General features: G+C 38.1%; 2 protein-coding genes and 1 pseudogene across 2 annotated transcripts; 2 read left to right on the top strand and 1 right to left on the bottom strand.

Moving 5' to 3' along the window:
- The first annotated feature begins 1,449 nt into the window (after positions 1-1,449).
- On the top strand, positions 1,450-3,969 carry LOC145129120 (polygalacturonase QRT3-like). Its single transcript, XM_079063864.1, has 3 exons — positions 1,450-1,757; positions 2,172-2,408; positions 2,806-3,969. The coding sequence occupies exons 1-3, from the start codon at positions 1,545-1,547 to the stop codon at positions 3,826-3,828; spliced, it is 1,473 nt and encodes a 490-aa protein (XP_078919990.1). The 5' UTR covers positions 1,450-1,544; the 3' UTR covers positions 3,829-3,969.
- Positions 3,970-16,563: 12,594 nt separating this feature from the next.
- Positions 16,564-24,170, bottom strand: LOC145132930 (copper-transporting ATPase RAN1-like). The gene is made up of 9 exons (XM_079067882.1): positions 23,762-24,170; positions 22,562-23,176; positions 22,007-22,436; positions 21,328-21,653; positions 18,346-18,404; positions 17,905-18,247; positions 17,634-17,834; positions 17,288-17,545; positions 16,564-17,165 (listed from the first exon to the last, which is right to left on the bottom strand). Exons 1-9 carry the CDS (start codon positions 24,101-24,103, stop codon positions 16,689-16,691), a joined length of 3,051 nt encoding a protein of 1,016 aa, XP_078924008.1. The 5' UTR covers positions 24,104-24,170; the 3' UTR covers positions 16,564-16,688.
- Positions 24,171-40,185: 16,015 nt separating this feature from the next.
- On the top strand, positions 40,186-45,385 carry LOC145131329 (uncharacterized; annotated as a pseudogene).
- The last annotated feature ends 26,704 nt before the right edge of the window (positions 45,386-72,089 follow it).

The raw sequence follows: 72,089 nt of genomic DNA, 5'->3' as shown, positions 1-72,089 counted from the left end.
TGACACAATCCCAAATACGTTAGTAATATCAAGTAGGAAGTTGGTCACCGACCAAAACTTTTAGCACTTTATAGAAAACACATCTTTCAATAGGATCAAACAACCCCAACCTCCTCCATAAATTAAAAACATATATAAATACTCTAAATTAAATCATTCTATTTTGTGTATCTATTTTTTTAATTTGTTAAACATATTTGCTAAAATAAAAAATAAATATTTAATTTGTTAAACATATTTGCTAAAATAAAAAATAAATAAATAAATTGATATGTCTTTGTATATATTTAGGGGTGTTTAGGATTTCTTATATAAAGTCTTTATTAGTTTTATACGAATTTGAATTTTAAATGTTTGAATAAAAAAATCAAAATATTTATTGATTTAAAAAAAATCAATTTACTATCTTATTACTTTTTGAAAATTCTTATTTAAATTAAATATATATTTACCCATTTATCTTTATAGTAACTAAAAGTAAAACATATACTCGTAAGATGGGCTTTTAGTTTTTAGTTTTTGACAAAAAAATCCGTTTAAAAAAAATACGTTTGTCATTATAAATTTTTAATGTTTAGTTTAAACAAAACATTTTAAATCTAAAAGTTATCTATTGTTTAACAAAACGCTACCTCGTTAATAGCTATTCGCTACCTGTTAGTTTTACCAAACACTTGTGTATTCATGGAAGGGCATTTGATTGTGGCATGCCGGTTTTAAGTTTTTGAAAATTCTTTTAATAAATTATATTTTTTTATTATCTTATTTTATTATATTTATTCTAATTCTTATTTAATAAATTACATATTTTACATTATGAAGTTAAGAACCATATGGATTTTAATAAGTCTTTACAAAGAAAAAAATAAATTACATTTAATCGGTAAAAGTTTAAGGGCTATAAAAATATTTTTAAATGTTATTTATATAAAAAATTTATCAAAAATATTATTATAAATCCCAAAAAATGTAGTTAAAAATAAAGATACATATAAGTAAATAATATATAACGATGTCTATTTCGTTCATTTTTATATTTATAAACTTTTGCCCGTGCATTAAAAATAACTTACTAGTTTATTGCATTTCGATACTGCATAAGTGCAAAAATGTTTTTTCTATAATTATGATGCATGAATTTATATAATATTTCACGATTGTATAAATGTATATGTAAGCACTTTTTTACATGCTTACAAGTAAAAATATATTTATGTCTCATTAAGCCATGAAAAAACCCAACAAAATGTATACTTCCGTAGTATAGTTGAAAATTATGTACAAAATTCTTATTAAATTATAGCTAGACAGATAAAAAAAACTAGAGAGGGTATAGAATAAGACCTTAATTTCGTCACAAAATATGTTTGAATGTCGTTTTGTATGAATCCATTTTGTATAAATTTGAAAAGCAAAACACCATTTTTCTTCAAAATCTTGGTTAGCCCTTCCACTTCCCATGTCCTCTCTCTATATTTATATTAATATACATGTACATATATAACTAAGATCTTAGAGAGAGAAAACAAGAAACAACAACTACAATGGGTGTGTTTTCGTGTGATAACACGATGTTAGTACTAGGATTCTCTGCTTTCATCATGGTTAACCATGTCTATATGGGACATTCGTTTCCACTGGATCGCAACTTTCAAACACGAAAATTGCAAGAATTTAAGTCGTATTTCTTCCAACGAGAACATCATGTTTCTCTTGCTTCTTCGTCTTCATCTCCTTCTCCGTCTCCATCTTCGCCTGTAAGTATATATATTCAAACAGATTGTTCTTTTTTAACTATTAGTTTGAAGAGAATGAAAATAACTGATAACTAAATACCAAGTAACCTAAACATCTGTCACTCAAAGTCGTTACTTTTTTATATACCTCTCGCATATATGCTGATAATACCAGAGCTTGCAAGTAGGATCGACACATGTTTAGTAATATTCAAAATGGTTCAGGTTGGGTTGAGTTACTTTCGTTTTTTTTTTTTTTTTGGTTTTATAAATTATTAATGTGTTACGTATGATTATAAAAACTATATAATTACAATAATAATAACTCAATAGAAGTATAGAACATTTATGCTTATGAATACATTTTGGTATTTAATCTGTAATCCGTCGCTAAAAGATAAACATAAAATAATGTTAAAAGCTACTCTCACACAGGCAACAACCGGGTCAGGAGTCTTTCCGGTGATTGCATATGGTGCGGATCCGACTGGGAAAACCGACAGCACAGAGGCAATCCTTAGAGCTATTTCCGACGCCGTTTCCGGCGATGGTGTTGGGTTTTTAATGAATGGTATAAACAACGTCGGTGGAGTTCAAATAAGTCTAGAAGGTGGGATTTACAAGATCAGCCGGCCGATCAAATTCCCGGTGGCCGGCCGAGGGAACATTCTGGTATAATTTTTAACTTCAAATCTATTTAAACAGTTTTATATATCTACGTAACAAAAGATATATAATTTACATAACACGTACCTAATCGCATCTATAAAGCCTTTTTATTTTTTTATCGGGTGATTGGTATGCAAATGAGGTATGTAGTTGATGTTTGGCATAACCACTACATAAGAAAAATGTAAAAGATTATAAATATTATTTTTAAGTTTTACTTTTACCAGATAAAAGAGTAGGTATAATTCGTTCAAATTCAGACTAAAACCTCTTATTCAATCCTACATGACTCCACATTTATAAGCCTCTCATTTGATCTTATGGTTTCTAAATGCATTTACCAACAAGTATCAAACAACTCTTAAAGTGTTTTAAATTATTATTGATCAATTTGAAACAGATATATGGTGGGACCCTAAAAGCATCTGATAATTTCACAACCGATGGTTACATGATCGATTTATCATCTCCATCATCTTCATCATCAAATTCTCAATACAATTACGAATTCATAACACTTAGAGATTTAATGTTAGATTGTAATTTTAAAGGAAGCGGTATCCGAACAATCAACAACCTTCGAACAAGCATCGATAATTGTTACATCGCCCATTTTACCACAACCGGCATCCTAGTACAAGGTGGACACGAAACCTACATTCGAAACTGTTTCCTAGGTCAACATATTACAGCTGGCGGTGACCCTGGTGAACGTAACTTCACTGGAACGGGCATTGACCTACAAGGAAACGACAACGCTGTCACAGATGTTGTCATTTTTTCAGCCGCAGTCGGAATCAGTATTTCCGGACAAGCCAACATGATAACGGGAGTACATTGTTATAATAAGGCCAACGGTTTTGGTGGGACCGGAATATATTTAAAGGTCCCTGGAATCACACAAACTAGAATCGTGAATTCCTACTTTGATTACACCGGAATTGTAGCCGAAGATCCAGTACAACTTCATGTTTCCGACTGTTTCTTTTTGGGTGACGCGTTTATTGTTTTGAAATCGGTTCGTGGAGTTGTAGATGGAATAAACATTGTAAACAATATGTTTTCGGGATCTGATAAAGGGATTGATATCGTTCAATTAGATCAAACGAATCAAGAGTTTACAGAAATTGGTCACGTAGTTGTTGACAAGAATAATGTGAAGGGGATGAGCTTAAAGGCAACTATCGCGAATGGTGTAACAAGGGTCAATGGAACCTCGTGGAGTATTGATTTTAACAAGATTCTTGTTTTTCCTAGACGTATAAAATTTGTTCAACATACGTTAATGACTGATGCGGGTGACTCGTTTCCAAATACTGTTTTACGAAATATATCGGAAAATCAGGTATTGATTCAATCAGATGCGACAGTTGAAGGAAGTGCATCGGTAACCGTTGATCAAGGTCTCTGGATGTCAAGCTAATTTATATGTATTTAGCTGAATTCTTTTTCAATTTGTTCTATATGATATTGAGTTCAAGATCTAACTTGAAATTGTAACTTTCTGTATGGGATTTATATAAAAGTATACGGATTAATATATTTATTTGCTTATGTGTTTTCAGTTGTGATTGCAAAAATGAAAATACTTTTACAAAATTTGTCATTTCTGTGGGTCACACATATTTTTTGGCCCAAGACGATAACGTCGTGGATTATGGAAGTAAAATAGTAAATAGATATGTTTTGGGTCTAACTTTGGGCTGCGAAATGTAAAAGTGGGCCAAGTGTATGACGTAAGTGCATAAATATATATATTATAATTCAAGATTAATATGTAAATGGCTATTAGGTTTAGGGCATCTCCAACCCACCCCCAAACTCCATTTCTTTCCCCATTTCTTTTCCCATTCTTTTCCAACCCTACCTCATTTCCACCTCCATTTTTGGAGATATGAATAGTATTCCCTCATATATGGGGGAATACTATTCATATCTCCAAAAATGGAGGTGAAGTTTAGTTGCCAATTTTAGTCATTTTTAATTTTATTTTATACATTTCTAGTTTATTTTATCTATTAATTATAAATTAAATGCAATATTTAATATTTATAATATCATGTTATATATTAATTTTTATTAATTAATCATAAATGTAGAGTTTAATTAGTAGAGGGGTGTATTTGACAATATATATAAGTTATAAAAATGGAATATTCTAAGAATATACTTTTTGGGGTAAAAAATGGGGTAGAAAATAGAGTAGGGTTGGAGATGAAACACTATTTACTCCATTTTTTACTCCATTAATGGGGAAAAAATAGAGATGAGTTGGAGATGGTTTTAATTTTTCAGATTTAAAGTGTTTGGTAGCAGCTGAAGAACTAAAAGTGTACCAAAAGTGCATAACAGGACAAACCACATGTACCAAAACTGTAATGTAACATTAAAAACTAGAAGAACTAAAAGTGTAATTCATTCATTTTCTAAACTAAGAACTATAGGTTCCCAAAAACTGTAATTAATGCATAAAAAGTATATGGACCAAAATTGTAATTCAATCATTTTCTAAAATATACACTATAGAGGCAAAACTATAACTAATGAAAATTAAAAACTATAGGGACCAAAAGTGTAATTCAATCATTCCTTAATCAAAAACTATATGGAACAAATTAAAAACTATCAAAGATCAAAACTGTAATTATTGCATTTCCTACGAATTAAGAAGGATATATAATATGTAACTCATAATAACAATATATATATATATATATATATATATATATATATATATATATATATATATATATATATATATATATGGTGTTTTAGATTTTATTAACATATTACAACATTATGGTGTTGCTAATCAGGATTGATATTTTGAATGTTTTGAATGAGAAAAACTTAAAAGATAAGAGGGAACATGTCCTAGGTGGAAGCGTATTTGAGCTGCTCAGCTACATTATTTTTATAAGAGTAAATTATTAAAATCGTCCCTATGGTTTGGTCAAAATTACATGTTTCGTCCCTAACATTTTTTTTTGCACTCGGACCGTCCCTGTTGTAACATCCCAATTTTCAAGTCCAAAAATTTCTTTTAGATTAACTGACTCATAAAAACATTCATAAGAAAATACTGTGAAAACACATCATCTCATAAAACAATGTATCATGTCTGAAAACCCAAGTCATAAAATAATAACATATCAGAGTACAATCCCAGAAAACTCTATATGCGGAAATCATGTGTGTGTGATGCGCTGCTACACTACCGGCTCCTTCCCCTTAGACGAAGAGGTACCTGAAACCAAAACTAAAACTGTAAGCACAAAGCTTAGTGAGTTCCCCCATCATACCACATACCATACAGTCATATCACATACATACTGTCGGGCAATTCTGGGGTGCCCGACCTACCCAGTACAGCCATTCTGGTGTGCCGACCTACCCGTGTCAAACCATTCTGGGGTGCTGACCTACCCATGTCAAGCCATTCTGGGGTGCTGACCTACCATTCGGTCCTATCAACCGAACCTCGGGGACTATTCCACCCCCTACTGCTACTATCACATATATCATAACGTAAACATGCTGTCAGACGTTTCTGGGGTGTCCAACCTACCCTTCGGTCCTAACAACCGGACTTGAGGACTATTCCCTCCCTACTACCACTATCACATATATCATATCATGCCAGCATATAATCATATCATCACATACTGTCAGACATATATGGGGTGTCTGACCTACCCTTCCGGTCCTAACAACCGGACTCTACTACTGTCACATATACGTATCATGCTAGCATATAACATATCAGGTAGTAGCAAACATAGCAAACATAGACAATTATCATGAAGACAATCATCTATAACAACTCCTACTGGTGGGCCCGCATTGTGGCCGTAGACCCACCGCTACTGGAAGGTAACTCACCTCGTACAAGTAGCTGCTGATAATCTGTACGGGAAACCTCTGTCTGCTGCCGCTCCGGAAATCCTCCGGCTACAATCCCCAGAAAATACTTAATCAGAGTCTGATATCTACTCTTAGGGTAAAATGACCATTTTACCCCCAACCAAGTCCAAGTCAAAGTCAAAGTCAACTTCCAGTTGACCCGAATCGCCGAGTTGGGCCGTCAACTCGTCGAGTCCCTATCTCTTCAACTGTCCTCATCCACGATTCTACTCGTCGAGTTTAGCGACGACTCGACGAGTTCCTCTTCGATATGAACATCGAATGAACCTTCATCCGACTCGCCGAGTTGTATGAACACTCGCCGAGTTCACCTTCATCAGATGAACAAGTTCTGACCTTGACTCGCCGAGTTGTATGAACAACTCGTCGAGTTCATCTTCAATCATAAGGAGATTGCCTTGGACTCGTCGATTCCCATGAACTCCAGGTCTAAAACTAAGTCCAATGCGTTGGGTCACTCTTTCTGTCCTGTTACAACCCTTCTAACACCCAACTGAGTCCTTTTGACCCTCAATAGATATGGGACTCAAAGCCTTGGACTCGTCGAGTCCCAAGAACGGACTCGCCGAGTCGATAACATCCACACCCTAAATCCTCGATTTCTGATGTACAACACTTGACCAAATGATATATCCAAGCCCCTAAGCTCGATCTAGCACGTAAAGTTACGAACTTTACATGCATGCATGGGACTTTTGAGCCAAAAAGGCTCTAAAATGGCTCTAATGTTGCATGGAGCCTTCCTTGGGTGCAAAAGCAACCCAAATCTGTCTTGTGACCACTTTAAAGACCTGATTCCAAAGCCTCAACCCCCAACCATGTTTGCAATCATGGTTGGTTACCAAAAATAGCTTATAAAAGCCCTAAATCTCCCCAAAAAAGGATTTATCAAATAAAAGAGCAAGGTACAAACTTTATACCTCTCAAGAACTGCAATTGATGAACCAAACTCGAATCCTTCAGTTCCCTCTTGATCCTTCTATGCACTTCCTTCTTCCTTGTGAACAAACCACCAAAATTACTCAAAAGCCTTAGATCTTGCACCAAAACACTTAGAGTTTGCTATGGAGGGTTTCTGGGAGCATAAAGGGGCGATGGAGGCTGCATAAGGTTGTTTAAATAGGGTGCAAACCCTCAGATTAGGGTTTTGTCCGGTCAGAGCCTACTCGTCGAGTCCGGGACCCGACTCGACGAGTCAATCACTTAAATCCCGCGCCTCATCCCGCTTCTACTCGGCGAGTTGGTCCTTCAACTCACCGAGTCCAAGGCCAAAAATGCAAAATACTTAAATAAAAATACATACCAAGAACCAGGTGCTACAAATCTCCCCCACTTATTTTAGACTTCGTCCTTGAAGTCTGCTGCTCGATCCTGGAATAGCTCTGGGTAATGCTCCATCATCTCATCCATCGGATCCCAAGTCCACTCTGAGCCCTTCCGGTGCTGCCATTGCACCTTCACTAGTTCCACCTTTTTGTTCCTCAGATCCTTCGACTTCCGGTCGAGGATCGCCACTGGCCGCTCAATATAATTCAGGCTGTCATCGACCTGAATATCCTCTAAGGGTACCACTGCTGAGTCGTCCACCAAGCACTTCCGCAACTGAGAGACGTGGAAAGTGTTGTGGATCTGGCTGAGTTCGGCTGGCAGATCCAACCTATATGCCACCTTGCCCACCCGGGCTATAACCCTGAAGGGTCCAATATACCTGGGACCCAACTTGCCCCGTTTCTTGAATCGGATGACGCCCTTCCATGGCGACACCTTCAGAAGAACCATATCCCCGACCTGAAACTCCAGGTCCGATCGGCGCTTGTCGGCATAACGTTTCTGCCGACTTTGAGCAGTCTGAAGTCTGCTCCGGACCTGCTGAATTCTTTCTGTCGTCTTGAGCACCACTTCGGTGCTCCCCATGACCCTCTGGCCAACCTCACCCCAACATATCGGGGTTCTGCACTTCCTCCCGTATAACATCTCGAAGGGAGGACGGTCGATACTCGCATGATAGCTATTATTATACGAGAACTCCGCCAACGGAAGGTAGGTATCCCAGCTACCTCCAAAGTCTAAAACACATGCCCGCAGCATATCCTCTAATGTCTGGATGGTCCGCTCGCTCTGACCATCCGTCTGCGGGTGAAAGACGGTGCTAAAATGCAGACGAGTACCCAGTTCGTCATGAAACTTCTTCCAAAACCTGGAAGTGAACCGCACATCCCTGTCTGAAATCACCGATACTGGCACCCCGTGCCGCGCCAGTACCTCCCTGATATAGATATCGGCCAACCTTTCGGCCGAAATACTTTCCTGAATCGGGATAAAATGGGCGCTCTTGGTCAATCGATCGACGATGACCCAAATCGAATCCACTCCCCACGCGGTCCTGGGAAGCTTTGTGATAAAATCCATCGTAATGTCTTCCCATTTCCACAGCGGGATATCCAACGGCTGCATCTTGCCGTGTGGCCTCTGGTGCTCGGCCTTGACCTTCCTGCAGGTCAAGCACCGCTCCACATACCATGCTACGTCCCGCTTCATGCAGGGCCACCAATAATCAGGACGAAGATCTCTATACATCTTCGTTGCTCCGGGATGGATAGAAAATCTGGATTTGTGTGCCTCCTCCATCAGGATCTGGCGCACGCCTCCATGATAAGGGACCCACACCCTATGGTGAAGAGTCAATAACCCTCGTCTATCATAGTCGAAGGAGGAAACCTGCCCCACAATCCGGTCACTCTTCCGATGTTCCTCCTTCATGGCCTCCCGAATCTGCTCCAACAGCAGAGTCACCACTGTCATCCTCAGACAGATATCCCTGATCGGCGCTGCCTTGCGGCTAAGCGCGTCGGCCACCACATTGGCCTTCACCGGGTGGTAAAGGATCTCGCAATCGTAATCCTTCACCACGTCCAACCACCGACGCTGCCTCATGTTCAGATTTGGCTGGTCCATGAGATACCTCAGGCTCTTATGGTCCGTGTAGATGGTACAACGAACACCATAGAGGTAATGACGCCAAATCTTGAGGGCGAACACCACAGCCCCCAGCTCCAAATCATGTGTCGGGTAGTTCGCCTCGTGAGGTTTCAGCTGCCTCGAAGCGTAAGCAATGACATGCCCTCTCTGCATCAATACTGCGCCCAAACCTGAGATGGACGCATCACAGTATACAACAAAATCCTCCATGCCCTCTGGCAGGGCTAAGATTGGCGCCTCGCACAATCTCTGTCTCAGCGTCTCGAATGCGGCCTGCTGCTCAGGCCCCCAACGAAAGACCACGGATTTCCTCGTCAGCCTGGTCAGGGGCACGACTATCTTGGAGAAGTCCTGAATGAATCTCCGATAGTAGCCTGCCAATCCCAGAAAGCTCCGAATCTCAGATGGAGACCTCGGGACTTCCCACCTCATCACGGCCTCAACCTTGGCCAGGTCCACCGATATCCCGTTCTGGTTGACAAGGTGCCCGAGAAACTGCACCTCACGCAACCAGAACTCACACTTAGAGAACTTAGCATACAAGCTCTCCCTTCTCAAAGTCTCCAGAACCTCTCGCAGATGCTCCTCATGCTGCTCTCGCGTCTTGGAGTAAACCAAGATATCATCAATAAACACTATCACAGACCGGTCTATACACGCGGTTCATGAGGTCCATGAACGCGGCAGGAGCATTGGTGAGCCCGAAAGGCATCACCACAAACTCATAGTGGCCATAGCGCGTCTGAAACGCAGTCTTCTGTACATCCTCCTCTCTGACCCTCATCTGATGATACCCTGATAGCAAATCAATCTTGGAGAACCAAGATGCTCCCTGTAGCTGGTCAAAGAGGTCATCAATCCTCGGGAGTGGGTAACGGTTCTTCACCGTTACCTTATTCAGCTCCCTATAATCTATACACATCTGATGCGACCCGTCCTTCTTCTTCACAAATAGAATCGGGGCTCCCCAGGGTGAACTGCTCGGTCTAATGAAACCCTTGTCTAACAGCTCCTGCAGCTGTGTAGACAACTTCTGCATCTCAGGAGGAGCCAACCGATACGGTGCCTTGGCTATCGGAGCCGCACCAGGGATTAGTTCAATCCTGAACTCTACCTGCCTCTCTGGAGGTATCCCAGGCAACTCCTCGGGGAACACGTCCGCAAACTCTCGTACCACGGGCACATCGCTCACCGTTGCCTTACCCATCTCCCGGGTATCCATCACATAGGCAACAAATCCTGCGCAACCCTGCTGAAGGTAACGCCTAGCTCTCACTGCTGAACATAAAGCTGGTCCTTGCTGTGGCCTCTCGCCCTGAATCACCAGCTCTCCCCCACTTGGGGTCCTGATCCGCACCAACTGCTGCGCACAGTCAATCACTGCCCCATTGGGGCTTTGCTAATCCATACCGATAATAACCTTGTTCCCCCGCAAAGGTATGGGAACCAGATCTACCAGATAACGCTCCTCAAACAGTCGCAGGACGCAATCTCGGTAGACCTCTGATGCTCGCACTGGCCGGTCGTCCGCAATCTCGACCTCTAGAGGGCAATCCATCGTGCCCGACGATCGGGTAGCACCCGAATCAAACAATACCTGAACTGGGATACCGTTCACATGGAACGATCCTAAACAGAGCACATACATAACATATCAAAATCACAGCAGCATATCATAAAAGCATAAACAAGAAGTCATACCCGTCACCACATCGGGTGCAGCGCGTGCCTCCTCGGCTGTCAACTGAAATGCCCGACTCCGCACCACTGGAGCCTCTGTCTTGGCCTTCCGGCCATCTGCAACCCGAGTTGTCGCTGAAACCGGCGCCGCTGCTGACGCTGCTGTCAACCTCGGGCAATTGGCCTTTTTGTGGCCCCTCTTATTGCAATGGAAGCAAATCAGATCTGTCATCTGTACTGTGGGGGCGGGGGCAGTACAATCCCTGCCAAAGTGCCCCGTCTTCCCGCACTTGTAGTAGCCTGGCGATCCTGCTCTACAAGCTCCCTCATGCGGCCTGCCGCACTTCCTGCAGCTGCTCTGGCCCTGCTGGCCCTTAGACCTAACGTCGGATCCCTTGAGTTTCTTCCCCGAAACCCCTGTAACCTGCTCAGACTCAGCTTTCCTCTTCCTCACATGCTCCAAATCGAGCTCCCTCTCCCGCGCCCTGGCAATCATGGACTCCAGGGTCGGGCAGACAGAGTAGCTGACATGCTCCCGAATATCAGCCCTCAACATATCATGGTAGCGGGTCTTCCGCATCTCCTCATCCCCCGCATACTGGGGTACCAACAATGCTCTCTCCCGGAACTTGGCGGTGATTTCCGCCACAGTCTCCGTAGTCTGCCTCATATCCAAAAACTCTCTGGCCAGCTGCTGAAGCTCTACAGCCGGCGCAAACTCAACTCTGAATCTGGTCACGAAATCTGACCACGTCATAGCCTCGACGGCTGGGGCTCCCAATGAGTCACCAATCGACTCCCACCAGTCTCTAGCTCTATCCCTCAAACATCCCGCAGCAAAGCGGACCTTCGATCCTTCCGGGCAGAAGCTCGTCAACTGCGCAGACTCAATGTCTGCGATCCATCTCCTGGCAGCGATGGGGTCTTTCACCCCGTGATAATCCGGCGCACCACTCCCACGGAAGTCCTTAAAGGACAGTGTGCGCGTACTCGTCTGGCTAGACGCCATATCACTCCTGAATGCCCGGAGGCGATCCTCCATCAGCTCAACAATCCCTTCCTTGATCGACCCGAAAATGACCGGGGTCGACTCAAGAATGCCTCTCGTGACGAGCTTCAAAATCAAACCATTCAAAACCATGGATGAAATCAAAATCAAACCATTCAAAACCAAACAAACCTGACGAGCTTCAAACAGAATGAACCTGAAACAAGAAATCGAATCCATAAATGGTGGCTTGGTCGTTACAAAAATCAAATCCAAAAACCTGGCACTGATGAGCTTAAATCCTCAAACCTTGCTTCGATGAACCTGAACCCCCAAACCAAAATCCAGAAACTGAAGTATCTAATCGATCTGGTGAACCAAATCAAAATCAAACCTGTGCAAATGGCGATGCTGTTGTGCTTTCTTGTTGTACATATTTTCGGCTACTTTGACAGTGGTGGTTGTTTCTAGTATGTCGATGGTGGCTGATCTAGGGGTTGTTTGATACAGAGAAAGAAAGAGGTGAGAGATTTAGTGGTAGTCAAGAGGAACGTTGGTTATGGTTTAGCATCCTCGATCTCGTTCTAGTGATGGCTTCTCCTGTGCACATCGGAGGAGGTGACCGGCGTAGAAGAGAGACGACAGAGTAAGCTGGCGTGAGAAAAGAGGAATAAGATGTCTAGGTCGTGGTCACCGACTCAAAATTAGGGTATATGTCTATAGTTGTACGTTAGCTTAAAGGGGTTGTATTCTTGTTTATATTAAAAGAATAAAAGAAATAAATAAATATTAACGAATATAAAAAAAATACAAGTTTTTGAAAAAAATGGTAATATAGTCATTTTAATCTTGTTAGGGACCAAAACCGAAACAAATAAATACCACAGGGACAATCCGAGTGCAAAAAAAATGTTAGGGACGAAACACGTAATTTGGATCAAAATTTCAGTAATTTACTCTTTTTATAAACAAAATACTTGCAAGATTAATAGGTAAATCAGTTGAATTTTAGGCTCTAAATTTTTCGAGGCCACGTGCCATCGCATACATTGTACACCCTCAAAAGTCAATACCAACCATGTCACTAATAAACATTTTTTAGTGTTTTGATAATAATAAAATATAAATAAATATTAAGTTAAAATAAATTGTTTTTTATAAGTTGTTTCATTATAACTTATTTGAATGTTTATTATAGGTTTACTCATTTACCGATGGTAATCCTTCTAATATCCAAATTCAATACCAAACTTCTTATTTGTGAAAAAGAAAAGAGAAGAGGTGGGTTGTCTAATAGGGTTCTTTAATCAACACAATTCCAGTTTCGTTATTCTTCTTTTCATTGGCAGTGGTTCCTATACCAATTTACCCCTTTAACTTTGTCCGGTCATTTGTTGTGTATCATAGTGTTTCGGTACCATATAAGTGTTAGGAACCGGACCGGGTACACGCAGCGGAAACACACTATCACACACACACAAACTCACGAAAATAAAGCAAGAAGAACACAAGGATTTTACGTGGTTCGGATTCGGTGCAAATCCTACGTCCACGGGCTGCAACTAGAGAATTTTATTAAAACTCACAAGATTACAATTGGCTTGACACTCTACACTTGATGTTCTCTCAAGTTTTTGCACACAAAATATGCAAAACATACATGCATATATATAGGTATATTTGTGAGCCGCAATATGCACAGGATTGCCGCAAAGATTGACTTTGAAAATTTTGCCATTCACATTAGCCGTCCAACAAATATTAAATAATTGTCCACCGACCATTTGAATATTTAATTCAAACGTTTGCCGACAACAATTGAATAATTCAATTGTTAAATGTAATGTTACATTTATGACCCTTGAACTCTTAGGAACTTGTCAATTTGTTCAAGACTCCATAAATCTTAACAATCTCCCACTTGGAGGCTTGAACAACATGGTCCGTCTCTGTCATCCAACTCCAGTAATCTTAAAACAACCAAGTCCTTCAAGCTTCCAGTTCCAAAGAACAAGCTAAAACTTAGTCTGATTTCTTTAATTGCAGCCGCCCCTCATCTTCAAGTACTAGAAGGGCCAGTTGAAGCTCCCACTAGCTCCAACTCAGTCGTGGCTAATCCCACCACCGACTCATCCTCTGTCTCAACCGGTTTGGACACTCCACCAGATCCAGAGATACACCGAGGACCACTAACACTCTCCCAACTTTGCAAACTTCCAACAAGAGAGAATTTTCCAGTCTTAGTCTTCAAAACCCAACGGCTCTTTGTAAGTGTACCCGGAACACACCCCGTGCTCCCACTGTCACAAAATCCCCTGAATGGTTTAGAATTTCCGACTCGTTCAGCTAACATCCCCTTGGCTCCAGAATTCATGTTTGCAAAATGAACTCTCTTAGCAGTAGATTTAGCGAACCAGATTTTGTTTTGCTTAATCGGGATGGTCATACTTCCCTCAGCAGGTACCTCAACCATATACAATGACCCACACTTCATACCACGAGCAATCACCAGATCACCATTGACCACCCTCCATTTACCACCACCAAACCTTACTTCCAGTCCTTGTTTATCCAGCTGACCAACAGAAATCAATTTTTTCTTCAGCTCTGGAATAACCCTGACATTCTTCAGGCTCCATGTAGTTCCCAATGAAGTAACTAGATCAATATCTCCCATGCCCGTTACTTGAAGCATCTCGTCATTTGCTAACCGTACCTTTCCAAAATCTCCTTTTTTTAGATTCACCATCGTTTCCCCGTTGTCCATGGCGTGAAACGAAGCCCCTGAATCCATGACCCAAGAGTCTACAGAACTTTCCATACTGAGTATCAATGCATCATCCTCAGACACACTCTCAGCACCGGTAATGTTCAATTCTTTCTTTGGACATTGACTCTTAACATGTCCCACCTCCTGACAGTTCCAGCACTTCACATTCTTCTTAGTTCTAGATGAACTTCTTCCCCGACTCCCACTGCTTCCACTATTCCTGCTATTCCCTCTACCTCTTCCGACATTTAATAAATCAGAAGAGGAAGATCCACCTTGATTCTTGCGTCTGATATCCTCGCCTAGAACCAAATCTCTAACCCCTTCAAAAGTCATACCACTGGTCCCCACGGAACTTGTAACAGCAGTAACTGTTCCGGACCAGCTATCAGGTAGAGAAGCTAGTAGCAGTGATGCTTGAGTCTCGTTATCAAATTTAATTCCCACAGATGATAATCTGGACAGAATTGAATTTAAATTATTAATGTGAACCGTAACTGAGCCTTCCTCATTCATCCTTGTAGTGAACAACTCCTTCATCAAGAACACCTTGTTAGCCGCCGATGGTTTCTCATACATATTTGACAGAGCCTCCATCATACCACGCGCCGTGGTTTCATTCATGATGTTGAAAGCAACGCTCTTCGTCAATGACAATGTAATAACCGCCTTGGCTTTCTTGTCCTTTGAGTTCCACGCATCTTCAAAAGCTTTTTCCATTTTCTCCGGTTTGTCTCCGAGTACCATGTCCAAGTCTTTCTGACATAGCAATGCTTCTAATTGCATTTTCCACCAGCTAAAATCAGAACCGTTGAACTTTTCGATTATAATCTTGTCTTCAGCCATTACGACAAACAAGATACAAATCAGGTATACTCGTGCGTGAAAAAAAAATGATTGTACCCTCCAAACCTCGCTAATCTGGCTCTGATACCAGTTGTTAGGAACCGGACCGGGTACACGCAGCGGAAACACACTATCACACACACACAAACTCACGAAAATAAAGCAAGAAGAACACAAGGATTTTACGTGGTTCGGATTCGGTGCAAATCCTACGTCCACGGGCTGCAACTAGAGAATTTTATTAAAACTTACAAGATTACAATTGGCTTGACACTCTACACTTGATGTTCTCTCAAGTTTTTGCACACAAAATATGCAAAACATACATGCATATATATAGGTATATTTGTGAGCCGCAATATGCACAGGATTGCCGCAAAGATTGACTTTGAAAATTTTGCCATTCACATTAGCCGTCCAACAAATATTAAATAATTATCCACCGACCATTTGAATATTTAATTCAAACGTTTGCCGACAACAATTGAATAATTCAATTGTTAAATGTAATGTTACATTTATGACTCTTGAACTCTTAGGAACTTATCAATTTGTTCAAGACTCCATAAATCTTAACAATAAGTTCATCCCAACATTTTTTCTTAAATTTTGTTTTGATACCACATAAGCTTATAAGCACTATAAGCAATCCCAAACACACCAATAGTTTCATTTCATACGAATAATGAATGTATCTACAATTCTACCCAAAATAAATACATTTTCTTTACCAATAATGGCAACATGTAACAAATAAAATACATTGTCCATGTCGATATACATTGTTATTATAGGGGAAAAAAATATAACTACGTTGTTATTATAGCTAAAAGATAAAGCACATTCCTATTATTAGGAGAGAAAAGTAAATACATTGCTACTATGGGTAACAACCAAAAGTTTTCCAAAAGAACTTTCATTTTCATTACCAAAACAACTGGTTGTAATAGAATTAAACGAAAGACACACACAAGACATACCCCTAATTCTATCGATTGAATCTTCTTGATCAAACTCGATGAACAACAAGCCTCTATTTACATTGAGGGATAGAATATACATTCTTAATAAAAAAAACCGATAAATGCCATTTTACTTACTCCAATGTGATCTCAAGTATCGTAGTAAGTCTCGGTTTTCTATACAATCGAAGAAGCAACGAAGAGCACACAACACAAACTGAAGAGAGCGCCATGCAAGCACCAGCGACCCATGGCGGCAATTGGACTTTGAACCACGGAAACAGGATTCCGGCAGATATTGGAATGGTGACAACATTGTATGCCATGGCAAAAACGTAATTTACACGGATACGGGCGAAGGTTTTTCTTGAAAGATCGATGGCGGTGATCACGTCTTCTAAATCGTTTTTCATTAGAACATAGTCAGCGGCTTCGATGGCGATATCAGTTCCGGCACCGATTGCCATTCCGACGTCGGCGGCTGCTAAGGCGGGGGAATCGTTGATTCCGTCGCCCACCATTGCAACGATGCTACCGTCTTTTTGAAATGAACGGATGATTTCGGCTTTTCCGGCTGGCATCACCTCTGCCCTTACGTCTAGAATTCCAGCCTGTAAATTGAAATGAAGTTTATTAAATTTTATGAAATTCTAGGAAGGAATTGGAATCTTATTGAATTGAATTTTGTCAAGCGTTTAGTTGGAAGGAAATGGAATTGAATTAGAAAACATACCTCTTGTGCAACAGCTCTAGCAGTACGCCAATTATCTCCAGTAACCATAATAGAGCGAACACCCATTTTGAAAAGTGCCTCCACCACAATAGCGGCTTCTCTCTTTAACGGATCTGCAACTCCCATAACACCGATAAGTTCGGAATCACAAGCCACCAGAATGCTTGTCTTTGCATTCTCTTCTAAATCCACCATAAAATCTTCAACATCGAGGGGAATCATAACCCCTTTCTCTTTCAGCAAAGCTCTGTTTCCTACCTGTCCAAAGCAATTCAAATAAGAAAAAAAGATTTAAACAACAGTATGGTTTAGTTTAGTCATTACTCATTAGTGTCTTGAAATTTACCAAAATCTGTTTCTGTTTGATGCAACACTCAAGGCCTCTTCCTGGAATTGCACAGAAATCAGAGGTATCGAGAAGCCATCCTGTCATTTTTTCATCTTTGGTCCCTCTTGGAGAATCTTTTGGAACCGAAGGATTCTCAAAGAAATGGAAATGGCGAGCGTAATCACATATTGCTTTTGATAATGGATGTTCGCTATTAACCTGAGGCGAATTATTAAATGATTCTCTCTTTTTTTTAATAACCGAACAAGAATGGATTTATATTTTATACCTCAGCAGAAGCGACCAATGTCAAGAAGTCTCCACGATCCATTTGTGTGAATACTTTGACAGTGGTAACTGCAGCTTTATTCTGAGTTAAAGTACCGGTTTTATCAAATATTACATATCGAATATTTTGAGCCCTTTCTAATGCATCTCCTCCTTTGATGAGAACACAATTATTAGCTCCAACCCCGGTTGCAACCATCACAGCAGTTGGTGTGGCTAGACCAAGTGCACAAGGACATGCAACAACAACAGCCGAAATAGAAAACATAAGTGCAAATTCAAAGTGGGACCCATTTGGAGGCAACCAGGTTTCTGGGTAAACTCCAAAAATTCCACTAAAGTACCTGCGTTTAGTAAAGATAATATCATAAGAATATTATCTTTATCTTTATCTTTATGTTTTGTCTTGTCATGCATAATAAGCAAATCGGACCTTACTTACCACACGATGAATGTCATCATTGACAAACTAACAACTGTAGGGACAAAAATGCTTGCAATCTGAAACAATCAACATGCCATTGAATGAGTAATGTGCTTATTCATCTCAGAAACAAACTATTAAGTTGTTCTTTATGGATTAAGAAAAAAAAGATACTTTCATATATAACTTATTAGACTAATGTTAGGAATTGAGACAGGGTACACGCAGCGGAAACACTATCACACACACAAACGAAACGAGAAAATAAAGCAAGAAGGAACACAAGGATTTTACGTGGTTCGGATTCGGTGTAAATCCTACGTCCACAGGCTGCAACTAGATTTTCTTATTAACTCAATAAGATTACAATTTATAACTCTACAAGTTATATTTGATGCACACATTCTCTGCTACACAACACACACACACACACACACACATATATATATATATATATATATATATATATATATATATATATATATATATATATATATATATATATATATATATATATATATAGGAGATGTGCCGTAAACTTTTCTTGATTCACACAAATTTGCCGACATGTACGTCCATTCAATATTAAACAATTGAATTGTTTAATATTTGTCAAGTTACATTTATGGCCCTTGAATTCTTAGGAACTTGTCAATTTGTTCAAGACTCCATAAATCTTAACAATCTCCCACTTGGAGGCTTGAACAACTTTAGCTTTTCTCCGCCATTCAACTCTCAATTATTCCAGTAATCTTAAAAAACAACCAAGTCCTTTTAGGCTTCCAGTTCCAATGAACAAGCTAAAACTTAGTCTGATTTCTCTAGTTGCAGTCGCCCCTCATCATCAATTTCTAGAAGGGCCAGTTGAAGCTCCCACTAGCTCCAACTCAGCCGTGGCTAATCCCGCCACCAATTCATCCTCTGTCTCAACCGGTTTGGACACTCCACCGGATCCAGAGATACACCGAGGACCACTAACACTCTCCCAACTTTGCAAACATTCAACAGGAGAGAATTTTTCAATCTTAGTCTTCAAAACCCAACGGCTCTTTGTAACTGTACCAGGAACATGTCTCGTGCTCCCACTGTCACAGAATCCCCTGAATGGTTTAGACTTTTGAACTCGTTCAGCTAACATCTCTTTGGCTCCAGAATTCATGTTTGCAAAATGAACTCTCTTAGCCGTAGATTTAGCGAACCAGATTTTGTCTTACTTAACAGGGACGATCATACTTCCCTCATCAGGTACCTCAACCATATACAATGACCCACACTTCATACCACGAGCAATCACCAGATCACCATTGACCACCCTCCATTTACCACTTCCAAACCTTACTTTCAGTCCTTGTTTATCCAGCTGACCAACAAAAATCAATTTCTTCTTCAGCTCCGGAATCACCCTGACATCCTTCAGGCTCCATGTACTTCCCAATGAAGTAACCAAATCAATATCTCCCATGCCCGTTACTTGAAGCATCTCGTCATTTGCTAACCGTACCTTTCCAAAATCTCCTTCTTTTAGATTCACCATCGTTTCCCCGTTGTCCATGGTGTGAAACGAAGCCCCTGAATCCATGACCCAAGAGTCTACAGAACTTTCCATACTGAGTATCAATGCATCATCCTCAGACACACTCTCAGCACCAGCAATGTTCAATTCTTTCTTTGGACATTGACTCTTAACATGTCCCACTTCTTGACAGTTCCAGCATTTCACATTCTTCAAAGTTCTAGAAGAACTTTTTCCCCGACTCCCACTGCTCCTGCTATTCCCTCTACCTCTTCCGACATTTAATAAATCAGAAGAGGAAGATCCACCTTGATTCTTGCGTCTGATATCCTCGCCTAGAACCAAATCTCTAACCCCTTCAAAAGTCATACCACTGGTCCCCACGGAACTCGTAACAGCAGTAACTGTTCCGGACCAGCTATCAGGTAGAGAAGCTAGTAGCAGCGAAGCTTGAGTCTCATTATCAAATTTAATTCCCACAGATGATAATCTGGACAGAATTGAATTTAGATTATTAATGTGAACCGTAACTGAGCCTTCCTCATTCATCCTTGTAGTGAACAACTCCTTCATCAAGAACACCTTGTTAGTCGCCGATGGTTTCTCATACATATTTGACAGAGCCTCCATCATACCACGCGCCGTGGTTTCATTCATGATGTTGAAAGCAACGCTCTTCGTCAATGACAATGTAATAACCGCCTTGGCTTTCTTGTCCTTTGAGTTCCACGCATCTTCAAAAGCTTTTTTCATTTTCTCCGGTTTGTCTCCGAGTACCATGTCCAAGTCTTTCTGACATAGCAATGCTTCTAATTGCATTTTCCACCAGCTAAAATCAGAACCGTTGAACTTTTCGATTACAACCTTGTCTTCAGTCATTATGACAAACAAGAGACAAATCAGGTACACTCGTGCGTGATAAAAAAAAAACGATCGTACCCTCCAAACCTTGCTAACCAGGCTCTGATACCAGTTGTTAGGAATTGAGACAGGGTACATGCAGCGGAAACACTATCACACACACAAACGAAACGAGAAAATAAAGCAAGAAGGAACACAAAGATTTTACGTGGTTCGGATTCGGTGTAAATCCTACGTCCACGGGCTGCAACTAGATTTTCTTATTAACTCAATAAGATTACAATTTATAACTCTACAAGTTATATTTGATGCACACATTCTCTGCTACACAACACACACACACACACATATATATATATATATATATATATATATATATATATATATATATATATATATATATATATATATATAGGAGATGTGCCGTAAACTTTTCTTGATTCACACAAATTTGCCGACATGTACGTCCATTCAATATTAAACAATTGAATTGTTTAATATTTGTCAAGTTACATTTATGGCCCTTGAATTCTTAGGAACTTGTCAATTTGTTCAAGACTCCATAAATCTTAACAACTAAGTCGTTTCTCCATAAATTATGGTTGAAAATTGAAATGTGTACTTACAAAGTCAGCAAACTTCTGGATAGGAGCTTTGGACATTTGTGCTGTTTCAACAAGAGAAATAATCTGGCTTAAAACTGTATCAGAACCTATTTTGGTAGCTTGAACATGGAGGGATCCATGTAAGTTTATAGTCCCCCCAATCACTAAAGAATTTATCTCTTTTAAACAAGGTGTTGATTCACCAGTAACCATACTCTCATTCACATAACTTGAACCCGAGACAACATGGCCATCAACTGGAATCTTTGACCCCGGAACAATTTTTAATATATCTCCTAATTGAATCAGTAATGAATCTATCTCCCTTTCTCCCATAACATTTCCATCTGCCACAAACACAAACTTATTAATATCAAGAACTAGACAAGCTTTGTAGGACTATACTGGATGATGAGGATGAAGAGGGCATTCGTGTCTTTTTGCATGGATGTAGCTTAATTTTCAAAAATAAGCTACATTGAGTCACTCATAGACCAAAAATAGTCATTTTACTGGAAACACGAGTCAACAACTTACAAGAACCTCAAATAAGGGCCAAAACTACAAAAGAAAACTTCATGGGACCAAAATTGAAAAAATCAGCTATACTCTGTGACCAAAAAAATGTAACTTACTCTTTTTCTAAGTGGTAAAAGATGTTGATGGTTTGGTTCAATTGCTATAGAAAATAGTTAAGTACCTTTGTCTAAAAGAAGCAGCAAAGCTGTTGAAGGTGCAAGTTCCACCAACTTCTTTATAGCATCTGAAGTTTTCCCTTTTGCAAGGGTTTCCAAGTATTTCCCAAACAACACAAAAGTTATTAACATTGGACTTGTTTCAAAGTAAGTCCGAGACCAAAACCCTTTGATTGCACCATATAGAAGGGCATAAATGGAATAAAAGTATGCAGCTGAGGTTCCCATAGCCACCAAAACATCCATATTTGTTGCACCATTACGTAATGCTCGAAAAGCAGCAATATAAAAACGCTTCCCGGCTTTAAACTGAATGAGGCTAGCCAATATCACACGCAACCAATCACCAATTTGGAATGGTCCAATCCATAAGAGTAATATGTAATTAAGAAAGGGTATATGTGGACATATGAATCCCAATGCAAAGATGGGAATCTGTCATCAAGTGGAATAGTTATCAAACACGGTTCAACCTGTTCTTGATCTTTCAAAATACAATCAAGAAGGCATAAAAATGAAGTTATTAACAAAAGAAACAAAAAAAAAAACCATTTGCTTACCCCGAGAGAGAAACTGAAAAGAAAGTTGTGCAACATGTGTGAAGATTCTTCAAGATTTTGAGTAACCATTCTCGCATAAGGATTCTTTACATGTACTTGAAAATTACCACCACTTTCTTTATGAATCACATCAACTAAATCTCTAGGAGTAAGTATCTCAGTATCAAAAAGAACATCTACTTCACTTGTTATCTTGTTATAATCAAACTGTCTAACTCCATTCATGTTGCTTAATATTCCATCTAACGTATGTTCATCCAAGTGATTCGATATCCCTGTTATTCCAAACATGATTCTATCTTGTCCACTGCTTTGTGCAAGTGAAGCCTCAAAACCAGCATCTTCAATGGCATTGATGATTTCGTCCTTACTAATTGTAGAAGGATCATATTCTACTTCCCCTAGTGAAGTAGCAAGAGCAACTATAGCTTTTTTAACACCAGGAAGCTTTCTTAGAATGCCTTCAATGGAATTAACACAAGCTGCACATGTCATGCCTCCAATTATGAACTGGCCTACTACAGTTCCATGTGACTTTCCATGTGTTGTACCCTGGTCTTGTAAAATCTCGGCCTCAAACCCTGCATCTTCTATTGCATTCTTGATATCATCTTGCTGAAGAAAGTGTGCAAATCATGTTCTCAGTTTGTAAAACTATGTGTTATCTATGAACTTTTTTCATCATATTTCTTGGTTGATCTATATTATACTCAAATTTAACTTTTAAACAGCTTATGTTACCATTGGCTTTGAAAATAGTACTCCTCAATCCATTTGGGAGTGAAATGGACTGTTTTTCAACTACAAAATTAAGTACCTAATTTTTTCAAGAAAATTCCAATGACTAAACTGAAATTGAATAAACATATATGTGAAAACTGTGGTCCCAATCAAATTAAAATAATAAAATGTATATCAGTTACGAAAATGATAGAAAGTGGGGGAAAACCTAAGAACAATAAGAGGACAATCTCTAAGATTGATTTCTGCAAAATGTAAAGTTGGAACAATCATCAATGTTGACCTAAATAATAGAAACATATTGTTTACAAGTTCGGTAAGCTTACGATCACAATTTCACATTATAAATTATACATTCATAAAACAAAATGGTAACAGCAAGTATTCTTTCGTTCAGATATTACTCCATGAATCATGATTCAGAATTTAGTGAAAAGGAATCACAGAAATGAGACTTACATCGACCAAATTGGGATGAAAAACGACGTCAGCTTTATTCTGTAACAAAGATACGGAGGCGCTAACGACGCCGTTGAGGCTCATGAGTGCTCCTTCGACTGAATTGGAACACGCTGCGCATGTCATCCCGGTGACTCGCACCTGAATTCTCGTAACGCCTACTTTCTCCTTACCTTTCCTACTTTTACCGGCATTATGATCATTGTAATCATCCTCATAAGAATCTAAAAGCCTAACGTCCTCGAGGTTACAGCCTATGTCGATCGTCGACGAAGCACGACCACCGCCGTTAACACGGCCCCCAACCTCCGTCAGCTGGAGGTCTTTGAAGGTCGGCGTCATGATTAAACCACAGGCGATCCGAACAAATTCTATATAAATGTCCTGTACGTATATCGACAGAGAGAAAATCTACATTACATATATACACAGGCATATGGTGAAAGAAAGAGAGAGAAAGACAGATGAAACTGATACTATTAAGGACCCAGGCACCCAGCCATGACGCTAAACTCTTTCGTAAATGTTCAGTTACACCCCCTCGTGTTATTTCAATTCACATCTTAGGCACTTAGATTAGTTTAATTCATTTATGAACAATTTATTTTTCCCTCTTGATATTGTCAAAAAAAAACTATGAATATTTTTGATGTTTTGCATCTCAAAAAGAACAATCAAACGACCCCAAGGAATATGCACCAAGATAAATATGACTTGGGCGGATCGATAACCAAGTCATCGCACCAATGAGACATTCTGGACAAACTAGTTTTATAAAAACCACTAGTTGGTTTGACTTCATTTTTCGTGAGAAGGAGATACACTTTTTAGTTTAATTTTAAGTTTGTAGTCTTTATTTCTTTTATGTTAACTTTTGACTTAAACACTTGTATAAGAAAAAATTAGAACTTTCCAAACGGAGATTATTCTTAGTGTATCTTGAATGTTCCAATATCGTTTTTGGTTATTCCCCTTATGTATCTTCCGCATCAGTTAGTATCGTCCATCTAAGATGTTCAGTTGTAGAACACATTGTGTAAATGCAAATCACCCTCACACGGTGTGGACATGATGGAGTTGATCATGAGTCCCATGTTATCAAAAAATTGAGAGGATGAATATGGAGACTAAGACGATAATGCAACGCGTTCCAACAAAAATTGTAGACTAAACATGATATATATGTAGGATTGGGGTCCGGGTATGTTATGATCATTGGGAGTCATATTTGAGGTATAATTTGTTTCTTGTCTTCTGTGCGACCCAAATCGGTAATCAGCAATGAAAGTGTTAAAACTTTGTATTAGACCATAGTTAAATCAAGTATCAAGGCTTGAACCTAGGCTTAAATTGTAAATGTTAAAGAAAGTATAGACGTGTTAAAGAATGAAATGAATAAGAGTGTAAGGTGGTGTTTGTTTTTTGTCTGCAGATCTGCGTGGCCTCTTCTATCTGCGCCGCGCAGACCATGCGCAGACATTAGCCTTCACAGACTGTTTGTTTTTTTGAAGACTGCAGACCTAAAAATGTATGCGCGCCCTCTTCTTGGCGCAGATGTGGACCAGAGTCTTCTAACATCTTCAGACATCTTCTAGCCTAAAAAAACACATATATCTTTATTTTTTTTAAGTTTTTTTAATTTATATTTTTTCCAACTTCATTAATGATAAACAATTTGAAAAAAAATTACAAAACTTAAAAAAAAAAACGTTCGACAATACAAACATGATATTTTTGACAAATTTATAAATAAATATTTATTACAAGAATAGTCGTTGAAGTTGTTTATATAAATATGAAAAAAAAATCATAATATATATTCTTATATTTTTTTGTCAAATTTTGTAAAACATTATTTAATACAGTATCGTCAATTTCTCGAGAAAATATTTATGGTACGTTTTTAATGGATTTAATTGAAAAAATCGAAGTTTATTTCCATCAATTTATGTATCAAATTCTTTGATCCCTAATTATCATGTTTAGTTATAACTTTGCAACCAAAGTTGTTGGTTTTTTATCAAATATATACGTTAATTCATACCATTTTTATTTTTATTTTTTATACAATAATACATAAAATTTGATCTAGATTTGTTAATTATTTATAACGAAGTCATACAAAATATTAAAAAATCACTTTGAAGTTTAAAAAAAATCAGTTTATTTAGATTTCAGTTTATTTTAGTAGCCCGCAGATGTTAAAAAAACAAACAGTCTTCTTTTTTCAGACTGTAGACGTTTGATCCACCTCTTCTACTGCAGAGGTCTACAGATGTGGTCCGCAGACTGCAGACATATTACCTCAGAAAAAACAAACAACACCTAAGAAATGGCAATGAAAAATTGGTCGTAGGAAAGATTATGTAGCTAGGAAATTAGCTTATATGCATATGACTAGGCTGGTTTACTAACATATTAGGGTGTTTATGACAGTCATCAAACACCGCTTTATTTGTTATGTTTTTTTCAACTTCCATATCCTCAAACGTGGAATTTTCATCAAACGGAACATCTCGACCTAACTATCACAATTTTTTGTGTCATCGGAGTGTACAACTTGTACATCTTGATTCTTTCACTACAACCAATCAAAATAATTTTCTCTTACTTGTAATTGAACTTGCTTCTGATTATTTCATTTAGAATATCAAAGTAAGCAACACTCTCAAATACCTTTATATGGTAGATATTAGGTTTCTTACGTACCAAGCTTCTTGTCGTGTGCCATACTCCAAAGCTCCTTGTTGGTGATCTGCTAGCAAGGTAACCGTTATTTTACCTTTTCTTTTTTAGAAGATATCTTGTCATCTCTATTATTGTTCTATTCTTTCTTTAACATACACCATTTTGGTGTGACCAATATTCTAAGAAGCTAAGCATGGCTTCGCCAAGGCTCACATCCGACACGCCATAAAAAATGTCCGCTTGAATTATATATATAAATGTCAACTTGAATTATATATATATATATATATATATATATATATATATATATATACACGGACCCTAAGTCACACCTATAAAAATGTCATGACTCGCTATGTCTCCTAAAGCTTGTGGTCTCACCTTGATGTAATGTATTCAGTTATTTGGAACCTTGGTTGTGATATAATTTTATTCTTTCTTTCACATACTCTAGTTTGTGAGCAATTGATAGTTTCTGTTTATTTACTTCTTTTTATAGTTTATTTAGCATTTTTCATTCCAATTTTAGTTAATCATCATGCATATTTTCTTTTTTGTTATTTTCTATCTATATCAGGTACTTTCTAGTCTTTGAGCTTAATTTCATATTTTTAAAAGACTAGTGTGGTGCGGAGATGTTCGGGAATCGTGGGAATCATCAAACTTGAAGAATGAAGAATCATGAGCTTGATGACTTGTGGGAATTATACAAAAATAGGCTTGTTGAAGAGTGGATGAATGAAGAAAAATGGGCTTTAAACCTAAAAGAAAGTGAAAGAAATATTTGAGCTTGTAAATTGATTGATCAAGTGGGTACACGAGCTTTGGACGAATATGAGGAGGTGAAGTGGGCCAAGAATTGAAGAAATATTAGAAAATTGTGGGCTACAAGCTAATAGGAAATAAATCGGGCCAGTGGGCTAAAACAGTGGAAGTCCAATATACAAGGAGCCCATTCTGCAGGCCACCCGCACAACCGTGTGCGGCTGCGCAGACCCTGCTGAGGGTATTTCCTGGATTTTACCTTTTGTGTTATATAGGGAAGGTTAGTGAGGCTCTTTTGCCAACTTTTGGAGGTCTGATTTTGGAGCATTTTCTCTAAAGATTTGGGAGCTTTTGAAGACTTGAAACCTTGAAGAACTTCTCATTTCATCCTTGATTCTTGCTATATGTTTGGTATATCTAATTTTTTTATTGTTTTCTTGAGTTTAGTTATGCTAGTCTAAACTTATCTTGGTTGAGTTTGGTGAAATCCATGGTGATTAGTTGTTTGAAGACTATTATGAGCTTTTGGTGATTTTTATGAAAGTGTTTTGTATTTGAACTTCCTTCTATCTATATGTCTTTATTCTTGAGTTTAGATATATATGTAGTGATTGGTTGGCTAATTTATTGATTAAGTAATGGAATTTCAAATTAGCAAGCAACAAATGGTTATTGTGTTAGTTTTCACTTCACACAATCATAAAAACACTTTCTCCAACATGGTAGTGAAAGCATTCGACTCCTCTTGGATTTGGTAACTTTTTAATTCTTAATGCTAGTTAACTTTCACTAATTGCATTCTTAATGGAAATTGTGACTTTAAGTAAGGAAACATCCTATGAGTTCTTCTAGTTATTTTACTAACTAAGAAAATTCTAGGTAATATCAAGCTTCTTGGATTGCTATAGCCAAATCAAATTGAACCTAAAGTCTTACACCATAATGTCTAATGATAATCAATAAAGTGTCCATGTGATGAAATCCAAAGTCAACCATATTTCTCCCATTGATTTACATCAAGCTCTTGTTTTTGTTGAATTGTAATTTCCAAGTCTTAGTATAATTTTAGTTTCTTTAAACAACCAAAGGATTAAAACCCCTATTTTTACTTTTATTTTTGTTTCACAAGTATTTATACAAAAAGATATTTATAGAGTTATAAATTGAACCAGTCTTCGTGGATTCGATCCCCTTGACATTATACACTATTTTGTGTGCAATTCCTAGGTTATTTATTTTGTTGGCCTCGACAACTACCAATAATTATCAATAAAAAGGGTAAAATAATGGTTACCTCCCAAAGACGAAATTTTTATCGGGCCACAATGATCAGAACAAATAAGTTCTAATTGTTTTTTTGCTTTCCATGAAGACTAAGAGAGAAATGAATTTTTGTGTTGATTTCCAAAGTAACAAGTAAGGATGAGCATGGAACGGAACCAATACTGACTCGAGAATCCTTATAACACCTAGTTTTGGGATGTTTTTATTATTGGTATAGCGGGTCGTAAATGGATCGAGTAAATATATTAGGCTTCAAGGGAATAGAGTTTACTATCAGATTTTGATAATGTTAAGTTAAGTGATTAAAGCCCTCGAACTGTGCTTAGAAGAAAAATGGTAAAATGGGAAAAGTTATATGTCGGGCTTCTTGAATGGGTTATGGTTTAGTTCAACATGTATTAAGCCAAAAATAACTATATATAATTATGGGGCTCGCCAATACCTTTTGGTGCATATAAAGATCACCGAAAATAGAGTTGAAACGCAGAAGCTATAACTGTTTGAAGTTAAACAGGAAATTGGAAATTTTGTCCTACGTGGAGCGTAGGTTATGCTACGCTGAGTGTAGATGCTGCAGACCAAAACCCTAACCCTAATGTTTTGAGCCATATTTAAGGGCTCTAACTTCTTGGGATCCTTCCCATGACTAGCCTCCATCACCTCATATCATTCCTTGAGAAACCCTATCATCCTCTTGCTTGTTTTGAGCCTTGACATCTTTTGTGAGCTTTTTTTCTCCATTTCTTGGTTGAATCTTGAAGAACAAGGTGTTTATAAAATGCACGGAATAAGGATTCAAGTATAGATCCAGCAAGGTTGCTTCATTCTTGGACCATTGTGAGTAAAAAGCTTCTAACTTGCTCATTGGTTTCATAGATATTGTTATTTGTCATATTTGTCACTTTTTGGTCCTTTGAGATTGTGTTTTGGGAGTTGAGACAACTCAAGCATCTTTTGAGCTATACGGAACACTCTTGGGACTTGTTGGACTTGGAAATTTGTGCTTTGGTGCTTGTCCTTTAAGCCATACAAGTTGTGTTAACATTTTTTGTCATTTTAGTGCATAAAGTTTAGATCGTGCTTGATGGGAACATCTTAATAGGTAAAATTAGAAATTTTATCCATTAAGACAACATAAAGGTCCATATTTGAAAGTTTAAGGGATTGGCTTTTTGTATTAAGAGCTTAATAAGGTTTTTGGACTTCTGAGGCTACACTGAGTGTAGCATCCTATACGTTGAGCGTAGGAAGGTCCTCTACGTTGGGCGTAGAGCAGTATGTTAAGCATAAGTCAGCTGAGGGTTGATCGTTGACTTTTTGACTAGTTTGACTTTTGGTCAACTGTGTTAGGATTTAGTCTTGGATTGGCAAAATGGTATTTTTCCCCAAGGAGGATTAGCTATGAACCAAGACTCTCTGAGGGTTAGTTATTACCTTAGTTATTAATTAGGGTTTATTACGTGTTTAGCCTGAGGAGACTTGATATCGTCATCTCAAGTGTGTGGTTCATCTTGTCTTCGGATTGAGGTGAGTTTTTTCAATACTTTGTATCGCAATATGTTTCCTTGTGTGTAGGATCTTGTTATGATGTAGTGATCTATTAGACTGGTAGATCTGTTATGATTACTTATGTTTTCCTGTTATTGTGTTGGACATAGTTTGGTTGGGTTGAGGTGGTACTGCTTTGTGTTGTTAGCCAATATCCCCGGGAGCAATCCAGTCTTATGACTATGGCCTCAAGGGCAATCCATTCTTTGCGGCTGTGGGCCCAGGGACACTCCAATCTTTACGATTGTGGGCTTGGGGGCAATCCAATCTTTGTGGTTGTAGGCATGGGGGCAATCTAGTCTTTGTGGCTCTGGGCCCGGGGTAATCCAGTCTTTGTGGTTGTGGGCCTAGGGAGGGGGCAATCCAACCTTTGTGATGTGGGCTCTATTTTCATGCATTATATGTGTATTGTTGTTTGGGGTATTTTGGGGGAACTCACTAAGCTTTGGCTTATAGTTGTGGATTTAGATATTTTTCAGGTACTTATGGGATTACGAAGGCGGGACTATACACACACATATCAACGGTTTTATGATTTGAGACTCCACATCATCTTCCTTATAACTCTGATTTTAACTATGTTTTTTGAACAAATGGTTTAACATAATGTAACTTTATAAAAATGGTTGTTCATTCTATTTTAAAAATGAAAAGTGTTACTCTGGAATTTGGGACGTTAATATCCTAAATACTGAGATGGGTGAAAAATGATATTGAGTACCAAACCAAACTAACATTACCAGTACTATACCGAGAATTGTACTGGTTTTTGGTAAAAAAAAATATTGAGTATCGAACTGAAATAACATTACCAGTACTAGTACTGGGAATTGCACCGGTTTTTGGTACTAGTACCAATGATATTGAATCTCAAATTTTTAGAGTTTAGAGTAACTAGCACAGTTCCATATGTTTAAATTCAACACTAGTTCAGTACCAATTCTGGTACGATACTGGTTCGGGATCGGGATTTAGTATAACTGTTCATCCCCAGTGACAAGCTTCACAAATATCACCAAGACTCAATTTTAGACAAACCTCTCATCATCATTTTCTTTGAAAGCATCTCTAAATTTCCATAATTTAAGTGGTTGTACCTATCGTGTCGTAACTTTAAAAACTCGTTTAGCACTGCATGACCGCCTGACTAGCTGGCACCGCTGCCTACTAGTTGGGCCTGAATTTGGATGGCCCATGATCTGACCTAATTCCCCTTAACCTAATTGACCCATATAAATAAGATGATCCCTCCTTCATGAGGGGAGATCATCTCATCCACTCTCTAATATCAGCCTCCATCATGCCTATACTCACACCTAACACACCTAGATGGTTCCCTCCATCCAGGAGGAACCATATCCTCTCACACACTGATCTGACTTGATCGTCAGAGCCTACTCCTGGGGCACAGTCCTTGGGGAGGTTCTAATGGTCTTGTTACCTATTACAGTTAGGAATCCTGTCAGGAACAAGCTAACGACGCACTTCTCTAATCCACAATCCAGATCCAGCTCTCAAGACCCGATGTCTGGATTTTGATGTCTATGTGGCTGTCTAGGCAGGTTGTTCCATTGTATATTTTCAGGCGTGGGGGTTTGGTTGTGGTGGGCATGTTGTAGTCATGTAGTTCTAGTACGAATGGTGACGTGTGCTGGTCGGATGACATGATGTGGTTGTTTCCTTAGTGTCGTTGGAAGGCTGGTTGTTGGAGTGGTGAAAAATTCGAGTGGTGTATGTTGTATAGTGGGGGAACAGTGAACAGTGGGAATGGTTGTGCATGAACGTTGTAAAATGGCAGGTTGGGGTATAAGGGGGACGTACCAAACAAAAATATCGGAGTAGGCGTTGGTTGTGAGTTGCTTACTCTAAGTAGCGAATTTAGAATAAAAAAGCATGTGGTTCTTAATTACGTGAAGGAAAAAAAAAGCAAAGAGTCAATGATATATGTGGCCGATCGATTCGGGCCGAACCAGAAAAATCGTCCGGTTTGTAAAAACGCGGGTACAGCCGGATCGGTCGAACACCTTAAAAACTAGTAAAAACGGTCTACTAAATCCGCATTTTTTTCAAAAAAATAATAATAATTTCTTTGCACGACGTCGCTTATCATTTTAAATATTTCATTTGTAGGAACCAATTTTTACAACCAACAATATGAAATGAGTTGTGTTGCATTTTAAAGTTCTTAATAATCATGCATCATTCAGTTTTACAAAATTAAACAACTAAATTTCTCTTTATCTCTCGATGTGGGATAGGTTTTGAAAATATTAACCATTTGCTTTGAAATTTAAGTATAAACCTTCAACCATTTTTTTATTTATTAGTTTTCTTATTTTGTTGAATAGTATGATAGTTTTTTATGTAATAATGCGGAAAATACCTTAAACTCTTAAGGGTACATGCAACCTAATTTGATATATGTCATAACTCTATTGAAGCAACATAAAATTGAACAACAAAATTCTAAACCCTAATGGAAATCTAAATTCACAAGAGAAGAATGTTTACCTCTGATTTGTTATTGTAAACAAACCCTTTGATCCAACTAGATCAATCCAGTGGTCTCTTAAAACTAGCTTCAATTGTGTGCAAGCCTCTAATGGTTCACACACACAACACAAGAACCCTAGAAGAATTATGAGAGAGGGGAGAGGAGACAAATTTTTGATTTGGTCTATTGAATAACATGGTCAAAAATTCCCAAGTGTGAGGCTCTATTTATAGCTGATTAGGAAACACCTAGAAACCCTAATTTGAATATAAAATAATATTATTTCAAATAAGGTAATTATCCAGTTCTTTGATTATCTACATGAAGGCTTCCAGAAGGCTCCAAGAGGAGCCTCCAAACCGTCAATCACAGCAGGGTTCTAGAACCCGTCATCTGCTCAACTTTTGAACAATTAAAAATATAGTCCTTCAACTTTTAATTATTTCTAATTAACCCAGATTTAATTCCATATTAATTCTATTTAATTATAATTATTTCTAATTAATATATTTGTCATATAATATATTAATAAAACATTTATCTCTTTTCAAAAATCAATCTAGGCAATTTCTTGGCTATGAGGACAACCCAAAAAGGACTTTACTTTTATTCATCAACATTATACCAATTTAGTTGGGACCTTAGACTCTTAATCCAATAGTCTCTCACTTGGATAAGTCGCTAACTATAGTTGCTCGTACAACTCCGAATAACCAGTAAAGCGTGTTTTCAAAGACACTACCAGACTCTGTTGATCCTAAGATAAGTGATCAACTATTCTTTCGTTCTTCTAGATATCGTATGAACATTAGACATGGATTAGAATCAATCTCTTATCAAAGATTATGTTTCTCGATATTCTTGTTTTGTGATCACATTATAATACTACTAATTGAACACATCAATTTATTCATGGTTGGGCCCAACACTATAATGTCGACATCAAAACATCGAGGGGCCCAAAGATATCACTTTTCTTGTTAAGGAAAAATGAACGAATAAACTTCAACTATATAATCATACAATTTTAGTCATTAAGTCATACATGGAAATAACCTTTATAGCACCCAGTTATAAGATACGTTGGAGTAAACCAATGCACAACCAACTCATGAAATATGACTTACATATATCCGTTTTAAGAATAGAGGATATTATCTTCTTCGAATTGCTCGTGATAAAATCCATGAAGTAATCTCTAAGCACGGGTTTAACCAATACTCAAAATCTATATTTCTAAGTACTCATGAATTTTGACGCAATCCCAATGCAATGTCCAGTCTCTATGGACAATCTACAGACAATTCATGAAAGTCTTAAATCAAGACTTACTTCCAAAGTATGACCGACTGTGGTGCTTCGAATAACTTAATATTCATGAAGTAAAACATGCAAAGTGAAACACAATAATAAATTAATTGACAAATAGCGTTATACACATTGGATATAAAGAAATCTCCATTTAATTAATCACTACTCAATTACAATTTTATTACTATATTGTTTCAAAATAAAAACAACACTAACATCTAAAAGACTAAAACCTAACATCGTTTCTTAGTCCAATGCTTCTAGCATGCTCAAAGTGCCTGACCTTGCTCAGACCCTTTGTGAGAGGATCAGAAGGATTCTCTTCTAATGATACACGATTCACCATGATTGCGTCTTCTTTAACCTTATATCTAATGTAATGATACTTCCTCTCGATGTGCCTAGATATACCATGATCTTGAGGTTCCTTTTTCAAAGCTACTGCACCCTCGTTGTCACATAAAATCTACATTGGTTCTTGGATTGAGGGAACAACTCTAAGATCTCCAATAAAAAACTTAAACCACATAGCCTCCTTTGCTGCCTCGCGTGTTGCGGTATACTCTGATTCATAAGTAGAGTCAGCCACCGTTTGTTTCTTGGAACTTTTCCAAGTTATTGACCCACCATTTAACAAGAAAACCCATCCAGATTGAGAAAAACTATTATCTCGATTTGTTTGAAAACTGGCGTCACTATACCCACTTACCTTAAGTGCATCTTTTCCGCCAAAAACTAAGATCATATACTTTGTTTTTCGCAAATACTTAAGAATGTTCTTCACTTCCGTCCAATGAGCTAAACCAGGATTTCCTTGATATCTGCTAACCATGCTTAAAACATAAGCCACATCAGGTCGAGTATAGTCGAAGCATATGGAATCTGACTCATAGTATCTATCTCCTTATCACTACTGGGACATTAAACCTTACTCAATTTAACAATATGATGCATAGGTAAGTCTCCCTTCTCGGAATTTTCCATATTGAATCTTTTCAATATTTTATCCAATTATGTACTCTGATTTAATCCTAGCAACCATTCCTGTCTATTACTGTAGATTCTTATACCAAGAATATATGTACCTTATCCTAGATCCTTCATAGAGAAACATTCCCTATGCCAAGATTTGACTTCCGTTAAGGTTGGAACACTGTTTCCTATCAGAAGTATGTCATCCACATACAAAACTAGAAAAGTTACGATGCTCCTACTAGCTTTGACATATACGCAAGATTCATTTTCACTTCTAGAAAAATACAAACACTTTGACCTTTTCATGGAAGCAAAGATTTCAGCTACGAGATGCTTGTTTCAGTCCATAGATGGACTTCTCAAGCTTGCACACCTTATTAGGGAATTTGGCATGCACAAAACCTTATGGTTGATCCATGTAAACATCCTAAGCTAGTTTCCCGTTAAGGAAAGCAGTTTTGTCATCCATTTCCATACTTCATAGTCATAGTGAGCATCTATGGCAAGCATTACCCTAATTGAATTAATCTTGGCAACTTGCGAAAATGTCGCATCATAGTCAATCCCTTGGGTTTGAGTAAAACCTTTTGCAAACAACCTAGATTTGTAAGTTTGTACATTACCATCCCTGCCAGTTTTATTCTTGAAGATCCATTTATACCCTATTGTCTTTCGATCAGGTGTTTGATCAACCAAGGTCCATACCTATTTATCAAACATGGATTGGATCTCGCTATCCATTGCCTTTTTCCAGTTAGCAGCCTCAAGGTCTGCCATCGCTTCCTTGTAGTTAGAAGGCTCATCCAAATTTACCAGTGTTGCATAACTAATAAATGTATCACCTTCTGCAGTTATATGGAAACCATAGAACGAAGGTAGCATGCTAACCCTACTAGATCGACGAAGGGGCAATGAATTGTCAAGGCTCAACAATTTCATTATCAGGTTGAGAGATAGTATCTTTAAAAGTTGCTTCACCGGATGAGTATTGAATCTCTTCAAGATCAACCGTGCTCCCACTGACTTCTTTGAAAATGAGCTCTCTCTCACTAAAGACTCCTCTTCGAGCTATAAACACCACGTTGTCATTGGGTCTATAACACAAGTATCCAAAGGATTTTTGTGGATAATCGATGAAAAAACACTTCTCAGCTATGTGTTAAAGTTTGTCTAAGGTTTCTTGCCTAACGAGAACCTTACAACCCCATAATTTGATATACACGAGCTGGGGAGGTTTTCCTATCTGCATTTTATGAGGTGTCTTGGCAACTTTCTTAGTTGCGACCACATTGAGGGTGTGGGTGGCTGTTTCTAAGGCATTCCCCCAGAATGATATTGAAAGAGAAGCACAACTCATCATGGAATGAACCATATTGTAACATCCCAAAATTCAAGACCAAAAAATTCATTTTTAATATAAGATAAACACTTAATAACTTTGTTCCTGTCATTGAAAACATTACATTTAAACCAACTATCAGAGTCTGTTGGGTATTATTGTGTTGCGTCATGGGCTTGTTTTGTATATCCGGATTGGGCCTGTCCATCCGTGATTATCTAGTAGGGTTTAACTATAAATAGTGCATGCATGTATGCATTAGAGACGTTCTTGATTATCATTATTATTGTTTTGTAACCCTAAACACCTCTACAGTCGAAGTTCTTAATCGAGATCTTCTGAGGTGTTAAAGTTTTAATCATACGACATCTTTAAAGCCATTCTTGTGTTCATAATTACGTTCTTAATTGTTTGCCTGCATAGAATCTATCGATCCTAATAGAACTTTGTTCTAACAATTGGTATCAGAGCGGGAGACTGTGTGATCAATACACATTCCTTCTGTGTTAAGAATTCTTTAGGGTTTCCGCTTTTATCAAATATAAAGAAGTCGTCTTCTTCCCGTCGACGGTAACTCTTGTTTCTGATAAAACCCTAATCTCAAGTTTACAGGTCTGATTCTATCGGCTCACCATGTCTCATGAAGATTCTCAAACAAATCCCATCAACATCTCTAACAGCATTGGATCCACTACAAGGATTCTCATTCTTTACACTCAAGACTATGAAGTATGGGCGCATCACTTTGAAGATTATGTGGTAGGATCTGAAGATAATGGTTATCTCATCTGGGAAGCCATCACGCTTGGGCCGTTTGTTCATTCTGGAACGAACATGACTGTTAAGACCCAAAAAGAATATAACAAGCTGGTGGCGGACGTAGACAAGATGCCACAGGATGAGAAGGACAAGTTGTTGTGTAATGTGAAGGCCAAGAGAATGATCAGATTCGCCTTGCAATCTGACACTTTTCGGTTAGTTGGTTCATGCACGACGACCAAAGAAATCTGGGATAGGTTGAAAGAACTTTACTCAACCGATGAAGATCTTGAACACTCTATTCAAACCTTGCTGCTCTCAGAATTTGGAGTTTTCGAACAGAATCCAGAAGAGAAACTGATACAAACCTTCGATCGCTTTAGTCATCTCCTAAGCAAGATGATCAAACATGGTATAGAAAGGAAGTTGATCGAACAAAAAGTAACATTCATGAATGGTTTGAGACCAGAATGGATGGCTGTGGTTTCAACAGTGAAAGCACATGAACCATTTAAATCTTACTCACTAGCGAAACTTGTGGGAATACTTAAGTCCCATGAGAGTGTGGTAACCAAGGAGGCGAAGGTAGTTTCGGGTGTGGGATTGCCGGCCCTTGTCTCAAAAGGAAAAAGTATTGCAGAAGAAGAAGAGGAGTCGGATATGTCTGAGTGTGACCTTACAAGCGAAGAATATGCTATGATGGTCACCAATCCAAAGAAGTTTGCACGAAGAAAATTTCCTGTCAATAAGAACCGAAACTGGCAGGGAAGTTACAGTTCTGAGAAGGTGAAAGATGAAGCGAAGAATACTTCTCAAAAGGATGAAAACAAGAAGGAGAGCAAACTTGCAGGAGACTCTGGGTTCGACTGCAATTACTGTCATGGCAAGAACCACTTTGCCAAAGACTGCATGCTGAGGAAGATGGCTGAGAAAAGAGATGGTGAAGACGATGAGGCGTACCACATGCGAAAGTTGGAAGAGATCAAGAAAAAGAAGGCATCTAACAGTTCTATGAATGCCTTGATTGTACAGGAAAATGCAGATGAAGATGAGTTCGGTGGAGTTGAAGTCTGGTGAACCGATTCTGAGGATGAAGAGGTGAGAAATCCCACTCATGGAAGAGCTTATGTGGCAAAGGATGCAGGTTCGGCTGGAAGATGTTTGATGGTCACAGCTGGTGGATCAACCGAAAGTGCAAGTAAGGAGCCGAACCTAACTGAGGACAAATGCTTTGCAGCCAAGCCCGTGAGCGAGAAGATCAACGACTGTGATCGGCTGATCAAAAAGGTACAATCCATCCTTGAATCACTTAAAGTTCCAGTAACAGATTATGAAGAAGAATTAAATGAATTAAAATTTAAATTCTCTAACTTAAGTGGTAGTCTCATGCAAACTCGCTTAGCGAATTCTAACCTAACTGACCAACTCAGCAGGGTGTCTTCAAAAAGTGAGGAGAGAAGGATGTGGATTGAGCTGAAGGAGACGGAGTTAAATAGGGCTAGGGATGAAAGTATTTATTTGCAACGAGACAATTTAAAATTTTTGAAACAAAGGAATGTTTTTTGTTTAATTGCTAAGCGCTTATATACTAATATTGTTCAATTGCATTTAAGTTGTGAAATAGGGAAAAAGATTCATAAGATGATTCTACCCTTCCTTGAATTTAAGGAGGATGAAGTCATCACTGCATGCGAGTCAATTATGTCCTCAGAAGAAACATCCATTGCTTACAAAATCGGACTGGACAAAATAAAAACCTTCATCGACTCTAAGGAACATAAATGTATGCTCAAAAATCTTTTAGATGAAAATGATAGGTTAAAAATTAAGTCTGAAACCATTCAATCAATTGATTCGTCGAACGCAAAATTAATTTCAGAAAATAAAATGAACATAGAAAATACGTCTGAATTTGATGAGGATAGTGAGATGAGCGAAATCTTAGTTGAAGACGTTGTTGATTGCTCTGAGTTTATGAAGAGCGAAACCGAGAATGAGAAACCCCTCACATCTGAAAATTCGGTTGAATACGCTCGCCTGTCAAAAGACAAGTCACAGAAACTCAAAGAAAAAGCTATGGTTTATCAAAAGGTTCAAACTGTGCCGAATCAGGTCTATGCTGTTACAGGGGTCACTGCAAAACAAACGGCAGAGTTAAAAATTTTGGTCGACAAAGACAATGCTGAAGGGTGCGACGATTACTTCTGGTCAGCCCCTATTGATAATGCAGACGAAACCATAGGCTTATCTGAGCAAACCTCATGGAGGGTAAAAGGAAGATATGTTGCTGAACCTATCAACAAACCCTCGAGTTTCGACAAACCAAGTACAAGTGGAACGAAAGAGATCCCTGAAGAACCAAAGAGAACACCGAATGTTCCAACTAAGACAACCGAAACTCAAAAGGAAAAGCCAAAGGCTAGCTTCAATATCCACAAATCTCAGAAGGAGTTAGCTGAACAGAAACGCCAAAGAAATCAGAGATACATGAAAAATCTGAATGAGCGAAAACGTTATTGGCAATCTCAAAATCCCAACTTCGTACCTCCTAAGAAAGAATCAATTGGCAAAGGAAAGGAAAAGCTAAAAGAAAAAGAGAATTTTAGTCCTAGCTCCTACTATTCCAAAGCTCAGAACCGAACGTCTACTTTCGGTTCCAAAACTAGCGCGTAGAACCGAACGTCTAGTTTCGGTCCAAACGTCAATGCTAACAACCAAATGTCTACTTTCGGTTCCAACACCAGCGCTTAGAACCGAAAGTCAAGTTTCGGTCCCAAGTCTCGTTTCGGTCCTTCCAACTCCCAAAGAAAATCAAATTCAGTGAAGGACATCAAAGGAAAGGGAAAGCTTGATTCTAATTTTGATTCCAATAATAAGAAAAAGTTAGCTAACCCTAGGATTCAAAAGGAAACACCAAAACCATCTAACAACACACCATCGAATACACCAAAATTTAAACAAGATAAAACTAAAATCAAGGTGTACACCATCAAAAGAAAAGATCAATCCACTCTAATAAAAAGAACTTATTTGGTTGATATTTCTATTGCAATTCCTTTTTCTGTGAAAGACTCACCAGGACCCAAGAAACTTTGGGTTCCTAAATCTGCTTGAATTTACAGGTGATTAGTGACGAGCAGTTCGGTGACGAATGGTATATAGACAGTGGCTGCTCGCGTCACATGACAGGAAGGAAGGAAGAGTTGAGGGAGTTTCGGTCCCTAAAGGATGGTGGATGTGTGAAGTATGGTAATAACTCGTATGGCACAATCAAAGGATATGGTATGATAACCAACGGAGACTTCTCAATTCGAAAAGTAGCATATGTGGAAGGATTGCAGCATAACCTCATCAGTGTATCACAATTAGTTGTGGGAACAGGTTTGAAGGTTTCATTTGATGATGAGGGCTCAGAAATAATTGAGAAGCAATCTAAAAAGGTTTTGTTGAAGTCTGAACGCAAGGGAGAGATGTATCCTTTAAATCTCAACCCAATTCGAGGAAAACCAACAATATGCCTGCTATCAAAGGCGAACACAGATGAAAGTTGGATGTGGCATTGATGCCTATCACACCTGAACTTCAAAGACATTAATAAGTTGGTGCTTGGTGATCACGTTCGAGGCCTTCCTCTTCTCAAGTTTGATAAGGAACATCTGTGTGCAGCGTGTGAAATGTGCAAACAAAGCAGAAAGAGCCATCCTACACGTATCAATACAAAGATTGTTGAAGCTCTTGAACTTCTGCACATTGACTTATGTGGACCTTCGGCTATCGAAAGCTTCGGTGGTAGTAAGTTCATTCTTGTCATAGTAGATGATTTTTCACGCTTCACCTGGGTTTTCTTTCTTAAACAGAAATCAGACGCCACTCCCAAGTTGAAGACGTTCATCAAGCAAGTAGAAGTGCAGTTGAGAAAGATGGTGAGGAATATCAGAAGCGATAATGGGCTGGAATTCAAGAATAAAGATTTTTAGGATTTTCTGGCTGACAAGGGGATATCTCACAACTTTTCGGCCCCTTATACACCACAACAGAATGGGATTGTTGAAAGATGAAACTGTTCTTTATGTGAGGCAGCCAGAACCATGCTAAGCTTCGCTTCTCTTCCGCTATACTTCTGGGCTGATGTAGTAGCAACCGCGTGCTACACTCAGAACCGATCCTTGCTCAACAAAAGATTCTCAATAACTCCATATGAGATTCTGAACAATCGAAAGCCCAACGTCAAATTTTTCCACGTGTTCGGTTCAAGGTGTTTCATCTTTAATTCAATTGTGAACCGAAACAAGTTTGACGTCAAAGCAGATGAGGGAATTTTTCTTGGTTATTCACTCACTTCAAAGGCATACATAGTTTTGAACAAACGCTCCAAACGAATTGAAGAAACATACTATGTAACCTTTGATGATAATTACATGAAGAAAGTTCAAAGGAGCGAAAGTGCCTTAGGGGAAATATTTCCTGAATCAGGACAAGTCTCGGTTCCAATATCCAACTTGTTTGAAGAGTACATTAGGCTATTTGATGAACCAGAGAAAGCTGCACACTCAGAGGCGAAAGCAGCAGACAACAAAATCGACAATCTCAAAAAGATCATAGATGAAGCTGCCAAAGAAATGAAAAGTGAACCTCCTAAACCGACAGGTGGTCAACCCTCGACTGACCCTCCAAACAACAGCTCAATGTTCAAGGGGGAGAGGTCATCAGCACCAAAGACAACCGATATGTCTTTCGAGGGGGAGAATCCAATTCCATCCCCAACTCATAAAGGTCCAGGCGAGGGGGAGCATACAACTCCAAACCCACCCAATAATAGTCCAATCGAGGGGGAGAATCCAACTCCCATAGAGGAGGAATACTCTGGATCTGACAAGGGATACACTTCGCCATTTGAGGGGGAGAAAGAGAATACAACTGACGAAGTTGATCAATCAGAACTAGAAGAGGAAGTAAATGGAGAGTTGGATCCAGCCTATGACCCAAATTATCCACCTTTAACGAAATGGACCAAGGATCATCCCAAAGCACAAATCATTGGTGAATCATCTGAGCGAGTTCTCACACGTTCTCAATTGAAAGCGAAACAAACTGCATTATTCTCTAATGTTGAATTCTGTATGTTCAATTCGTTTGTCTCCAAAGTTGAACCGAAAACAGTTAATGCTGCACTTGATCATTCTGATTGGGTACAAGCAATGCAAGATGAACTCCATGAGTTCGAACGAAATCGAGTTTGGAGGCTGATTCCTACACCAAAGGATGCTTCAGTGGTCGGCTTAAAATGGGTCTTCAGGAATAAATTGGACAAAGAGGGGAACGTCATTCACAACAAGGCTCGGTTGGTGGTAAAAGGATATTGCCAAGAGGAAGGAATAGATTATGAGGAAACCTTTGCTCCTATAGCAAGGTTGGAATCAGTTAGGATTTTTCTGGCATATGTTGCTCATAAAAACTTCGAAGTTTTCCAAATGGATGTAAAATGCGCTTTCTTGAATGGAGAACTAGAAGAAACAGTGTATGTTGAGCAACCACCTGGGTTCGTGAACGAGAAATTCCCTGATCATTGCTATGTGTTGGATAAAGCTGTATATGGTTTGAAGCAAGCACCGAGGGCCTGGTATGAAACTTTAACTCACTTTCTGAAAATGTCGAAATTTAAGCAAGGTTCGGTTGACCCAACCTTCTTCCGAAAGAAAGAAGGCGAACATTTAATGATAGTTCAGATTTATGTCGATGACATCATCTTCGGCTCCACGAATCCTAGCTTAACGGCTGAATTCAGGAAGTTGATGGATACTAAATTTGAAATGAGCGCAATGGGTCCGATTAATTTTTTCCTTGGTTTGAATATTAGACAGGGACCAGAAGGTATCTTTATCAACCAGGAGGCGTACACAAAGAACTTGCTGGAAAAATTCGGAATGACGGGAGATTCGAAAGTTTATATTCCTATGGCATTTGGCACTAAGTTAACACCATCTCTGGAAAAACCTGCTGTTGACATAACACTATATCGTCAAATGATAGGGTCCCTTATGTATCTAACAGCTAGTAGACCGGACATTATGTTTTCTGTTTGTTATTGTGCCAGGTTTCAAGCAAATCCAAGAGAACCTCACATGGTGGCAGTGAAAAATATTTTCCGTTACCTGAAGCGAACCTCGTCTCTCGGTCTCTGGTACCCTGCTAGATCTGGATTCTTTATTCAAGCTTTTTCTGATGTTGATCTTGGAGGATGTGGTCTGGACCGAAAGAGCACTACTGGTGGATGCCAATTCCTTGACGGTAAACTTGTTAGTTGGCAGTCCAAGAAGCAAACCTGTGTGTCACTTTCAACAGCCGAAGCTGAGTACATAGCTGCAGCATCCTGTACCTCTCAAGTAATATGGATACAAAGCCAACTTAGAGACTATGAGCTAAGTATGAAGAAGATTCTTCTCTATTGTGACTCAGAAAGTGCGATAAGAATATGTCACAATCGAGTGCAACACTCAAAGACAAAGCATATTGCACTAAGATATCATTTTATCAAGGACCATGTCGAAGATGGGAATATGGAAGTACATTTCGTTCGGTCCTCTGATCAACTGGCTGACATATTCACTAAAGCCTTACCTGAAGCAAGCTTCAATAAAATTTTACAAGGCTTGGGAATGATGGAAGCAAAGTCGGTACCGAATCCTCAAATCTCTCACTAAAAATTAGACAAGCGAAATAGAGCGAACACTCGGTCTATTTCGGTTCCGGATTTTTCGGGAACCGAAATGAACCGAACGCTCTGTCTATTTCGGCTCCATAATTTTCGGTAACCGAAATGAACCGAACGCTCGGTCTATTTCGGCTCCGGAATTTTAAGGAACCGAAATGAACCGGACGCTCGGCTTATTTCGCTTCATTCTTTTATGATTTGGTTTCGGTTGTACATTTTGTTTATTCTTTTAAGTCTATTTTCTAACTCTATTTTTTTATTTATTTTATTTTATTTTAGAGTGTTTTGTGGCACTTTCTTTTTGTTTGTCTTTCTGTTTTTATTATTTTTCAGAAAATCTCAAAACTCCAAAAATATTTTTCTCAATTTTTTTTTTTTTTTTGGTTTGTTTGTTTTGTTTGTGTGGTGTGCTTGTTTGCTTGTTCTTCTAATTAGGTCCCAAGTATACCAGTACAACAGAATTTGGAGCTAAGGCAGGTATGATTCTTTCCATCTGAACTAGTTAAGAGTCCCTAGAAGCATGCTGCTGCATGTCGACCGAAGCCTCTACGACTAAGAGCAATGCCTTAATGATTCGATCTACACCTATCGTTTCTTCCCAATCAGGCTGTTAATATCAACTCAAGTCCAGAGCTACCTTACTCTTCTCAAATGAGTTAAGAGTTTTCTGCTTTGTCATGTTAATATAGCAGAGGTACTTTCGGTTCTTTAACCATCCTCCTTACATTCTCCATCAACTTTCGGTCTTTACCACTGAGGTTTATGGTTGCATAAAATCTGTGTTTATGATCTTAGCCACGAACACCACGTGCTGAGTGAAACCCACAATCCAACACCAACAATGAATTGACGGTGAATCATTATATTCAAGATCTTACTGGTTACCCAATGAAATCTCATTTTTTTAGTGGTCTTTTATGAAATTGTCTAACACCAAGGCACTTCTTACCAAAAAGATCCAGTTTAATTTTATTTTTGAGATTTCTATCACATCTTTAGTCACTCTAAATTATATCCAACCTACTTGTTCAACAGACCACATCGGTCTCACAAGTACTTCTTCCAACGATCGGTCTTATGTCAACAATTGAAGTTCGGTTGAAGATAAGCCACCCTTAGCCTATTAATTAAAAGAAGCCTTTCGGTGTTTCTTTACAAACACTCGATCATATTTTCTCGAGAAACCACACAAGCACTTCAAGTCTCTCTTGACTTTGAAGGAAGCGATTCTTGCCCGGAATCATTTGCTTTAAGTCTTCAAATAGACATCACTCACATCCTATACACATTTTGCTTTATTTCTTTATCTTTTGTCACACGATTGCATGAAAATTCTATATGATTTTCCAACATTCTGACTAAGCAACAATGGTTATCCTAATTTTTGAAGCGAATCTGAATTTCAAACGACGAATTGAGGATAAGCTTTTGGGCGCGTGAATTTGAACGGTTCCTACACCCACGCGTGCTGACGTATACCTGGGAGAAACCAATCTGTCACATCGCGCTTTTTCAGGTGACGTTTCAGTGACCGCGTCATTATCATGATGATTTTTCTCTCTCCTGGAAACGGTATATAAAGGGTTTCTAATCTTATTTGTCTTTTACCAGCAACAAGCTCTCTCTATATACACGGCGATTTACAACTGTTCATCTTCTTCCTTAACTAAAAAATGGCGACTTCTTCCTCTGCTCAAGATCAGACTGCTTCGTCCTCATTGCTCTCGATCAAGCCAAACCAGAACATGAGCATTCATCTCAACCCTTTTCTGTACGATTCATACATGTTACAAGTGGTTGAATGCTTGAAGTATTCTCCTCTAGTCCTAGCCCTAACACAGGTGGAATCCGTCCCAATGTCACTCCTATTGCAAGTCTACACTACCGCTTCATATGATAAGAACAAGGAGAGGATCTACTTCCAAATCTTCTCTCACAAGGCTTCGATTTCAAAAGGGAGATTTTGTTCACTGTTACAACTTGCTGTGGATTCGTCTGTGATCTCACCGGACTTCATCACCACTACTCAACTATTCTCGATGCTCTACGATATGAGCTACACTGATGTTCTTACCACTGTCACGAAGGTTAAGAAATCGTGTTTGCCGCCCCAATGGAATGGATTGTTTACTCTTCTCATCAAGAGTTTGGCGGAAAGGAGTGCTGGCTCTGATGGTACCAGCAAGGGTTTTCTGACCATTTTATATGGTCTTTACAATGGGATAAATCTCAACTATGGGTCGATTATCTGGTCACAGGTGGTGCAGAACCTCAACACTTCAACGAGGCACTCTGAAATTTCGTGTGGTCGCTTCTGGACTCTCATCACACACAGGGCGATTGATACTTTGCAAATTCCAGTAATGAAGGATGCCCTGGTCTCGTCTGTGGCTACGTTTCACACCAAGAAAATTATCATTTCTGATCCTACAAAGTTCCCTCACAATGGCTCCATACCTGAGACGATGTATAGGTGTGTCTCAGCCGAAAGTAAGGTGATGGTTGATTATCGCAAGCTTCCTCCCAAGGAACCGAGAGTACTATCTCCTGAACAGCAAGATGCTTTGGAGGTTGTGGAGAAGCCTGCAAACCGAGGCAAGAGGGCTACTACCAAGAAAGAAACAACCGAAGATGATTCGTCTAAGCCTACCAAGTCTAGGAAGCGAAAGTCTGCAAAGGGTGAATCTTCTAAGCCAAAGAAGATTAAGAAAATGGCGAAGAAACCCAAGAGTCCTTCTTCTTCCAGTTCAGACAACGATGAGGAGAATGAAGAAGAGGAAATTCAGCATAATTCACCAAGAGGTAACACACCTCCTCGATCACCAACTCCAACCGAACCTCTTCATGACAGTATTCCAACACCACCTCCATCACCGAAACAGACTGTTCCAATTTCGGTTGCTCATATTCCACCCCCTATCACCTCTAAAACAACAACATCTATTCCTCCACCACCACCCGTTAATACCATACCTATTTCTACCACTCCAATCCATCCTCCTATTATTTCCTAATCAACTACCACCACTATCCCAGAACCGACTGTACACGTCAACGTATCTGATACGGGGGCGAATACTGAGACCGAACCTCCAGTTACTTCTAAACCTCTTTCACCTTCTCCTTCAACCGATTCCGGTGCCACTCTCGGTGATGCTAATGATGAGTTTGACTCGACCTACTACAGTCCCTATCGGCTTCCTACAGATGATGATGATGAAGCTCCAGTCACGCGACAACAACTGCAGAGCATTGATGAGAAACTTGATCAATTGCTTGATGCCAACAAGTCATACAATGATGTTGTGCTCAAAGCTTTTATGGACACTGCTCTTGAGCAACATACTGGGGCTATTGACAAATCAACAAAGGCTGTTGACGCTTCTACTTCTTCTTGCAAGAAGGCCACTACTGACATTGCAGAAATTATTCACAGTACTCAGATCTTTCTTGACTCACTCAAAGCGCATGTTGATTCCAATGCAGCCAAGGTGAATGCCTCCGTGGATTCTTTATCCAAGTCCCTTCAAGAGGAGCAGACTAAGTTTGAGGCCGTTCATTCTTCAATGCAAGCAAAGAACACTTCACTTATCAGTTTTGTGAATTCTCGGCTTGAATCTCTCCAAGCTGATTTAGCAAAGGAGAGTGCCTTAAAGGAAGATCTTGCCCGCCAAGCCTCCGCTATTGAAGTTCATAAGGTGCAGCTCGTTCAAGCTGAAAAGGAAATGTCTTTGTTGAAGACTGAGAGAGCTGTCTTTCGTAGCTATGCTGGGGATGTCAAGGATATGCTTACCAACCTTCTTGGTGCTCATGATCCTATCCTTACTCTCACTATAAGGAATCATCTGACTTCAAAACTTCTTCCTTCCCTTGCAATGTTACATGAAATGAAGGGTGTTTCGGAGAGGTTCGTACCTCCAAAACAAGGGGGAGAAGGTGCTCAACCAAAGGTTACTGTAAAAACCGAATCTGCTAAACCGAAGGTCACAGTTACAACCGAACCAAAGGGTAATGAAGCTTCGGGTTCTGGTGATAAAGATAAAAAGAAGGGGATTGATGATGACAGTGAAGAAGAAGAAGAAACTATTGCTGAGGCTCTGAAAAGAAAGAAGAGGGATAGAGAATTGGATGAAACCTTAAGGGTTGCGAGGGAGGCTGAGGAAAGGGAAAGGAGGAACAAGGAAGAAGAAGAAGCCTTAAACTGCAAGAAGGCCTTGTTTCCTCTTTGGACAAAAGAGACACTCATCAATGAGGCAATAGAGTTTCCAAGCGTCTACTGGCTGGAACCTGTCGCTTCTTTTGAATGTGACAATTCTAAGGATTCACAGTTCGATATGCCGATAACACGAAAGGCATTCACTTTTCATTGTTTTGATTCGACTGTTGAAGTTCCTTTCCCTCATCCGAAAGTTGATCGTGAACTAATTGATTTTTATTTGAAGTTCGGTCAGCCTCAGTACTTGACTTGGAGTGCACAGAAGATTGTTACTGTCAAGGTACTAAAACCTTCGCCTGCCGGGAAATTCATAAATGTTAGTTTCAAAATCACCCGAGGATCAGCAAACTCGATGTCGGTTATTTCCCTGGCAGACCTTCCAAATTTGAATCCTCATGATTGGATCCTGCTGTTTAACATTCTGCTCACCAATCCGAAAGAATATGAGCCGATACTGGATCATTTGAAGAGGATGTTGGCCTCTTACATCCATGAGGTTGCTGCTATGGATCAGGAGATAGCGAAAGTAATGAATAAGAAACCGACAGTCAAGCCAACAGCGAAACCAGGAGATGTGAATAAAATGAGGATGGGCCAAATTGACTCTACACATCTAACTGTAATGTTCACAAGAGGCGAAGCCAATCGTTTTCTGTTCGCTCTTGTTGATAAACATCTATTTTCAACAGACTGCTTAGAGCACATTATCAGTATCATCCATCGGTGCAAGCAGAATTCAGAAGCAGATAAGAAGAACTTCACGGACATGCTTCGGTGGTACATTACTTTTCGTCATCATCTATTGGCCATTATATCGAAGGTGTTCAAGACAGTCAAGAAGTCTTCAGCAGCTCAACCAAAGTGAGCTCTTGGCTCCAATGACGCAAAGGGGGAGATTGTTGGGTATTATTGTGTTGCGTCATGGGCTTGTTTTGTATATCCGGATTGGGCCTGTCCATCCGTGATTATCTAGTAGGGTTTAACTATAAATAGTGCATGCATGTATGCATTAGAGACGTTCTTGATTATCATTATTATTGTTTTGTAACCCTAAACACCTCTACAGTTGAAGTTCTTAATCGAGCTCTTCTGAGGTGTTAAAGTTTTAATCATACGACATCTTTAAAGCCATTCGTGTGTTCATAATTACGTTCTTAATTGTTTGCCTGCATAGAATCTATCGATCATAATAGAACTTTGTTCTAACAGAGTCTAATCCTAAAGATCACATGATGCGGAATAATATGGGTGAATGCGTTGCGATCGTCCCGAACTCCTTATCTGAAAACTGGAGGTACCTGAAACCAAAACTGTAAACCGTAAGCACGAAGCTTAGTGAGTTCCCCAAATACCACATACCATACATATCAACTGAGCCATACATAACTGTGAGCCATACATATCAATCATATATCAAATAAGTTGCTATGTGTCGCACATAGTCTTGTCGTTATACCACGGGCCGCCACGTGGTCTTTCTTGCCAAGCCGGGGGCCACCCCATGGGTCTTATAGACAAGTGCCAAGAGTCGCCTCCTGGTCTTCCATGCAAGTATCACAAAAACAACTAGCATAGATACTACTCTACTTAGCTAATGAGAATGCAGTGTGACAGGAGCCACCTCCTGGTCTTTCATGCATAATGCCTAGGGCTAACCCCCGGGTCTTCTTACCATACATAATAGCATATTGTGTGCCAGGAGCCGCCTCCTGGTCTTTCATGCATAATGCCTAGGGCTAACCCCTGGGTCTTCCTACCATATATAAACTAAATGGGGCGGTATTGTGGTCGTAGACCCATACACACAGTGAGGAGACTCACCCCGCACTACTGAAGTCCCGCAGATAATCCTTTGGCTGCTTGCTGACAACTCCCGAACTGCTGATCCTTCGGATCCTCGAGCTACTAGTCATTATATAAACTAACTAAATTCGGGATTCTCATAACTTAACCATAAGTCCTCACTGGAGTAAAAGGCCACTCTACTCCTTACATATACTTGTCCAAATATGGACTCTACTCAACCCTTTTTGAACCCATTCCATACTTCATAACCCTCCAGGGTCAACCTTGGTCAAGGTCAAAGTCAACATCCAAGTCAAAGTCAAAGTCAACACTTCTAGTTGACTCAACTCGTCGAGTTTCCATGCTTCTCAGAATCGTGATAAAACGAGTCAACTCATCGAGTCCTCCCTCAGACTCGTCGAGTTCTGCCCTTTACAGGATCGGGACAAATCGACACAACTCGTCGAGTCCCTCTCTGGACTCGCCGAGTTTCTCAGTCTGTTTGGGCCATATTAATAGATTAAGCCCCTACTCATCAGATCTAAGCTTCATACTTCTCATATACCATGAAAATGTCCTTTTAAGGGTAAAGTTTCCAACTTTACCCGTTAATACCTTTGCTTAAAGGGTTTAGCTCAAACCCTAACTCTTTAGGACATAGATCTTGGTCCACAAGTCATCCATACTCCAAACTAAAGTATACTAACAGAGATCTAGGCCTTAGACATCATTTGAACACGTAAAGCTTCTGCCTTTTCCTCCATGCATGGCCTTTTGGGATTAAAAAGGCCAAGATGACATCTTAGAGCTTGCATGGGGGCTCCAATGGCATTAATTTTGCACCTTTATGCCATAAGAGCCCTTAATGATTCCAGATCTGAAGGTATCCTCACTTGGGACGTCCATATCCTAAAGATCAAGCTTCTTGGACCAAAAACCCAATAAAGTGAAAACAAGGAGATCTAAGAAACTACTAGGCAAGTTAGAGACTTGATTACCAGAAAATGATGATGATGGAAGGAAGTCTTTGGATCTACTCTCTTCTCCTTGAATCCTCTAGCTTCTTATTCTTCCAAAAGCTTCAAATCACACGAAGTTCACTCAAAAATGGCTCACAAACTCACACAAGGCTTTAGGGTTTCGTGGATTAGGGTTTGGGACTTGGAGGCTGGATATGAGGCTGATAGGTGGAGGTTAAGATGCTTAAATAGGGTGAAAAACCCCGGATTTAGGGTTTCCCAAACCCAGACCAACTCGTCGAGTTGGTCCCCTCAACTCGTCAAGTAGGTTTCCCAACCCGCGTCCCAAATTGGTTCCTATTCGTCGAGTTCTCCTCCTTGAACTCGACGAGTCGCCTCCTTGATTTGGGGTTTTTCTTTCCTTAATTGGCCTTCTAATTTCCGGGTGTTACACATATCAATTAAGGTCCGATTACGCCTCTCAACTACACCATTTAGTTGTGGTGTCCTAGGAGGTTTCAACTACGAAACAATTCCACATTCCTTCAGATAGTTGTTAAACTCGATACTAACATACTCACCATCTCTATCAGATTGTAGCATCTTTATCTTTTTGCCCAATTGGTTCTCTACTTCCTTCTTAAACTCTTTGAACCTTTCAAAAGTTTCCGATTTATGTTTGATTAAGTAAATATAACCATATCTATTATAATCGTCAGTAAATGTAACGTAGTGGCAATTTGCATCCTTTGTGGCTGATATGAATGGTCCACACACATCCATATGGATTAGGGCCAAAAAAAATCTTCACCTCTTTCACATGTGCTAGTGAAAGGTGATTTATTCATCTTTCCCAACAAACAAGACTCACATTTATCGTTTAATTTTAGGTAAAACGATTCCAACACTCCATCCTTTTGGAGTTGGGCGATGCGTTTCTTGTTGATGCGCCCAAGAAGACAATGCCATAGGCATGACTTGTCTAAACTAATAGAAGAACCAACATTATACACATTGTTGCCTAATTCATTCACACAAACAATAGTCTCATACACACCAACACAAGGAGAAGCTTTGAAAATAAATGCACCATTAAAATAAACTAAAATAGCACCATCATTATTATAAAAAACATAACTATATCCTTGTATAAATAAAGCATAAAAAGAAATAATGTTTCGAGCCATTCTGGCAAATAGCAACAATTATCCAAATCAACCCTAATACTATCAAACATAAGCTCATAAGTCCCAATCTTGGCAATAGATGATCTTCGCTTGTTCCCCATGATTAGGTTCACTATTCTTTAGTCCTTGCATATCAGAACAAATGTGGAAACCACATATTATATCAAGAACCCAAGAATTTAAAATACAAGTATTATTGATTTGAATAGAATACGTACCAATGGCCCTTTTGTCCACAATGAAAGCACATGAATTCCTTCGGATCCGCAACAGGAGGAGTGTCAAAGTTGGGCTTTGCTTTTGTTCCACTGGACTCTCCACGATGGACTTTCCCTTTCCACTTAGATTCAGAAGGGGTCTTTCTCTTCTTTCCTTTTCTTTGTTGGACAGCCATGACAGGGGCATTTGCAAAGCTGTTGGAATGAGACTTCTTCATTCCTGCTTCAGTCGTTTGCAAGAGATTGTGAAGCTCAATCAACGTGCACTACAAGAAAAATGCTTAATAGCTACGGAAAGTTGCTACGGAATCAAAATCTATAGCTATTATACAACGGAATATGCTACAGAATGTCTTGTCGTAGCTATTTTGCTACGGAAATGGTTACGGAATTGCATTCCATAGCTAAATCCTAAATAGCTACGGAAAGTTGCTACGGAATCAAAATTTGTAGTTATTTAACTACGAAATATGTTACAGAATGACTAGTCGTAGCTATTTTGCTACGAAAATGGCTACGGAAATGCATTTCGTAGCTAAATCCTAAATAGTTGTTACGAAATCAAAATTTCGTAGCTATTTTACTATAAAATATGCTACGAAGCTGTTGGTTATAGCTAGTTCGCTATGAAACTTGTTATAGAATTCATATATGTAGCTAGTTAGCTACATAACTAGCTACCAAATTAAAATCCGTAGGTAGTTGGCTACGAAATTGAAATTGATAGCTACTTTTGCTACAAAAATTTGCTACACAATAAAATTTCGTAGCTAGTCTACTATAGAACTTTTTACGAAAATCTTAAACATAGTTACTTGTGTATACAACTTGTTTTTGGAATTTGTAAAATAGCAACGGAAACATATTCCGTAGCTATTTGGCTACGAAATATTTCGTAGTCAAGTAGCTACGGAATATGTTTCCATAGCAAAAAATAGAAAATTGTTTTTAAGAGCAGTTAAAAAAAAGAAGGTAATCATGGTAGATTAAAGGGGATGGTCTCCACTAGCAAACTAGTAATATCAGTTAAGAATATTGGGTATTTTAGTTGATGAATGTTTTATAAATCGTACCACTTCCATTTAGGAACTGTGAGTTAGTGAAAATATAAAAATATTTGAAGGGTAATTTAGTAAACTAAGTATTAAGGGGCTTAGAGTAAAGATGAGAATATAAAGGGCTTAAATTAAATAAATGGAATCAAGTTTGGTAATGCTCGGACTACTTTCTTGTGTTCATAAAATTTATTCTCGAAGAGAGATTCTAGATCTAGGGCAGACAGAAGCAACGCCATTTCAGACCACACACGATGAAGAGCTAAGTATTTCCGTTCCTAGCATGGATTGATTCTATGAGGTTTTTTCGGCGGTAACACTCCGGCGTGGCTGAAGTAGCTTCAATATATATATATATAGAGAGAGAGAGAGAGAGAGAGATTACGAGAGCGCGGTGAAGAGGAAGAGAATTAGACATTCACGGCTCAGATTTCCGGTGAAGGTTTGGTGATTGAATGAAGTGCTCCGGTGAAGTGGTTACAAAGGATTTCATCTATTTGATTACAGAGGTCGGAAGTTGAGTCGATGGTAGGGGCGAGTCTAATCTCCAATGTATCTAATAACCGGAAAGCAGTAACTTCGACGAAGAAACTAGGTGGATCAAGTTTATACAATCTAAAACTTGAAACAAATGATATCCATCTAATGATCTAAATCAGAAGTCAAAAAAAAATTTATTTTTTTGTGTAATATACATTAAATCACAATTGGCAGAAATCAAAGAAATTCTTCCATTTCTTTAAAGCACATGTTGTTGTCTAATAATAGTTCTAGCATTATCATAAAAATCATGTCTTTTTGGCTCCAGCTCCTTGGATAGATAATCCACTACACCACCATTGTAATTGTTACTATATTCCACAAGATTTTGAGTTCCTGATATGCCATCTCCTAAATTGCCTCATCCAATATTCTTCTTGGCTGCACCTAGACTCACTTGTAAAGGCTAAAAGCACATAAAGGAACATCTAATCATTCAGACATGGACTGACTGTAAGATTTATTTAAAAAAAATACTTTATTTAATAAAATAATATGATTATAATTTATTTATGAATGATGCAGGCAGATTGCAGGAGTAATAATGGTGATGATGGGGCATTGAGAGCTATTAATATTTATATGATATTGCATTGATTTCTAGTGGTTTCACTGTGAGTAATTACTGCGATTTACATTTTTGGTTGCTTTGTTAAAAAGGTTGAATATAATTACAAAAATGGAAATATTGAAGTACTTTTTGTTTTGGTCATTATTAACATACAAAGACTGATTTTTAATCAAGTTTATTTTAAATTTGATTTTGCAGGTTCTGCCATTTTGGTTGAGATTAGCAATTTCTGGATTGGAGTTAACTAGTTACGTGTTGACTTTAACTCATTTTCTAGTAATTCGTTTGATATGAGTCAGGTATATAATTTTTTCGAATATTGTCGAAGTGTCTAGCATAATTCTAACCACTCTCATAAGAATCCAGAAGCTCTAATTCTTGTTCAGCTTCTATGGTTCAAATCTGGGTAATAACATTTTAATTCTATTTATCTACTCTGTATGCAGGTTGTGGCATTTAAGGCCAACTTTACTTCCATCTCGCTCTCGAACCAACCGTAAGGTTATATATATTTCATCTTCTATCAAATTTTTGTTGTTGGGTTTTTTTAATAACAGACTTTGGCCCCTCTCTAATTTCTATTTGATTAAAAAGTCAATATAATAGAAAATACTTAACTTATATACTTCTCAACTTCAGTTTTACCTTTAGCCAACACCTCTAGTACTTTGTAGATCTTTATGCTAACCAAAAATATTGTCCACAACTTTGGATGAGACATACTTCAACTTCAGTAGCATTAGTTTAGATATTTAACTGGTCACTTTCAAGTTTCAACTTCCCAGGTTCATAATCCACCACCATCACCTACCCAAAACTAGTCAAATGTAATTTGTATTTTGTAACTTAAAACCTATAAAATGATGATGTGGCACCGCCACACCGGTTGCTGTCATGTCATCGTCAATGTGAAAATAGTTTCCTATATCAGTAAGAAATGATAGCTTGTTGCTATTATGGGTAAAAGTATTAGTACATTGTCTTGATTGGTATAAATACATAAGTACATTGGTATTTCCTGTAATTTGACATCCATTTATTTCAAGAAAGATGTCACATTTCATATTAAGAGGAGCATATGGTGACAATCAAAGGAAAAGACAGGTGCTTAAACATTGCAATGAAAGCAACATACAAATATGGTGATAGAATATTATGTATCGAATGGTGTTTTTTGCTTAATTTGTAGTGAATTTTGATTTCGAAATATGTATTTTTTTGATGTGTTGGATATGTCTTTTAGTTTTTATAGAAATACTTTATTACTTTTGGTTTTATATTAATTGTATTTTTATAATACAAATAATCGAATTGAATAACCAAATTTTATCGAATAATTGTATGCAACAATTGCTATGAAATTTGTTATGGAATAAGGCTACGGAACTTGCTATGGAAGAATTGCTACGGAATTAGCTACAGAAGAATTGCTATGGAACTTGCTATGAAATAATTGCTACAGAATTGGCTATGGAAGAATTGCTACGAAACTGGCTACAGAAAAATGCTACAGAATTAGCTACGAAAGAATTGCTACGGAATTGGCTACAGAAAAATTGCTATGAAATTTGCTACCAAAAAATTGTTACAGAGTTGGCTACGGAAAATCGCTATGGAATTTGCTACGGAATTGGTTATGGAAAAATTGCTATGGAAGATGCTACAAAAATGCTATGGAACTCAAATTGCAACAAAATAGATGTCGTAGAAACTGTCATAGCAAAGTTGCTACGGAATTATAATTTCGTAGCTGAAAACTTTGCTACAAAAAATAAAGCTACAAAGTCTAAATGATAAATTGCGTAGCAAATTCCGTAGTTATCCAACTTTAACTATGGAATTTCAGATTTTTGCTACGGAATTTTTCCATAGCTAAATTGAAATTTTCTTGTAGTGGTGGTCTCTGTATTTTTCAAATGATAGGTCAATATGAACTAATCATAACTACTAGGCAGAGATTTGAGGACCATGTCAATGGTAGTATCTTTATCAAAGTTCACATTAAGCTTTTCCAATTTTTCTACAGCCTCTGCATTTTCTGTACATAAGAACACACAGATTCCCCTTCTTTCAGTTTTCACGTCATAAGGGACTTGACCACTTCATAACGCTCTTATCTTGCCTTCTTGTGGAACATTTGATACAAGGTCGTGTTAAGTTCATATGGCCAGTAATCCTCATAAGTCTTTTAGAGCTCAGGTGCCATAGTTTCAATTATAATGCAAGAGACTGTAACATTCGCATTTAAGGTATTTCTCTTTTGCCCTCAAACTTAAAACTTTTTGCATTTAGGTCCCTGGCCAGTACGTTAGGCGTATGCTAGGAGTACGTTAGGTGTACTGGGCCAAAAAGTTGGTCGTGGAGGCAACCACATACATTAGGCGTATGTGGAGTACATTGGGCATACAACCACCTGGGACAAACCCTAATTTTAGGGTTTAAGCCCTATTTAAACACCTTAAGTTTCTCTTAGACCTTCATATGACCAGCCTCCATCCCTCTAAACACTGAGAATGAAACCATATCCTCCATCTAAGTGTTTATGAGCCATTGTTGTGATCTTGTGGTGTTTTTGGGTACTTTTAAGAAGGTTAAGCTTGGTGGTGAAGCATTGGTGGAGTTGGAGCTTGAAGATCCAGAGTCTTCATCAAATTTGCAAGCTTTCTAAGGTATAAAGCTTCTACCTTGATAACTCCATTTTCTAGATCTAGTTTAGGGCTTTTTTGGTATATTTTGGCCCCATGAGTCCTCCTTGTGAGTTTGAGCCACTCCAGGAGCTACGAATGCAAGATTTTAGCCTCTCTGATGTTCCTTGTGCATATAAATGCTATCTTCATGTGTTATATTGGATCATGCATGATTTAGGGCTCGTATTATGGGTCTTAATGGTAAAAAATGAGCATTGGGTCCCTTTAAGTCATGAAAAACTGTAAAGTTGCCAACTTTACATGTTAAGACCTTAAAATGATGTAGATGTGAAGTTTGGACGTTAAGAGCTTAAGTGGTTAAGTCAAAAATTGAGGATTAGCCCTCTAGCTAGTATGACGGGCGTACTTTCTAGTATGTAGGGTGTACAAGGTGAAACACCTATTTTTCGGGTCAACGCTCGTACGCTACGTGTACGAGAAGTACGCAGGGTGTACGCTGTGAAGTGGGCTTATATTGTTTTGGGCCCTTTTTGGACTTGGACTTCTTTTGGGTTTGGGGCCTTAGCTGGATTTTGGGCTTTGTATCTGTTTGGACATAGTTGGACCTTAGGTTTATTGGTTGGGCCATTTTTAGGCCTTGGGCTGCTATAGAGTTATTGGGCCAAGCTAGTTGTGCCTAGTAAGGAAAGGGTAAAAGAGTCTTTTAACCTAGAGGTTGAGGATGATGAGCTCGGACCCCTATTATTAATTATGACCTAATTATTAATTAGGGTTTTGTTTGAATGATTAGTGGGGTGATTACCGGTTGCAGTATCTTGTGTGCATTGTTATCAGCGGATCGAGGTGAGTTTGCTCACTGTACTGTAGGATACTAGGATTGATGTGCTTGTTGTCTTTGTGACTCTTGTTGTATGTTTGTATGCTTGATTGCTTTATGTATGTGGGGTGAAATAGACATGGTTCAGATTTGAGCTGACATATGAGTTGAAATAGACTCGGGGGTGAAATAGACCCAGTTCGGCTTTATGCTGACTGATATGTATGGTATGCGGTATTTTGGGGAACTCACTAAGCTTTATGCTTATGGTTTTTAGTTTATGATTTAGGTACTTTATTGTTCGAGGAGGAAGAGCTCGGGATGATCGCATCGCACACACACTTTGATGTTCCGCATTTTGTTGATTTTATGTATTTCGGATGAATATTGATATACTCTGATTTTCACTATGGTTTTATATGAAACTTTTGGTTGATGGTTTTTAATTAAATAAAAATAAAATTTTTAGTTCTAATTTTTAGGGATGTTACAGAGACCTTCGTGGCATCATCCACGTGTTGATCATAATCAACAATCTCCTCAGGAGTGGCAGTTTCTTTGTTGATTTATGGAATTGGAGTACTAAGAACATACTATTTGTTCTCATAGCAAAGCATCATCTTTAGACTTCTCATCCAGTCCATATAGTTTGGACCAACAAGTTTATCCTTAGCAAGGACCAACAGTAGAGTGAAGTTGTGGTTTGATGGATGAGGTGGAGGAGGAGGAAGCTCACCAGTTGAAGACATTTTCTATGAAAATAAAGACAAGATTTTAGTTAGTTGATTTAATCCTTGTTATTTTAACCCAAATTAATATTCAAGGCTAGGATCCAATAATGCAATTCGAAATTAAGAAAAGGATGTCGTAATCTAATCACGAATTCATTTAAGGTAGGTAATGCATTTTACCAATTTCAATCTATATGAAATTCCTAGATCATTTGAGATTCATTGAATCTTATCAATGGAATGTTTAATCTCGATTATGCTCTTCAATTTGTGGCTGGGATACCGAGGATCACAAACAAGATGTGAATAACCATGCAAACCCACTCGACAACCTCAATGTCTTTTATCATCTCAAGTTAATGTGTTGGTAAACCACACACGCACCATTAATTAATGATAACTTTTTGAGTTATGGCATCATCTCAACTTTATAGTCCCTAACTAGTGTGTTGGTTAACCACACACACTCTACTAATGACTCATAAAGATTGATGTGATTTTTCATGGATTAGCATATACTTTCACATTTTTCCTTAAAGTAACTAGAATGGGAAATTTATAAAAATGTTCTTTTACTTTATAGCATTATACTTTTAATGAGGTTATGTCTTATTGAACCCGTTCGGCTACCGACCCTCCACCACACAAGGGAGGGGTGGGTGAGAGTGGACATACAATGACGGCCATTTCCTTATACCCCTTAGAGGTATGGCTCCGTGAATAAGGTCTACTATTGATTCAACTCACTCATGTTATACATATATTATTAAACTTTTAATGTGTGTATATATATATATATATATATATATATATATATATATATATATATATATAAGTATAAGGGTGTATTTTAAACATTTAAAATATTGTTCAAAATTTTTATTAATGATTTCAAAATTACTCCTTTTTAATTAATCAAATAGTTAAATTTAATTAAATCATCGGGATAATTCAAGGATTCTAGATATCAGGAGATCAGATTACCAATTTAAATATTCAGATTTTATCCAATTAAAATAATATCTATAAAATGTAATTATCTTAATCAAAATCTTAATTATCCATAAAAAAATTGTTGAACAGGAGGTCGCCACGACGTGGCAGATAAATCTCCACGAGGTGGAGGAAGAAGAAAAACGCGGATCAGACATATTGCCACGACATGGCAGAAGAGCCCATAGTGTGACGACGCAACAGAATGATGATTTTGCATTCCTTCAATTGTCTGGCTTCAATCTATCTATGCACATTCAATTGTTATATACCTAATGTTCTGATACCATTGATGGTTTTTTATGTAATAATGCGGAAAATACCTCAAACTCTTAAGCGTATTTGCAACCTAATTTGATATATGTCGTAACTCTATTGAAGCAACACACAATTGAACAAAAAAAATTCTAAACCCTAATGGAAATCGAAATTCACAAGAGAAGAAGGTTTACCTCTGATTTGTTATTGTAAACAAACGCTTTGATCCAACTAGATCAATACAATAGTCTCTTGAAAAATAGCTTCAATTGTATGTAAGTCTCTAATGTTTCATACCCACAACACAAGAACTCTAGAAGAATTAGGAGAGAGGGGAGATGAGATAAATTCTCGGATTTGGTCTATTGAATAGCATGGCTGAAAATTCCTAAGTGTTTTACCCTATTTATAGCTGATTAGGAAAAACCTAGAAACCCTAATTTGAACTAAAATAATATTATTTCAAATAATGTAATTATCTAGTTCCTTGATTATCTATATGAAGGCTTCCAGAAAGCTCTAAGAGGAGCCTCCATACCGTCAATCACAGGAGGGTTCTAGAACCTGTCCTCTGCTCAACTTTTGAACAATTACAGTTATAGTCCTTCAACTTTTAATTATTTCTAATTAACCCATAATTAATTCCAAATTAATTCTAATTAATTATAACTATTTCTAATTTCTTATGAAATATTAGTTTGTGAATGACCATTAGATTCTTCATTTCTCCCATAACTCCCCATCATTATTTAGCATTAATAACAACCATTTCAATGTGTTTTATGAATGTAATAATGCACCATCATAATGTGCATTCATATTATAACTCATCTTTCATCTTATTTTGATAGTATAAATAGCGAGCCATATGTATTAGAAACTTGATGATTTCATCACAAGTATTGGAATAAAAGTTCTCTTCACTGTCATGTATTTCTTTACTCTATAATTTATCTTGTTATTTGATCATATTTTATAACATGTTATCAGTACGACTCTACCATAAAGCTTTAACTCCTTATTACTCTTGTCATTTTCATGTATGTATTTTTTTTATAAGTTTACATGTACAATGCTTACAACTTATTATATGGAATTTCTTTACTAACAATTGCTTAGCATACAAGTCTTTATTTTGATTAGTATTTTCACTATGGAAAACCATGCTAGAGAAAACGTTCTCTACTTTTCATGCACCTAAGATGCTCTTGCAGCAGCAATATCATGAGAAAGGTTTAAAAAAGAATCTGAATTAATCTCATGTCTTCTTGTGGCTGAACAAAACAATAAACTCTTTATGAAAAATCACCAATCACTCCCGACCGATTCTAGTCCATTCCCTGAAGTGAATACAACATCATATAATCATAATAGCCATCGGTCTAACCACGGTCGTGGAGGTCATCATAGTTATCATAACAACAATAACAAGATTGCAAGTTACCACCAGAAGTTGGAAAATAACAAAAAACCCACATCCTAATGATAAAAACGGTCAAGGCAAAAAGAAAATTGAAATTATTTATCACCGACGTGGAATGACCGGTCATTGGTCTCGTACATGCTGCTCTCTAAAAAATTTTGTTGATCTTTATCAAGCTTCTCTAAAATCTAAAGAAAAATAAAATATCAAAACAAATTTTATTCAAAGTGATTTTCACAAAGATCAACCAGAAATGACATATTTTGATGTTGTCGATTTTCTTGTCTACCCAAAAGGGACAAGTGGTGTTATGTATGGTGATGAAAGAATAATATGTAGTTTTGGTTCATGTCATTTATTATGTTTTATGTCATATTTGTTTCATGAGAAATGATGTCATCACAATCTTCTCAAAGTAATAAAATATGATTTTATATCTCTAAGTCGAATGTTTCTTATGTTTTATTTATTTATTAAAGAGAAATATGGATATTCACAAAAGAAATGAGGAAGATATATGTCTTGCAGACAATGCAACAACACATAACATTTTTAATAATGAAAAGTATTTTGCTTACTTATCAATTTGATAAGAAAAATGTTAATATAATAACGGGTAGTGCAAAAAATGATTGAAGGCTCCGGAAGAGCGAATATAGTATTACCACAAGGGAAAATAATTACAATTGGTGATGCATTATTTTCATCCAAATCACCAAGAAATTTATTAAGTTTTAAGGATATTCGGTCCAACGGATATCATGTTGAAACAACTAATGATGGTGATAAAGAGTAACTCAATATTACAAAAATGATATCAGGTAAGAAAAGTCTTTTGGAAAATGTAACATCCCTAATTTCAAGACCAAAAGTTTTGTTTTTAATTAAGTAATTTATAAAACAGTTTACCGAAAACATCATCAATATCATATCAAACCCATAAACCCATAAGTCAATTGTCATAAAACATGTCATGGAATAATAATGTCAGAGTACGATCCCAAGAACATCATGGTGCGGAAGATAATGGTGTGATGCGCTGCTACCGAGCCGACTCCTTTCCCTCCAAAGAAGAAGGACCTGAAACAAAAACTGTAAACCGTAAGCACAAAGATTAATGAGTTCCCCCATCATACCACATACCATACATAACACATACTGTCTAACATATATGGGTACTGACTAACCCTTCGGTCTCTTTCAACCGGTAACTTACCTACCATATCAGGGTGCTGGCCTACCCCTTCGATCCTGTCGACCGGTACCTAGCCTAGCATATCAGGGTGCTGGCGTACCCCTTCGGTTCTGTCGACCGGTATTGGGGACTATTTCACCCCCTACTTCTACCACATAGTATCCTAGTGTATAACATATAAATCATATATTGACTAGCTTATTCGGTTGCTGGCATACCCCTTCGGCCTTATCGACCGGTACTAGGGTCTATCCTACCCTTTCTACCATTATCATAGCATATCATCCTAGTGTATAACATATAAATCATATATTGCCTAGCTTATTCGGGTGCTGGCATACCCCTTCGGCCTTATCGACCGGTACTAGGGTCTATCCTACCCTTTCTACCATTATCACATGTCATCATAGCATACTAATACATAAACATAACATACCAGATAATTATCACAAAGACAATCATCTAACAAACATCTCCTACTAGTGGGCCGACATAGTGGCCTTAGACCCACTTCTACTGGAAGGTAACTCACCTCGATGTCGTGCAATAACTAAATTGTCCTCGGTGCTGGGATCAATTCTCCTCAAACTCCTACACATAACAGTCTCCTTTAGTTACTCCTTCATATTCATGTCCCCTTTAAGGGTCAATCTTGGGTAATGGTCAAAGCCAAAGTCAAAGTTAATGCCCTGGTAAAGTCAACATCCTGGTTAACTCAACTCGACAAGTCGGTCCATCAACTCGTCGAGTCCCATAATTCAGAGCATCTCAAATTCGCTAACTGACTCATCGAGTTACCCTCTAACTCGTCGAGTTTCTACTTATGACAGAATCAGGACTTTCCATTTGAACTCGCAGAGTCCTTCCTTGGACTCGTCCAGTTCTCCTTCATACCGTCAGGACATTCGTTCACTGACTCGACGAGTTCATACTTGGACTCGTCGAGTTCTTGACCTTTAAGTCCAAAACATGTCTAACTGGCTGAGTCATCTTCTAGACTCAACCAGTTTGCTATGTAACAAGGAAGGTCGGGGAAACCATTATCCGACTCGCCGAGTCCTAAGAACGACTCGTCGAGTCCCCCATGATCCAAAACTATATAGTCGGTCTCAGTTGGGCTTAGCTCATTCAGAACATAGATCTGGCCTCCTAGGGTTGATATAACACCTAAAGTTATAAACTTTACGTTCATGCATGGGCTATTTAGCTCAAAAGCCCTAAAAAGTGGTTCCTAGAATGAATGGGACTCCCATGGCCATAAAGTTGGCACCTTTATGCCATGGAGTCCCTCAAGGCTCTGGATCTGAATTCAATGCCCCAAAACATGCTTGCATCATGAATGGTACCAAAAATGGCTCCTTAAAGCCCTAAACCACTCCAAAAAGAGATCTAATAGATGAATGGTCAAGGTATAAACTTTATACCTCAAATGAGCTGGAAATGGAACACAACCTCTGTATCTACTTGCTTCCTCTTGAGCTCCTAAGCTTCCTCTTCCTTCTCAACCTTCAAAACTACCAAAAACACACAAAATGGCTCAAGAACACTCAAAATGGGTTAGGGTTTCGAGTTAGGGTTTTCTGGACTAAGGGAGGCGATGAAGGAGGCCAAAGTGGGGGTGTTAAGGTGTTTAAATAGGGTGCAAACCCTGAAAATTAGGGTTTCACTCTGGCAGGCCTACTCGTCGAGTCGAGGCTCCTCGACTCGTTGAGTAGACTTCAAGTCCCGCGTCCACATATCTGATTCCTACTTGACGAGTTTGGGGCCTCCAACTCGTCGAGTCCCTTTGTAAAAATGCATAATTCTTATTTAAAATACGTACCATGAACCGGGCATTACAGAAAAATTATCCGTATTGTCCTCCGGATTGTATTATACAAATATTAGAATGATTGAATCTCATGCTATTGAAAATAAAAGGTATTATAACACCTTCAAAGTTTGGCATGACCGGTTGGACCATCCCGGATCAATTATGATGCGCAAAATAATTGAAACTTCAAGTGGTCATTCCTTGAAAAACCAGAAGATTTTCAAGCTAATGAATTGTCTTGTGTTGCATGTTCTCAAGGAAAATTAATTTCCTTTCCATCATTAAATAAAGTTGGGTATGAAAGTCCTAGTTTTTTAGAAAGAATTCAAGGGGATATATGTGGATCAATTCATCCACCATGTGGACCATTTAGATATTTTATGGTTTTAATTGACGCGTCAACTAGATGGTCATGTGTGTGCTTGTTATCTAGCCGTAATCTCGATATCGCAAGATTACTTGCACAAATAATCCGCCTAAGGGCACATTTTCCCGATTACCCAATTAAGAAAATTCAACTTAACAATGCTGTAGAATTTACATCACACGCTTTAAATGACTATTGCATGTCGATTGGGATAACTATTAAACATCCTGTTGCATATATTCATACACAAAATGGTTTAGTTGAGTCGTTAATCAAACGCCTTCAATTAATTGCAAAACCATTACTAATGCATTCTAAACTTCCTATATCGACATGGGGACATGCAATTTTACATGCAACATCACTTATACCCATCAGGCCAACAAGTTATCATAAGTTCTTCCCTATTTAACCGGCTTGCAGTCAGGAACCAAATATTTCCCATCTAAGGATGTTTGGATGTGTAATTTATGTACCAATTTCTCCACCTCACCGCACAAAAATGGGTCCTCAAAGAAGAATGAGAATTTATGTTGGATATGAATCTACATCTATAGTAAAATATTTAGAACCATCAACTGGAGATTTATTTACAGCTAGATTTGACGATTGTCATTTTGATGAATCAGTTTTTCCAACATTAGGGGGAGAAATAAAGAAGCTGGAGAATAAAATCTCCTGGAATGAATTATCACTTTCAGTTTTAGATCCTCGTTCAAGTCAATGTGAACTTGAAGTGAAAAAGATAATTCATTTACAAAATGTAGCAAATCAATTGCCAGATGCATTTACTGACCCTAAGAGAGTAACAAAGTCTCATGTACTAGCTGTAAATGCTCCAGTTAGAATTGATATCCCAGAAGGAAAAAATACAACTAAAAATGAATCTAACGCATGCCTGAAGCGTGGAAGACCAACCAGTTCCAAAGATAAAAATACTCGAAAACGAAAGGGAGCAAATATAATTGATGGTTCAAAAGATAAAACAAAACCTCTTGAAAAGATTAATGAAGCTCTAGAAGAGCCGAATGACATAACAAAAAAACTGGGTACCTGAAAATTATGAAAATGAAGAGATCTCAATAAATTATTGTTGGATTAAGTGTCTAAGCATATAACTATTTTTTTAGTATGTACTTGATTTGATTATGAGCGTGGTCCTTTTGGGTTGCCTTCACTAATGCAACTTGATAGGATGACGAGTGGAGAGAGAGAGAGAGAGTAGGATTTATTATATGAATAATAAATTGGTACTCAAAATGATTTTATTAATATATTACACGTTTAATATATTATTCGGAAATCATATTATTAATTAGTAATTAATCAGAAATTAATTTGATATTAACTTTGGGATTAAAGGAACTGATCAGTAATGGAGGGGCTGTTTTGCAAAGTTGTGAAACTGGGCTTAGGACTCCTTGTAAGTGGAGTGGAGGAAATTTATGGGTATCCCCATAAGATTTCGTCCAAGGGCTTGCTAAGGAGCTCTATGGGTTTGCTTTGGGCTTAAATTAGGAACTAGGGTTTCCTTATTCAAGTCCAGCTTGAAGAACCTAGCCTTATATAAACCCTCTAAACCCTAAGGAATTCGGCCCCCTATGCTATTCTGAGAGAACCCTGGCCGATTTCCTCATTTCTCCTTCATCCTTGTTGTCTTGAGTGTTTGTGACTCCATTAGAGGTGCAACACTTGGGGCACTAAGCTTTCAAAGGTCAAGGATTGTTCTTGTTCTTACAATATAACAAGTGAGGTAATCTTTTAACCCTGTTTTATATGTCAATTTCGAAAACTGTATGCTAGATTAGGGTTCTTGCTTTGGAAAATTGATTTGCATGTATAACTTGAGAAAAACCTAGATCCAAAGCAAATAGGGTTGCATGTGCACCATAGGAATGTTGTTATGCTCAAAACCCATCAGTGGTATCAGAGCTTAGGGTGTTTTTCTGTTATATTTGATACATTTGTGATTTGTTCAAAGTTGGAAGAAAATCATTTTTGGACTCTGCCTGATGAACACGACGTGTTCATAGTTGAACACGACATGTTGGTCTGACACAACGTGTTATGGCATGACACGGCGTGACGACTAGTCTGTTGGCAGATTTTTCGGATTTTAAGCCTAAATTAGATAATGATCATTACCTTAAATTGTTTTAACTATTAAAATTTGAATTTTCTGTTATGGTAATGAATATCCTCATCTAATTGGAAGATAACGGTCAAATTTTAAGATAATGTCCAAAATTATATGATTAGTTTAATTATTTAAAATTTGATCTAGAAGTTTTGAAAAGTTTCAAATTTGCCCTCAAGTTTTGGAATTTAAAAATTGATTAAAAGTTTTAATTATGAAATATTAAATTCTAAAACTCTAGTATTTTGAATAGTTTAAAAATGCACCCACATGGATTTTATTAATAAAATTAATTAAATGTTTTAATTAAAAACAATTAATAAATCCATATATATGTTTAAGTTTAATCAAATTCAAAGTTTAATTTATTAAAGGGTTAAACCACTTAGTATTTTAAAAGTTTAAAATACACCCTTATACTAATATAATATTAAAAGTTTAATTTATATATATATATATATATATATATATATATATATATATATAAGAAAAGGTTAGTATTACCGTTAGTAGGCCTCATTCACGAAGTTGGTCTATAAGGGGTGTTTAAGGAAGCGGCCTGTAAAATGACCGTCATTGGGTATCCACTCTTACCCACCGCACCCTTGACTAGTGGAAGGTCGTTAGCCGAACGGGTAGGATAGTACACAAACTCTTATTAATAAGTATAATGAAAATAGAAAGTAACAAAACCCTTATATAAATTCCCAGTCTTAGTTACTTTAGGAAAATGTGAATTTGATGCTAACCCATGAAATTGCACATTGCACCTTATTGGTCAGTTAGTGGAGCATGTGTGGTTAACCGGCACACTAATGTGGACTAATGAAGGATGGCGATGGGTTTCTCGTAAATTATCATTGATCACTGGAGCGTGTGTGGTTAACCGACACATTGATTTGGTGATAAATGACATCAAGAGTACCAAGCTAATTTGCATGGTTATTCACACCTTGTTTGTGATCCTCGGTATCCCAGTCACAAACTTGAAGGGCATTGTAGCATCCATAAAAATCAAGCCAAATTTAAACTTTTAAAAACATTTAGAAACCAACGGTTATTACAAATTTGTTTTCAAAATAGTTCTATATCAGAGTATCCCAGAACATAGTCATAAAATGTGAGGAGTTGTACGACCACGCCTTTGCCTTCCCGCGATCATCTGATGTACCTGAAACAAAACTGAAACTGTAAGCCCAAGGCTTAGTGAGTTCCCCCAAAATATTGATACACTGCAAATAACACATATACAAATAACATGTATTGGGTCCACAGCTTTACAGACGGGATTACCCCTAGGCCCACAGTGTGAGTCTGGCTTGCCTTCCAGGCCCACAACTTACATCTGGATTGCCACCGAGCCCACAGTACGAGTCTGGTATGCCCCAACCGGCCCTCAGCTCGTATCTGGAATGCTCCCGAGCCCACAGTACGAGTCTGGCATGCCCTACCCGGCCCTCAGCTCGTATCTGGAATGCTCCCGAGTCCTCAGTATGAGTCTGGCATGCCCTGCCCGACCCTCAGCTCATATCTGGAATACTCCCGAGTCCTCAGTATGAGCCTAGCATGCCCCGTCCGGCCCTCAACTCATATCTGGAATACTCTAGGGTTTGTTGACTACCGCACGGAGCAGTACAACCTCAACCCAACCATCATAATATGACGACATATAACATAACTAATGCACAGACAGATAATCACATAATAATACAGGTAGTGAAAGAACCCCTTTCTATACTTTCATATTTCTGAAAGACCCAAACTTTCATACTTGACAATATAGTTACTCCAAAACATGCAACATGCATATTTATAAAATAGTATTTTACATTGAATAAGTGATTACAAAGGATTGGATACAAACCGACTATGTTTTAAGATTTTACATAACTACCCAGGATATTGTAAATCTATACAAACCTAAACCAAAAATACAAAACTAATATTACAACTATTCTAAGTCTTCCAGCTATACTGGGTGCTTATTGCCTGCATTATGTTAAAACATTGGGAGGGGTAAGCGATAACGCTTAGTGAGTTCAATAATAGATACAATATAACGTTATGCCATATATATACCAATATGGCAGAAGCAAATAGGAGCAAGGAACAACAAAGACATAACGTGATAAGCTTTCCCTAACAATTATTGATTTGATTCAAAGATATACAATCATTGAGACATAGCAATTTCCATACTTGATATATATCAATAACGCTTTGGCCCAAATGGCACAGAAGACATACAACTTCGGATTAACATTTTGGTAGATTTCAGGTTTTCACGCCCTGTCTAACCATCTGCCAATGCCATAGAATAGAGTCATTCACTTACTGGGGCACATGCTCTACATGGCCAGAGGCTACATACCAGTACCACTGTGAATCTGAGTTCTTAAAGTGATCACATGGTCAAAGGTATAGCTTTGCTATCATAAATAGCAGAAATAAAAATAACACAGGAAAATACTCAGGAATATCATTCTACCGAAGCCAAAGTGATGCCTATGTCATACACTTCATGGTCAACGGTTCATACCAATACCCAAGTGATGCCTATTTCATACACTTCAAGTCAGAGGTACAACCTTGCTATAAAAATAGCGGATACAACAACTCGAGATGATAACATGGAAAATCACATAGAACATATAACACATAACATACAATTGTTTCTACATATTAAACTTACCGTTAATTAACCGGGGGTCAAAATAATAATTTGGGCAGCACTTTGGCTCTAAATATGACTTTCGTCGTTGAAAACCGGGCTCTGCGAAGGTAGAGCTTCGAAACCGAAAAGATAAATTTTTCGGGCTTCTCGGGAACTTCGGGGCGTGTTTCGAGCATTGGAATTAATCTCGGGGCTTCGGGGAATGTCAAAATAATAGAAATATGGAAAAAGGGGGTGAAAATGGCAATTTTCCCATTTTCCCCGGGTAATCTCGCAAGTGATCTATTTATAGGGGAGGAGATCCGGAGCTTCGGATCCGAGGCTAGGAGGGTCAGCAGCTGCGAAGGCCATGCGGCAGCAGGAGCTCGGTTCGGAGGCCAGAAGTCGTGCACGCGAGACGGCCAGGTGCGAGGCTCGGAAGGGTGACACGGGGCGAGCTTGCGAGGCACCAGCTCATCAGACGCGTCATCGACTTCGGACAGATGGAAGCCTCTTAGTGGACCGGACTTCGGTCCAATGGGGAAAGGGGTGACGACTTCGGACCAATCAGAGGGTGCCACGCGAGGCTGCGGTCCAATCAGAAGATGTCACGTGGATCAACACTATTCATGCGAAAATTAAATGAAAAATGTGCCCAATCTTGTAAAATCCATAACTTTCTCATACGGACTCCGTTTTTGACGTTCTTTATATACACGCGTAGAGAAAATTATGCTCTACAACTTTCGTTTAGACTTCGTCGGAAAATTTTGACTTTATTTTTATATTATTATTTTTAACAGACCGGGACTGGTAAATTCTTTAAAAATTCATAACTTCTTCATCCGACGTCCGTTTTCGTCAGGCTTTTTACCATTGTACTGCTAATGACGAGACCTTCGATTCTCATTTAGGTTGTGTCGGCTAAAAATCACTCGATCTAAAATTCGAGCTTTTAGCTGTCTACCGCTAAGTTGAAACTTAGAAAAATCATAACTTCCTCATACGAAGTCAGATTTTGGCGTTCTTTTTATCAAAATTCCCGGTTTAATGAATACTACGACTTTAATTTAGATAACTAAGGCTAAAAAGTAGTTTATCAAAAACTCACTTTTTACGTCATTCGGCGCCGTGCCGGTTTTATCGCGGATCTTCGATTGATCATAACTTCTTCGTTATAACTCGGATTTCGACGAGGTTTTCGCCTACATGTTTCTAACGAGATTATCTACAACTTTCAATAATAAAATTTTACATATTTCAAATTTTATATTTTCGCTAAATTTCACTATTTGGCTTTTAATTGGAATCTCATAAGACTTCCAACATTTAATGAGTGATTCTAAACATAATTTTACTTCATTTCTAGTAAAAACTATCTGTTAGAACTCAACACTCAATTTCACATAATATTTCATAATATTATTAACTTTTCAAATTACATAACACGATTTCAAAACGTGTATGTTACAATTACCTCCTCCTTTTGAGGATTTCGTCCCCGAAATCACAACAATTTAGACAAATGAGGATATTTCGCTCTTATCTCATTCTTATTTTCCCTAAGTATAAATTTATTATCCCGTTTCACCTTGGATAATGGAACCGTTTCATCATACATGCTCAAGCATTTATGTAGATATCTTACATGAAATACATCATGAATACCTGCCAAATCTTCAGGCAATTTCCAAGCGATATGCTTGTTGACTAATTCTCTATATAATTTTGAAAAGTCTAACAAATCTAGGACTCAATCTCCTTTTCTTCTCAAATTTCATAATACCTTTCCACGGGGTTACCTTCAGTATCACCCACTTGGAATTTTATGGATCGTCTCCTCCATTTCTACACAGGTCTTTTGTCGATCCTGGGCTACTTTCATTTATTCTCGTATGATATGAATCTTATCAGTGGTGACTTGAATCAATTCAGGACTACCAAGGATTTTCTGTCCTACATTATGCCAACATAATGGTGTTCACAGTTACTACCGAACCCTAAGACACATGCACAAAGCATATCTTCTACTGTTTGGATTGTTCTCTCCGTCTAATCATCCGTCTGGGGATGATAAGATGTGCTGAGAGCAACTCGAGATCCCAATTCACGTTTCATATTCGCCCAAAAGTGAGAAGTAAAGCGAGTATCACGATCGGGAATAATATTTTAGTGGCACACCATGTCTCACGATGATTTCGTCTAAGTAAACTTACGCGTATTTCTCCAATGGAGCTGTTTCACGTGTGGCGAGAATATATGCACTCTTCATCAGCCGGTCGAAAATTATCCAAATGCTATCATTCACAGTTTTCTTCTCCTCTTTCAAAGTATTAACTGTATAAGCCGGATAAGTAGAATATCCCTTCGATATAAATTTATGAGTTTTTAAGAAAGAAATTTATTATTTTCACCGTAGACATAAATAGAATCTTCCCTTTCGATAGGGATGCATATCATCTCTTCGTAGCACAAGAGATCTGTGTAGTTCTTTGACAATCGATTCATGTCGAGAATAGTATCAAAGTTGGGAAAGAAGATAGGAATTAGGTTAGCAGGAAGATTATAACTTCCAATTCCTATGACACTATCTCTATAGCAAGTCATGATATATTTCCGATGTTATCTATATGAAATGATTGGACAATTGCGTAACAAGCAATTTGAAAAGAATGTGCGAATTTATAAGGCACGAAAGAATTTGAGGCATCATAATCAAATAAGATGTGAGAAGATCTAAAGTTTACGAGAAAATTACTAGTCACAACATTCGAGTCCTATCTTACTTCCTCTGTGGTAATCTAAAATGTACGATATTTATCTTTTGGTTTGCCAAACGATTGTCAAACTCTTCAAACTTCTTAATTACTAGCAGTGCTCAAACCTG

The sequence above is a fragment of the Lactuca virosa genome, chromosome 8 (assembly GCF_052849685.1).
Source record: "Lactuca virosa cultivar CGN04683 chromosome 8, Lactuca_virosa_CGN04683_v6, whole genome shotgun sequence".
Lineage (NCBI taxonomy): Eukaryota > Viridiplantae > Streptophyta > Magnoliopsida > Asterales > Asteraceae > Lactuca > Lactuca virosa.
This window is presented reverse-complemented; position numbering and strand designations above follow the sequence as displayed.

Bases quoted from the DNA above. Each gene is read 5' to 3' on its own strand.
- LOC145129120 (XM_079063864.1), top strand. From the start codon at position 1,545: ATGGGTGTGTTTTCGTGTGATAACACGATGTTAGTACTAGGATTCTCT. The intron at 1,758-2,171 runs GTAAGTATATAT...ACTCTCACACAG, and splicing joins CTCCGTCTCCATCTTCGCCT to GCAACAACCGGGTCAGGAGT. The intron at 2,409-2,805 runs GTATAATTTTTA...AATTTGAAACAG, and splicing joins CCGGCCGAGGGAACATTCTG to ATATATGGTGGGACCCTAAA.
- LOC145132930 (XM_079067882.1), bottom strand. From the start codon at position 24,103: ATGACGCCGACCTTCAAAGACCTCCAGCTGACGGAGGTTGGGGGCCGT. The intron at 23,177-23,761 runs GTAAGTCTCATT...CACTTTCTTCAG, and splicing joins TTCATCCCAATTTGGTCGAT to CAAGATGATATCAAGAATGC. The intron at 17,166-17,287 runs GTATGTTTTCTA...TTCAATTTACAG, and splicing joins CTAGAGCTGTTGCACAAGAG to GCTGGAATTCTAGACGTAAG.